The sequence below is a fragment of the Mesoplodon densirostris genome, chromosome 1 (assembly GCF_025265405.1).
Source record: "Mesoplodon densirostris isolate mMesDen1 chromosome 1, mMesDen1 primary haplotype, whole genome shotgun sequence".
Lineage (NCBI taxonomy): Eukaryota > Metazoa > Chordata > Mammalia > Artiodactyla > Ziphiidae > Mesoplodon > Mesoplodon densirostris.
Window position 1 is genome coordinate 91,576,943 of NC_082661.1, and position 72,089 is coordinate 91,649,031.

General features: G+C 34.5%; 1 long non-coding RNA gene across 1 annotated transcript; it reads left to right on the forward strand.

Moving 5' to 3' along the window:
* The first annotated feature begins 19,981 nt into the window (after positions 1-19,981).
* Positions 19,982-45,857, forward strand: LOC132483564 (uncharacterized). Its single transcript, XR_009531079.1, has 3 exons — positions 19,982-20,135; positions 24,972-25,004; positions 45,800-45,857. It is a non-coding gene; the product is annotated as an uncharacterized LOC132483564 (long non-coding RNA).
* The last annotated feature ends 26,232 nt before the right edge of the window (positions 45,858-72,089 follow it).

Consider the following 72,089-nt stretch of genomic DNA (forward strand, 5'->3'; position numbering starts at 1 on the left):
CCTTGGGATTTTCTATGCAGGCAATCATGTCATCTTCAAATAGTGAAAATTTTATTTCTTTTTAATCTCTAGTATTTTTTTCTTGCCTTTTTACAGTGGTTAGAATGTCTCATACCATCTTGAATAGGATGGTGAGAACAGACTTTATTGCTTTGTTCCTAATCTTTGGGAAATAACTTAGTCTTTTGCCACTAATCTGATGTTAGCTGTTATATTTTCGTAGATGGTTTATGTCAAATTGAGGTAGTTCGTCTTTGTTCTTAAACTTGCTGAAACTTTAGTTTTCTCATGAATACATGTTAAATTTTGTTAAATGCCTTTTCTCTATCCATGGATATGGTGATACAATTTTTTTTCTTATGTACCCTGTTAATATGGTGGATTGCATTATTTGATTTTCTAATATTGATCCAGCTTTCCATAACAGAATTAAACCCTATTTTCTCATTGTGTATAGTTATATTTATACATTGTTGGTTTTTATTTTCTCATATTTTTTTCTGGATTTTTTTTGTTTTGTTTTGTTTGGGGTTTTTTTTTGTTTGTTTTTTTGTTTGTTTGCGGTATGCGGGCCTCTCGCTGCGGAGCACAGGCTCCGGACGTGCAGGCTCAGCGGCCCCGGCTCACGGGCCTAGCTGCTCCAAAGCATGTGGGGTCCTCCCAGAAAAGGGCATGAACCCGTGTCCCCTGCACTGGCAGGCAGACTCTCAACCACTGCGCCACCATGGAAGCCCTTTTTCTGGATTTTTGTGTCTAAGTTTATGCAAGATATTGGCCCATAGTTTTCTTCATTTTGTACTGTCCTTCTCTAGTTTTGTTATGAATATAATACTACCCCAATAAAAATTAGTTAAGAAGTATTCCTTTCTCTTCTATTTTCTAGGAAAGAGTGTATAAAATTGACACTTTTTTAGTGAATGATAAATTCTTCAGTGAAGCCAACCGGGTCTGGTATTATTATTTTGAACTTTTAAAATTACAAATTCAATTTATTTAATGATTACAGGCTGACTCAGGTTATTTATATCATCTTGGGTGAGTTTTGCTACTCTGTATTATTTTAGGAAGTTGTCAAATGTATGAACAAATAATTGTTCAATGTATTCCCTTATAATTCTTTTAATGGTCGCAAAATCTACCGTGATATTCTCTGTTTTTTTCCTCATATTGGTGATTTGTGTCATCTGTATTTTTATCTTAACAGTCTTGTTAGAGGTATGTTATTTTTATTGATTTTTTTTAAAGAACCAACTTCTGGTTTCACTGATTTTTCTTTACTGTTTTCCTGTCTTCAATTTCATTGATTTTTGCTCTTATTTGTACTATTATGATCCTTCATTCTGCTTACTTTGGGTTTCTTTTCTTGACCTAATTTAGTGTCAAAGGAATTTAAATGATTGATTAGAAATTTTTCTTTTCTAATATATCATAAGCATTTAGTGCTAAGTGTTTCCCTCTTATTACTGCTTTAGTTGCATCCACAAATATTTGATATATAATATTGTTATCTTCATTCAGACCTATGTATACAATTTTATTTCCTTTGAGACATATTCTTTGATGTATGGATTGTTTAGAATCATGTTGTTTAGATTCCAATTGTTTAGAAATTTTGCTGTTATTTATCTTGTTTGCTTACATTTCCCTGTTTTATTTCTATTATTGATTTCTAGTTTGGTTTCATTATGATCATAGAATATAGTGTGATGTGTGGGGTTAAAGAGAGCAGTGTCTTTCACCAGAATTCCATGAGCAATTCTATGGCCCTCATGGGTACAGAATCTCCAGGAGGCATAAGAGGAGGTTGCAAAAACCTCTATATAAAGGACTCTCAGGGGGATACTAGTGGGAGTGCTATTTTTATTGCTATTTGGACAGATTCTAGAGACTTCTGTTGTAGGAAATCCCATTTAAAGTGGTCTGATTTGTAATAGCCTATATGGGCTTAAGTAAAATTTGTAAATGAGGAATATTTCCAAGATCCAAAAAGACTTGAAATATGTTGGGTTTGTTTCAATATTGTAAATGCTGAGAGGGTAAATAGCTGTTTCTTGACAGTGTCAAAGATAGAGTGGCCCTTGACAAACCAAAAAATTAAGGTGGTGAGGCTTCTGCCATGTGTGGGGCAATGATCCTTCCCTTTATGTGAGCTCCTTTGTTACTCTTTGTATTTCCTGAATAAGTGTATCAAATAAATCTTCTTGGAGGAGGATACCATCAATGAAATATTATACCTGTGTTCTGGATAAAGTTGGATGTGGTTAAGATACTACCTGCAAGGCAGTTGTGAAGACAGTTTATTAAGGCTGGTGAGTATTGAGTCAGACTCTTTATTATAAGATCCATTTACTCTTCCTACTTTAAATATAATGGTCTCACTTATTCTCTCTACATATATCGAGCAACATAATAGATGTAATTTTTGCTTTAATCATCAAATACAAGTTAAGAACCTCCTGAAAAGTTTATTACCCATAGTTTCACCCATTTTGTTTCTCTTCATTATTTCCTAAAGTTCCAATCCTTTTTCTGTTATTGTCTTATTTGTTTGGAGAGTCTCAGTTGGCTGTTCTTTAAGAGTAGGTCTGTGAATGGTGAATTTTTTAGTTTTTATTGACTTGCAAATATCCTAATTTTCCCTTTAATCCTAAAGGATATTTTAACAGAATAGAGAATTCACAATTTATAATTATTTTTCTTTCAGGACTTGAAAAATGTTTATGCTCACCGTTCCAGCAACCATGATTTTTAATGAGGGATTCTTTTATATCCACTTTGTTCTGCTATTAATAATACACTAATATTTTTCCCTGGCAGCTTTCAAGATTTTAACCTTTTCTTTAGTTTTCAGAAATTTAATTATGATGTGTTTTTGTGTGAATATTTTGGTATTTATTCTACTTGTGGGTCACTTAACTTCTAGAATATATGTTTACAGCTTTTACTAAATTTGAGAAATTTTCAGCTATCATTTTTTTTGAATGCTTTTCATGCTTACATCCTTTCTCTTTACCTTCTGGGACTCCAAAGATACAGTCACTAGCTATTTTGTCATTTCCCCCTGGTCCCAAAGAGCCTTTTTTCTTTTTCTTTTTTTTCCCAGTCTATTTATTTCTGTTTTCAAATTGAATAAATTTTATCAATCTGTCCTCACTTTCACTGATTCTACATCATTGCCACTCCACTATTGACATCTTCCAATATAAGTTTTTAATTTAGTTATTGCATTGTTCAGTTCTGTATTTCCTTTTGGGTTATTTTTATAAATTTTAGTTCTCTGCTAATATTTTCTATATTTTCCCATTGTCTCAAATAAATGATAATTACTTGTTGAATCTATTTTAAGATTTCTGCTCTAAAATCTTGTCAGATAATTCCAGTAACTGATTCATTAACTACTGGTGTCAGTTGATTGAATTTCAGCACTTAATTTGTGATTTTCTTGGTTCTTGGCATGACAAAGTATTTTTAATTGTATAATGTATAATTTGAATATTATGTTGGAAGATATTTGGTTCTATTTAAATATTCATTTTAGCAGGCACTTTCCCTGTTCAGGTGTAGCATATTCATTCTGGCACCCTCTCTGGCTCTGTTGACATAACCACAGGAGACAAATCAGAGTGATGTTTATATACTATATTATATAGATAATGGAACAACTGAATATTGTGCTCTACTGTTGACTATTTATACTCTCAATGAGACTATGAGTTTTAAGAATCTAGAAGCCTTTTTCACATTAAGGAAGAGTAAAATTATTAATGAAAGTGATAAAACAAATATACTTTAACTGTATAAACAAATATACTTTATGAGTTTTTTGGATAAAGAATAAAACTTTAATGAATTACCATGAAATAATTATATTTCAGTTCCACCTCTGAAGAGTCAAACACATATAATCTTTTCTTTTTATTTCCTTTCTCCTTTCTTTCATAAGAAAATTATGTTCATTACAATAGTATAATTATTTAAAGCAGCTTAAAATGAAATATTTAATAATATATAGTTTGTAAGGATTGAAAACAAAGCAAGACTATATTAAATATGTAAGTGGAAGAAACAGAAGTTTACCCTGTCCATATTGCTAATAACAGAAAGATAGGAAAAGTTCCAAATTTTGAAATAATAATAGAAAATGGGAAAATTCTTCATTAATTTCAGGCAAAGTTTGGTTTTATTATATATTAATTACTTTTCTTTATTGATTTTTAAGTTATATAGGTTGAGGGAAATAAAAATAAAATGAGTAAGTACTTTTTAAAAGGTATATTATTTTAAAATATGTGGACTGGGTGAAATTTATTTTTATGTATTAGTATTCTTTATGAATAGGACTATTTCACTGGGTGTGAATAAGGCAAATATCAACTACGCACGTCTAAGCAAGACTGAAGTTGCTCTCAAAGAAAACAATAATTACACAGAGTCTCAAACACTAAAAAGGTATGGCAATCTTAAAAATATTCTCTCCATGTTGGATTTTCATCTTGTTATCTAATTCATTCAGCAGAAATATGTTTGAGTATATTTTATTGCTACCAAACATAATATTATACCACATTTTCTAAGTTGGATTGAATATGTACTCTATAGATTGACTACAGAAAGAAATTTAGAATACATTTAGTTTAAAATATCCAATCAAAAGATTTATGCACAATTGAATATGAGGTCAGTAGACCATAAAAAAAAGTGAAATGTATAAATGATAAATGGAAATATTTAAAGTTCTTACAGGTCAGTAATTAGACTTGTACATTTTGGGTTTTATCACTGGCTTTTTCATAAATTAAAAATGAATTTTCATAAAGTTTAATGTATTTGAATATTTAGTTTATTTGGAAGCATACTATATAACTTTTTAAAATTTATTCATTTAAATGTGTTTATTTGCTTTAAATTTTAAAAAAATTATCACACTACTTAAACCATGCCCAAAAGAAGTAAAGAATACTCTTGGAACATAAAATGTTTGTCTGTCTTTCTCACTCTTTCCAACTTATATTACAACTTTAATTTCCCCCTGAAACCAGGAACATGTACTGATCCATGGAACTGTAAGGTTTGAATCATTATTTCTTTCCCTTCTCATGTTATGTTCTGAGGTTGGGATCCATCATAAATATTAGTATTATCATCTGGATCTGATTAAATGTAATGGATACCCAGTTTTGGAAAATAATCCACTTTTTTGCCTATTAGTAAATAATATTGATTCTTCTTTACACAAATCACTAAAATTCTGTAGCACCCAGTAAAACAATGGTCTTTAAAAGCTTGCCCATCCTTGTGTATAAAGTTTTATCTTCATAGTTTAATTCAGTCTGATTATTTTCATTGTTTTTTTTACCATAATAGCTCTGAGATTACCTACTGACATAAAATATTTTAAACATCCATAATTAAAACTTAGGGGGGAAAAAGACAATAAAACTTCAAAACTAGTTTAAAGCTTTGCAGTAATATTTTACTGCCAAAGAAAGCAGATAAGACTTTCACACTGTGTTGAAAACTGCAGGTAATTAATTCCCATGGCAGAGAAGTGAAGGGAAAGCACATTCCATATTCTCAGGGCAAAGTGTAAAAGGAATTTGTAGCAGATCCTGTTAGGTTTCAGCCTTAAACTATAAGGGACACTTAGCATGGACTAGGATGGAGGGAAACGGTGAAAGTACACATTATATGAGAAATGCTTCTGGCAGCAAATCATCCACAACAAGAGAAAAAGCTCCAAGTGATACAACGAAAGGACATATTAGGTGTCCAAGTTCTTTACTCATTTCACTTTTAGCCACATCACTGGCTTTCCTTTCCCTGCTATGCTTTCCTAACTCAGCCACAATTAACCCCATATTTCAGAGTATCCCCGGATTTGCCTACTCTGTTTTCTGACTTTTAAAGACTAGAGGTTTCTTTCCTTATGGATTTGTAATTCCGATTTGCCTCCTCCATTTTAGTCATTGATTTCCAGGGGTAATCTCTAGTTCATCACTAATTCGAGGAAATATGTACAATCTCATGAATCCTGGAAGTTGTAAAATGAAGGTGGGGTGGAGTGAGTAGAAGACAAAGGCCTGCACACCATTAATGAGGAAAACTTGTAATTTTCATGGATTTTGCCAAGACTTGACTGTTTCAAACTCTCTGCAATGTGTTTGATATATCAAGCGGGAATATAATAAACAGTCCACCAGGGGAGCCAAGGCAGATCATAACATCATATACATGGCATTTATAGAATATAGACTTTCTTTAAATTATTCACAAACAGCATTCAGGTGGGCAATGTTTGACTGTTAAGATTATGACCACACGTAGAACAATGAAAAAGTATTTTTACAAGTGACTATATTTTAAGTCATATCCCCAAAACCTTGACTAAAGCATTGTCTGACATATTTAAAGAGTTAGTGAAAGCAGAGTTTGAATGAAAATATACAATATCTGCTCCTTCTTGAGGGCAAAATTCACAAAATGGTCTAAAGAAATCTATGCAAACATCCCTGAAAAATGATAACCCAGGAAAAGACCCAGACAACATCCCATAGTTATGCCTATTTCCCCACACACACATTTTATAAAATTTTAAGTATTCCAGAAGTTTAAAGCCTATGCTAAGTACGCATGAAGGTCCAGCAATAGCAGGTGCCTTGTAAACATGTTAAATGCCATTGAAATTACTGAAAGATTTTACTCATGTATGACAATGGATTCTTCTACCATACCAAATCATTTGGATAGCTGAAGAGAGAAAGAAATGCATTTTATTTTTCCAGGTAGTGTTTTTGAAGGGGTGTTCTCCACACCATCAGAGTTCTAGAGATACATAAGCCCATCAACATTGGTGAGGGAGGGTGAGTGGAGGGCCAAGTAAGCCATGTTTTGAGTTCCCCAAATGTACTTTAATCACTGCAGGTTTGCTTTTATCTATTTTACATTCTGGAAAACTTATCCCACTTAAACTGTCACTGCACTACAAAGGCTATTCTGGTATAAGTTAAAAGATCCAGACCTCAAATGCACGTATGTAAAAAGGAGAATAAATTTTATGAGTCCTAATTGTTTTTACTGCTAAACTATTAGAGCATATATAAGGCATTTGCTCTGTGGTCTTTGTGTGACTGCTTAACAGAGACTGCCAGGTAAACAATTGTAATTAACAAAGGCTTTTCCACTTTATTGTGTTAACATTTCAATTTGTCCTTACCACTCAGTACAAAACTCTTAAAACCACGTCAGTAGTCAGTAATTTCTTAATTATCAGAAACATATTCATTAGTTTTCAGAGTTGTGAGTTTCAGTTTCTCCAGTTTAATCTGTATTGATCCCCACAGTGTGCACAACACACTACGCAGTCGTGACAGTAAAGTATGAGTGACTTTTGCAGAACTGAAACGCTCTGAAGTCTGAATGCATGCTTTTCCCTGAAAAGCTCTTATTAAACCAATGGCCTCCTAAAAATCTATTTTAAAATCAAACAATTAATGACTGTGATGGTTACTGTTAGGGATATATCTCAAGTGGATTCCTTTGATCTTGAAGCAGTTTAGCCAGACAGGTATCAATACTATATTAGATAGGTCAATGTTTTTTCCCCAATTTTCACAGACAAGAGAGAGAGACACACATTGAGAGGCAGATCGATTCAACTTGATGACTGAATTCCAAACAGTAGAAACTCAAATCTTCCTTCTCAATCCTCGTTACTTTTCCAATAAATCCAAGTTGCCTTTGTAGTCAGATTTTGACTGTTTGTTTTAGTACATATAATGACGTGACAACCATTGGATAATTGTCTAATTCCCTCTCTCCTATACACAGAAAGAGAGTAATACACACATTTTTATTCACTATGTTCTCTGTGTCTCCTAAGGCTTGAAGAAACTTTAGGTCCTGATTCTTCTACCATACTGAACTATCATCAGGGTATATTTCATATTCAGGCTGTTGTTATAGCTTATTCCACATACTATTCTGCCATTCTCGATTTTATGGTACACAAAGCATTGCATTTTATGTATCTTTGAAAGCCTCACCAAACATGGTATAGTTTCCAGAGCACTGTAGGCTACATCTATGTCTGTATCTATTACATATATGTGTATGTACACAGATACATATGAAAGATGTTGACTTTTGAGAGATCTGAGTTTTAGAAAGAAGACATATGCTACTGATTTCAGTCTGTACTGCAATAAAGAGGTATATGAGTTATTGACCCTCACTTGACTCAATCTCTGGCTGATGTATGATAAAAGTCCATCTGAAAAATAAGATTTCTAACAAAAGTCATCTTTCTAGAGGATAAAGAAATGTCAAAAGTCTGAAACAGTTTCCCCAATGTAAAATTAGTATCAATGATAAAATCTTGAAAGCAAAGAGACACCTCTAATTGACTCCCACAAAGTTTTTTGAAAATCTAGAAATAAAATAATATCTATTTAAATTTGTGAATAGAGTTTTCACTGCAAAAGCTGACTTGCTTTCTCCTCATTACCCACCCCCAGTCTCCTTATTTAATTCAGATTCCTTTACTTTATTGGCTTGGCCATTAAAGCGTAACTAAAAGGAAAAAAAAGTTTCTTGCTTTCCAAAAGTATTTTCAAGTGTTGGTTTCACTTCTGGCTTCACATTAATTTGAGGTAATTACATAAGTTGTTGACAAATAAACATTCAAGAAATTTTTATGAAGGATAACCTTGGCAAACCACAATAGCCTTTAAACTTTGCTTTAAATTAAAATTCTAGCAGTTTATTATGTTACTTTGTGCCAGGATAAGGCTATAAACTGCTCTCATATTCAAAAGAATGTTTCCATTTAAAATTTACATTTACAAGTCTAATACGATGTTCCGGCTCATTCTCTTCACAGAATATCTACTGAGTTGTATAACTTTATTAGAAACCCAACTCACATTGTTTCTTGAATCAATTTAAGTTAGTCAACAGTTTTTTTACAATGAAATGTTGTAGGTAAATTAGACATAATGATAGAATCTTTAAGTTACTAAATAGTTTAATATAGACAGGTAATTTATTATGAAGATAGTGTGTCCAGTGATTCAATTTAAAATCAGCTTTGAATTTCATATTACTTTTTGATCATTTTAAGTAGATTGTTTGGAATATTCTGTCATGTCCAGTTTAATTTTAGAATATAATTTATAGAAGGTACCTAGAGAACTATATAAAGTACAATGAATACATATGGCATGTGGTCTCAGCCACAAGAGATGCCTAATCAGCTATGAAAAATATTATGGCCAATAAGTTCATTACATATTATATGTAGAGAGTAATAAATTATAGGCCCATTATTTGAGAATATAAATTGCAATCCTTAAAATTCTTGCAGAGTTTCAAAATTCTAAACTATGGGACATAATTGACAATTTTAAGACAAACTTAAATGCTTGGAAATTGTTTTGGCAACTGAATTACTTCATGAATCCCTTCTAACCTGACAAATTTATACCCTGCATTTTTATGCTTAAATTATTTACATTTTGAACATTATGAATGATATGTAATTCTCTTAGAAGATATATTCAGTCCCATAGATAATCATATGTTGGAAGTAAATAGAGGAAAATGTGATAACTAAATTGGCTTCAGTGGGAAAACTTAAACTGATTTCTGTGAGAACCATAATGACCTGAATTTTATTTATGACAAATTGTATAAGTGATACTTACAAAAAGTTCTGAACTGAGAGGTAGACTTTGAACTACTCCAGGGGACCACAAGCATCTCTATTAAAGTCTTCATAGTATTATTTATTGGATCACCTAAGGAGGGGCAAGTGTTTACAAACCTTTTATAATCTTCTACTGTACCTTTAAAAAAAACACAACAGTAAGTGCTACCAGCTGTGTATATATGTTTTTGTGAACACAGAGGACACACAGACACACAGAGGCACACACACAAGTATATACATTGGGGAAGATTTCCCAAGATTGGGAAGTAGCACGGATATGCCATTGAAACTGAAATGAAACAAAACATGTCTGGTCTGCTTAGTGGTGAGTAAATTACCATGGATGATTTTAAATTAAATAGAAGATACAAAAAATGTTTAAAATTGACACATATCATAAGTATGTGTGGTGATGGATCTTAAGTAGACTTATTGTGGTGATCATTTTGCAATATATACAAATATCAAATCATTATGTTGCACACCTGAAACTAATATAATGTTATATGTCAACTACACCTCAATAAATAGATTGATAAATAGAAAAAAACTGGTACATATACAATCTATGGAAAAATGTAGACTGATATCTGCTGCTTGCTAGTTCTGTACATGTACAAATATAATAAAAACTACCATTAATTATTAATGTATGATAGATACAGGGAAACAGTATTTTCTCTATTTTAACAGATGAGAAAATGGATACTTACAGACAATATCTAACTTGCTTATGAGCACACAGGTATGTATAAGTAGCAAACTCATGATTTGAATACAAATCTAATTTCAAGGTAATATCTCCAGTGCTTCATGGCTTGGTTTTCTGGGTTACATAAGGTAACATTTGTAAAATGCCAAATATAGTGCCTGAAATACAATAGCTATTAAATACCAGCTATAGTATTTAAGCTTTATTAACAATTAACACCTACCCTTTGGAAGATTCTGGGCAGTTAAATAAGAAATCATTTTGTATATATGTTATTCTCCACTTCACCTCCATATAAGCTGATTATAATCCTATAGATACTTATGAATATAATACAAAATTAGAAAGAGTGTAATAAGCTATACCTCTGTCGTATGTAGCCTAATACTCTGTTTCTGACAGTGACAATAGTTGCAGTAGAGCTTGTTATTCAGTTTCCTATTGCCAGCCTCAAAAAATAGGAATTTACTTATGGCAATCATCCCAAATTCCATTATTTATTAATTATATTTTCATGATATATTAATGAATTTAGATTCTTCCAGAATCCTTGTCAAAGTCTACCAAATATTTTTGGGTGGTCAGGGTATGGTTGGAAGGAGGGGAGTTCTTAGGAGATCACATCCTTCCTAGCCATATTGTAAACATCATTGTAACTTTAAAACTATCTCTTTTATTCAACATTTCTTCCAAAACATATACTCCAGTCCTATTTTGTCCCAAATATTGTGCAAAACATTGAAAATACAGTAGTGTGTAAAGAATCCACTGTGCCTTGCTAGCATATCATTTAGAGCTTTTACTGAAATTCAGACAATAGAAGCTTCAAATACAATAATGTATGGTAAGTACTTTGATAAGGAAAAAATAGAGTGCTGTGAGATGAAATCCAATGAAACCTTGCCCAGTCTAAGACAGTCAGAGACATGTCCCTGGAGAGAATGAGGTTAAGGCTGAGAACTGCTACAAATTGTAAACTGTGATCCCTTTTCAGTTTTTCTCAATTGCAATGAAAACCTTTTCTACCCACCAAGTCATACGTGTTAGAAATGTTATAGACATTGACTATATTCTTACATTGGGACTTTTGGTCCAGAACCTAATGAAACAAATAGTGTTAAGCAATTAAATAAGGTATAAAATGAGCGAACGTGGTAGCTCCCCAAAAATGCATTTTAAGTGGTATATATTCAACTGCTCTTATACTTACTGCAGGAGGACAGAGCTAGACAATTTGGCTTGCTTGCTGTGTGTGTGTGTGTGTGTGTGTGTGTGTGTTCATAATTTTATAATCATCCCAAAGAGGCATTATATGGTCTCTTGCTTAATATTTCATAGAATGAGACCACACTACAAACATGGTAGCTTGTGATACTCTGAATCTAAGGAGATAGAGTAAAATTTCAGAAAATCAAAAAGAAATAATAGGGACTTCCCTAGTGGGCCAGTGGCTAAGACTTTGCGCTCCCAGTGCAGGGGGTCCAGGTTTGATCCCTGATCAGGGAACTAGATCCCGCATGCAAAAATAAATAAAAGATCCCGCACACAGCAATAAAGATCCTTGAGCTGCAGCTAAGACCCAGTGCAGCCAAGTAAATAAATAAATAAATCTGTAAAATAAATAAATAAATAACAAAATAATTAAGAAACAGAGAAACACGAATTACATAAAATAAAAATGTTAACTAGACTTATTGTGATTATTTCACACTGTATACAAATATTGAGTCATGTTGTATACCTGAAACTAATATTAATGTTATATGTCAATTATAGTTCAAATTAAATATTTAATTGCTCTGTAAAGCAGGGGTTCCCCAACCCCTGGGCCATGAACCGGTACTGGTCTGCGGCCTGTTAGGAACCAGGCCGCACAGCAGGAGGTGAGCAGCAAGTGAGCAAAGCTACATCTGCTGCTCCGCATCACTCACATTACCACTTGAACCTTCCCCCACCCTCCCCACCACTGGTTCATAGAAAAGAAATTGTCTTCAACGAAACCAGTCCCTGGTGCCAAAAAGTTTGGGGACCACTTCTGTAAAGAATAAAATAGAAAAGAGTACAATTGCATGCAAATCTCTAATATTAGCTAATATTTATAGATTGCTTACATGTGGGAGGATCTTGTCTCAGTGATATACATGTTTTGAATCTCAAAACAATAATCTTCATTTTACCATTATGTATATTCGTTTTACAGATGGGGAAATTGAGGTAAATTGAGTGAGGCAATTTTAGTGTACAGTTGATCCTTGAACAACATGGGTTTGAACTGCATGGATCCAGTTATATGTCAAACTTTTTGAGTAGTAACTAGTAGAGTGCTTCACAATCCATGGTTGGTTGAGTCCTCAGATGAAGAGCTGTGGATACAGAGGAACTATGTGTAGGAGGGCCAACTATAAGTTATACACGAATTTTTGACTGTGCTGAGGATTGGTGCCCCTGACCCCTGGAGTTGTTCAAGGATCCACTATTTATCCACATATTCCTTGGTATTCCTTCCTTCAAAATGTGAAATCTAACTCTCTTCTCTTGAGTGTGGGCTGGACTTGGTGCCTTGCTTATTATGTATAGAATGTGGTAAAAATGCAGTGTGTGACTTATAAGAATCTTTCATACAAGACACTGTTGCTTCCACTTTGATCTGTCTGTCAGATCAGTTGCTCTAAGGGAAGCCACCAACCATGGTGTGAGATTTCCCAAGCAGCCCTGAGAAGAGGCCGATGTGGTGAGTAACTAAGGCCTCTAGCCAACAGATAGCCAAGAACTGAGGCCTTCTGCCAACAGCCATGAGTGTGAACTTGGAAAAGAATTATCTGGCCCCAGTCAATCCTTCAGATAAGGGCAACCTTGACTAACACCTTGACTGGAATTATGAAGAAACCCTCAACCAGACCCACAGAAAATGTGAGATAATAAATGTTTATTATTTTAAGCCATTAAATTTGGGGTTAATTTGTTACACAGCAATAGATATGGAGAGTTAATTTTCTTGTCTAAGTGGAGTACTTGCAAATTAAATTCAGGAAGTATGGCTTCAGAGCTGAAGCTCTAAATATAGAATGGTGATAGTGATGGCAGTCATTTATGACATTCTGCCATGTACTAAAAACTCTCCTCAAACTTAGCATAGCACCAATCAGTCGATAATTTATTTTACTCAGGCTCAGATGGTTTATGTTCCTTGTTCAAAGTCATTGTGCTACCAAGGTGAAGAAAACAAAGAACAATAAGGATTAATTTAGGGCTATAAAACTGATTGTTAGGTAAAGAAAATGGGATTTGATACTGAGACTTTAATGCTCTTTTATATTCACACTATCTACCTATAGAAAAATCAAAAATTACGTAAGGTAATACCTGAACTCATTTTATAACCTAATTTTTACAAATATAGGATTGAAGATGTTACTACTGCTGCTAATAATACTTAAATGAATATATTTATATAAGAAATTAATGAGTAGATATGTACTAGATGACAGAGAGAGGTGAAATGTCATCTTTTTTTATGTAGTCTTATCAGAGATGAGCAAACGTTTTCTGTCAAGTTTTAGATAGTAAATATTTTAGGTTTTGAGGGCAATAAAAATTCAGTTATAACTGTAAAACACAGCCACTGCAGTATAAAACCAACCATAAATAGTACATAAGTAAATGGTATGGTTTTGTTCTAATAAAACTTTATTTATAAAAACAGGTGGTGGGCTGCATTTAGTCTGTGAGTCATAATTGGCTGATCCCTTGTCAAATATAAAGTATTTGATATAAAAGAAATAAATATCTCTGATGTATTTTAGTTTATAGTCATTTTAGCCTACATTATTTCCATTCCCAATCTTAGACAACAGAGAGAGTACCAAAATTAACAAACAGGATTTAGTTATACTCCCTGATCACAAATAAAAACAGACAAGACCAAAACTGAGTTTTTCTAGGGGGAGAAATGAGAACAAATCAGAATAAGGCTGAAGACATCCCAGAGAAGATTATCATGACAGTAAGTGTGGTCAAAGTGCTGGATTTATAGTGGTAAGATTACATCAGCTGTTATCTTAGTCCATTTGGGATGCTATAATGGAATACTGTTTGCAGTGTGATGTATAAACAAGAGAAAATTTTTTTCTCACAGTTCTAGAGGCTGAGAAAACCAAGATGAAGGCACTAGCAAATTCTGTGTCTGGTAAGAACCTTCTTCCTGGTTTATAGATGCCCTTCCTCTCTTTGAAGAAGGAGCAAGGGAGCTCTCCTGGGCCTCTTCTATAAGGGCACTAATTCTATTCATGAGGGTGGAGCTCTCATGATCTAATTACCTCCCCAAGGCCCCATTTTCTAATACCGCCACAATGGGGACTAAATTTCAACATATGAGTTTTGGAGAGACTCAAATATTCAGCCTATAGCATTCTAGCCCTTTCCTGCCACCAAATCCATGCCTTTCTCACATGCAAAATATGTTCATTCCATCCCAACATTCCCAAAATTCTTAACTTGCTTAAGCATCAACTTTAAAAGTCTAAAGTGCATGGTCTCACCTAAATGTCATCTATGGGTAAGAAATGAGGTACGATTTATCCTGAGGCAAAATTTCTCTCCAGCTGAGAACCTGTGAAACCAAACAACTTATGTGCTTCTAAAATTCAATGGTAGGACTGGCATAAGATAGATATTTGCATTCCAAAAGGGAGAAATAGGAAGGAAGAAAAGAGTGACAGGTCCAAAGTAACTTCAAAACCTAATTGGGCAAATTCCATGAGGCCTCTAAACTTTGGTAATAATCCTCTTTGGCTTGATGCTCTTTGGCCTTCCGTACCCACTGGGGTGTCAAAGTCTCCCAACAATTTGGAGGGGTGTTGCCCACACTGTGACTCTTTGCCAGGGCCCCATCTATGCCATGGTTCCACTGCACTGGCTGTAAACCACTCTGCAGCTCTTGATGGGGTCACAGGCATGAGACACCTAGGCAGAGACATCCTGGACCACCTGCACCAGAGGGGTGGCCTCAGCCATCGAAATAGTTTTTTTCCCTGGGCAGGTGTCTCTTCTGAACATCTTTTCTAAATTTATTGCAGTATGGATAAGCTGAGAATTTTCCAAATCTGTAAGTTTTGGTTCCTTTTTACTTAGTAATTCCATCTTCAAATCATTTCTCTCTTTGAGCAGTTTATAATAAGCAGTTAGGAGGAACCAAGTCACTGCTTCAACACTTTGCTTAGAGTTCTCCTCAGCTAAATATCCAATTTCATTGCCTTCCACAAAACACTAGAACATGAACACAAATCAGCCAAGTTCTTTACTACTTTATAACGAGGATCAACTTTTCTCCAGTTTCCAGTAACATGTTTCTCATTTCCATCTGAGACCTCAACAGAATGACCCTTACCAGACATATTTCTACCAATATTCTGTTCATGATGACTTAGGTATTCTCTAAGAAGATGAGGCTTTCTCTCTAGCTCTCCTCTTTTCTTTCTCATCTGTCGCTAGAATCATCCTCAGTGTCCATATTTCTAGCATGCACTTCACAAATCTTCCAGCCTCTACCTGTTACCTAGTTCCAAAGCCACTTCTACATTAGTTGGTATTTGTTACAGCAGCACCCCACTTCACAGTACTAATTTTTGTCTTAGTCTGTTCAGGCTGCTATAACAAAATATCATCAACTATATCGGGGTGACTTATAAATAGAAGATATTTCTCACAGTGCTGAAGGTTATGAAGTCCAGGATCAAGGTGCCAGCAGATTCAGTGTTTAATGAGAACCAGCTTCCTGGTTCACAGACGGCCATCTTCTCTCTGTGCTCTCATGTGGATGGAGGGGTGAGCGCTTTATAAGGGCCCTGATCTCACTGATGAGGGATACAGACTCATGACCTAATTACCTCCCCATAACACCACTTCAAAATATGATCACACTGGGGATTATATTTCAACATAATTTTTAAGGGGACACAAATACTCAGCCTATAACAGTGTTTATGCTACATTTACAAAGTGTACTATTAGGTGGCCACTAAAAAGAATATACTGATTTCTCTTTATTCACAGGAGTTATGTTCTATAAAGTTGATTCTGAATTAGCAAATACAGAACCATTGCTCCAAAAGGAATTACAGGGTTAGGTTCCATTTAGCCATAACATTTTTGTCAACTGATCAATAGATAACCTTGTATTATGTGTGTTCTGTTTAAAGACATATTATTTAATATATATTTCTTAGAAGTAATTAATTTCATGGTACTGAAATAAAGTAAGAGCTTTTGGGGGCCATGTGTGTTATATAGATTTATTTACCAATGCTTTTATAAACAAGTCAATCTCACCAGCTTTAACAGTCTGCTCTTAACTCATCACTTGTATAACACTTAATAGGTATTTAAAAAAAAATCTTTCTACAGCCTCCTGATGTGAGAATCAGCCTTGTCTGCAACTTTAACATTTTTCAAGCCATATCACCTTTTGAAATGTGCAAGTCAGTCAACACTAACCAAGAAGTTTTAACATTTTCATGACCCTGGATAAAGTGACTGTAAATTTCTTTGGCTTTCAGCTTCACAACAATGCTGTCCCCTGCAATTTTATTATTAGTCATCATCTCATGAATCCACAAATTTAGCTTCTTTTTCATTCTTTTCATAGCTTCATCCCACATTGCAGATGTTACTTAGCATTTCTGGAGTGACCTCACATACAGATATACAAATTTGCTTTTTCTTTCTCTGGATGTACCCTATTATTGATTCATTAACATTGAACTCATGGTCCACAGCAGTATAAATCAAGCCTGAATGAAGTTTATCTAACATGTATCTTCTGTGTAAGACACAGCACTGACTGCTTGTGCTTACAAACCCTAGACAGCAGTTCATCACTATGCTTGAGGGTCATTTAAACAGTGAAATCATTGACAAAAGCATACAAAGGCAAAGTAAAAAAAAATGTGCCATGTAGACCACAAGAAGAACATTTGTTTAAATACAAGAGCTAAAATAACAAGGCAGAATGTTACCTTGTTTGACCTCAGATGGAATGTGCACATCAGATGGCTCAAATTTTTCACTGTTCTGCACATGTCTGCAAATGACCGTAAAGGATCCAGAAGTATTGATTGGGGTTAAAAATAAATTTTGGTGAATAAGCAAATCCATAAATACAGAATCCATGAATAATGAGAATCAATCATATTTACAAAGAAAGAAAAATATTACAGCATAATATTTTATTTGCTTGGATTCACTTTTGAAATATTTTATAAGCATTTGATACATGATGATAAACACCAAGTTTACAAGGATTTATGAGAATTCATTCTTTTAGTACACACACATATATGTACAGTGGAATGAATATGAAATTAATTATTGTCCACACTTGGTCACTGTTTATAACTTAGTGTGTTTACAAGTTTTAGTATATAATTATATTTTGCATAGTGGTAGATGGGTACAGAAAAGAGAAAGGATTCATCTGATTAACAATGGAAAGTTTATCTCTTTCTCTTCACCTTTGGTATGCACCTCTACTCTGACAAACACTCCCTTTACTCCTCTTATATTCCATAATCTTCATACCAATATAGAAAATGAAGAGAATAATAGAATGATATTAAATAAATAAACTTTGTTAATAAAAATTACCTGCTTTCCTACAATTTTAATAGCAAGGTAATGAATATATTAAAATGATAAAAAGTAGAAGAGATCAAAAAGGAAAAAAAATATGATTTTATATTGTTACTGAATTTTTTCTTTTATTTTCTGACTTAGTATCATTATACTTGGACAAGTGGCATGAACTGACAAAGTAAGCTTACATGCAAGTGTTAATCTATATCTTATTTCAGCAAAAAGATAGTCCATCACTTAAAATTTGTATATGTAAGTTGTCAACAACACTCTGTATGCTGAAGTCATACCAATGTGTGAGGTAAGAAGACCTTTGAAGATAGGGACTGTCATGCATTTCAGGTTTGTATCACCAACTTTCTACATAGTTGCCAGGTTTATAGTAGGACCTCAATAAATAGTCACTTTATTAAGTAAATATTAGTTGTTGAATACGGAAGTATTCCAGTTTTTAAAGTTCATTCAAAAATATGTTTCTGACATATTAAAGAAAAAGTCCATTTGGTCTATGGCAGATTAGTGAAATGAAATGGTAACTATGGTAGTGAATGCAAACAAAGACTGTATGTTTTCACAATGAATTAAGTGTTGCAGTGAAAAAAAAATTGCCTGCTTTCCACAAAGTTGGGACCATCTGTTTGATCATAATTAATAAGGAAATAAAGTGATTTCTGAAGTTCTATTGATAAACTTTAAGATATTGCTAGACTATTGGGTTGTGTGCAAGAGGATGGTGAGTTCATAGTTTTTTCTTACAACATTGGCAATCTTGCTATGTTAATTTCATGTGAACAATGTGGTCAAATAAAATAATTAGAATGACATAAGGAAAATGGTGTGTTAGTGAAGTGTTAGTACAGACATGCTGTAGAGTTTAGTTAAAAGTCATAGCAAGAATTTCACCCATAAGTAGAGCCAGTGATGATTTCTAAACCAAATCATAATATGTTCTATATGCTTAATAACTACAGACTATGACATATACATCTGACTTCATTTTAATTAGGTTTTTACTTCTTAGGTCATCAACACACATGCACACATACACACACACACACACACACACACACACTCTTCTAGAATTCACATATATGGTGTATAGTAGTTTTGTCATCATTAGACCATACAGAATAACTTCTCAGGTCTAGAGTTTTAAAAGATATAAAATTTTACTCATCAAAAGAAGAATGAAGATATTCATACTGAATTCTTAGTTGCATTACATTGTAAACAGAAAACCATATTTATTCTTAGTGAAATTAAAAGTGTATATCATTTTGAGGCTCACATATTTTTCTAGGAGTTCGCATTTCATATTCACTTTCAAAAACATTAGAATGAATATGGTATACATATAGTGGAATATTACATGGCAATAACAAAGAATGAATTATGGAAGTGACCACAAGGATGAATCTCACAGAAATTATATTTTGTAGAAAAATGAGGCACAAATGCCTATTTACTGTACATACAAAATAATTTTATTTTAGAACAGAAAAAATAACTTTATAATGATAAAGTCAGAATAGTTATCTCTCCTGGGGATGCTGAGAGGAGTCAGGGCCTGGGTAGATATTAACAGGGATAGAACATGAGGGACACTTCTTGAGTGTTAGAAATGTTTTATGTCTGATCACATTGTACCTGTAAGACTAATGCACTTTATTCCATTATCCTCAATGGAAAAAAAATTCAAAAGTACTTACCACATTATAAATAAATAAATAAATAAATAAATAAATAAATAAATAAATATATATATAATTTTTATTGGAGTATAGTTGATTTACAATGTTGTGTTAGCTTCGGGTGTACAGCAAAGTGAATCAGTTGTACATGTATTTATATACACTCTTGTTTGTTTGTTTGTTTGTTTGCAGTATGTGGGCCTCTCACTGTTGTGGCCTCTCCCATTGCGGAGCACAGGCTCTGGACACGCAGGCTCAGCGGCCATGGCTCACGGGTCCAGTGGCTCCACAGCATGTGGGATCCTCCAGGACTGGGGCACAAACCCGTGTCCCCTGCATCGGCAGGTGGACTCTCAACCACTGCGCCACCAGAGAAGACCTATACACTCTTTTTAAGGTAATTTTTGATCCACCTCCTAGAGTAATGAAAATAAAAACAAAAATAAGCAAATGGGACCGAATTAAACTTAAAAGCTTTTGCATAGCAAAGGAAACCATAAACAAAATGAAAAGACAACCCTTTGAATGGGAGCCACATACTAAATATTAGCCATATTAGCTTAATTGATTTTAAATTCATTGGAGGGGGAATGCATTTAAACATTTTACCTATAAGATATAAAAAGTGGCTTCTGTCTATTAAACCTTTTTTAAAGATTTAAAATAATCTAACATTAATATATCACTTCTATAAATATTTGTGTAAAATTTTTTAGATAAATAACAGTTTGCTCCGAAATGTTTGTTCTTTGATTTGATATGAGCAAGCTGCTCATATGTGCAAAAAGAAAACACTTGATATTGTATCAGATTGTAGTGCTTTAATCTGACAAACTTACATCAACTTAAAAAAATGGATTGTTAATACACTCTGTACTCAAGTGTGATGTATACAGGAATACTATATATAGTTATCTTGGATATCCATTATACAAACTTAAGTGATCCACTCTCATCACAGTCCATGTAAGTTGTGCCCCCTATAGTTATTCATTGCAGCATTCTAAATATTTTATGCATAGAGCATAATCACCTTATTTCCCATCAAAATCTTCATAATTAACAAATATCCAAACATGTTCTAATACTAAGCTCTAATGTCTTCTTCACATTAAAAATGACCTCTCATTAAAAAAATTTTTATCTTGTATATGTGAAAAATCTTAGGAGTTGCACAGGATCAGTTCTTACAAATAATTTTCATGTTATTAAAATCAAAACATAAAATTACAACCCTCATACTGGTTTCCTACACATATTGTAATGAGACTGTGGACCTAAATGAATATGAACCCAATTCTACTAAATATTAAGTGTTTCCTCAACATAATAAATTCAGAAATAACTGTGGTTATTTTATGTTCATCTAGAATTAGATATTATAGAGAACTGAGGCTGTATATAAGTACATACATTCAAATTTTAGATAAATGTAATGGACTCGCATTCAAGAAGTTTTATTGAGAATTAAGGAATTAGGAAATTCTTAGGAACACCTACAGTGTGCAATGAAATGTACTATGTTAATTTGGAACATCAAAAATGCCAGTTATTTATAAATTAGTGAATAAACTCAATCACAGTTCAAAGGAAAATAATAAATGCAACAGGATAATAAAAGCTTTATTATGGAGATACATATGGACTGAAGTTTGAATAAAGGAGATTATGTGAACTGGCAGGCAGAAAATAAATGTGACAAATGACATTACCATAGGCAAGGAGGTTGAGGGGAGCAAGGCATATTGGAAAACAGTGTGAGTGTTTGTGTCAAGAAGATCTGAAAAATAAGCATGACAAGGAAATAAGTAGAGATCCAGAAGGTCCTTGATTCTCAGCTAAAGAAATCTGACTATCCTGTAGGCAGTGCAGAACTATTGATTATGCAGTTCAAGGAGAATAGAATCAAGTGAGGATTAAATCCAGAAAATACGTGTGGAAATATCTAGAATAAGGTTCGATTGTTGGTGAGGATCAAGCAGTTAACTAATGACAGAAATTGTATTTTATGTATTATACTTGTTTTTTATATTGTATTTTAGATATCATACCAGTGATATTTGCATTCAAGAGGACAAAACTAGGAGTAATAAAAGTTCGCTAGAGGGACTTCCACTCCATAAATGATCTTCCCTATTCTTTTAATACTTCAGATCACTTTATAAACCTTCTCTTTTCTTTTCCTTTTTTTTTTTTTTTTTTTGCGGGCCTCTCACTGCCGTGGCCTCTACCATGCTGGAGCACAGGCTCCGAACACGCAGGCTCAGTGGCCATGGCTCACGGGCCCAGCCACTCCACGGCATGTGGGATCCTCCTGGACCGGGGCACGAACCTGTGTCCCCTGCATCAGCAGGAAGACTCTCAACCACTGCGCCACCAGGGAAGCCCTAAACCTTTTATTTTCTAACAAAAATTAATAGCCATATATTTCCCCATTGGGGATTTTATTTACCATGTTTACTCACAAAGAGAAAGCTCTCCAGAAAACCAATGTATTTTCAAGGTAATTTCTCAAGCCATGTTGCAAATATATGCAATTTGATATTGTTCATTATATTTGTGTGATCTCTATACAAAGTATGTTTTTTCATCTAAATATATTTTTGTTCTCAAGTTTATTATTAACTAATGAAAATAGTAAATGGGTACAATTTCATTTTTGAGTCATATAGTGGCTTAAAATTTTGGTGAGGAATTTAAAACAGTGGTATGGAAAAAGAGGTGGAAGCATTCAGAGCATAGGAGAGGAAGAAGGAAAGAATAACAAAAACATAGATAGGTGAATTGGGAATTTATATAGATAGAGGAAATCTTATTCAGCAATAAACTCAGCAACATGGGCCTAAGGGGGAAAAAGGGGAGAATATTAAAAGTAAACATTCATAAAATAGAATTAAAAGCACAAAATGACATGGAAAAAGTCAGCATTTTCTAAATCACTTAAAGTACATGTGCAAAATACATATTTTTGGAATGACATAAAATAGACTTTAAGTATATGTAACTCAGAATATGACACTGTTTTAGATTGAAATGATACATATTAAAGTAGTTCAAAACATCTTGGTTAGTACTAAAGGGAGAATAAAGATATTGACACTGTTATAAGTTTAAAATCAAGCCAACATTTTAAGAAGTACTGCTTTTCCTTTGAAACCTGTTCTTTTTCCTGGCTACCATTTGCCACTAACAGTATCAAGTTAACAGTGAAAAATGGGTTTAATTAGAAGGCAAAAATATCAATCATTCTTAGATACTATTCCACACTTCACTATGATATTTTCTGACATGGGCATTAAAATGAGCCTTCAGAAGAGTGAAACAAGGGAGTAAATATAAGGTTTGCATGTAAAACAGAAGAAAAGCATTAACTAGATACTAGTCATTGTCTAGTTATTTGAATATGTTAGTGAACTGTGGAAAAGGAGGACTGGTGTTAGGTGTTTCATAAGCAATCTGCACATCCACATTAGAGCATCCATGTTTACAAAGTTAGTCTGAAGAAATTGACTCAGATCTACTTGAGTTCCTGTGGATGTGAGGTGTGAGGAGTAGGTGCAGGTCTGCCTTCGGAATCTAAGACCTGGCACTCAGTTCAGCCCATCTGGCCCTATGACCCTTGGTGACCGCACAGGGCCCCCCGTCAAATGCCTGATGACCCTCAGCTATCAGTTCATACTGGAGAGATAGACAATGAAAAGATAACTTGAAAATATGCTCACATGGAGAAATGTCATCTATTAGTTGGCTACTCTCTGGCCTTTCCTTGAAGTTCTCAAACTTTTTTAGATAGCATCTTAATAGATATAATTTGTGAAATATAACAACTTTTCTAATTTCTCTGAATATACTCAAAGACTAGATTTCTTTTCAATTTTTAGATTATTTTCATTAATTATTTCTCCCTGTAGGGATGGATTTTCTTTTTTCTTTTTGGGTCCTTCTCTCTGTAGTTGATGGCTTTCCTAATTACCAGTCAATATTCAGTTGTTTATGCATATATTAGTTTAATGTTCCAATTAGTTGGCTTGGATTTCCTCTGTGGCTGGATAATAAGCTTCTTTCATGAGTGGTGAGGATACCTTGAAACTTTTAAATGTATACGCTGGAGCATGTGGGTGCTGGGCAGGAGTGGGGTGGCTTGCCAACTTTTAGGCTTCCCAAACTGGGAAAGCTGTTGGAAGTACACTGTAGGCCTGTGGTGTCCCCAGACATTAGAAAAAGAATAGCTACATCAGGGAACACAGAGAACAAGCATGAACTGGGACTATCCTGAGCAACACAGGATGTGTTCATGCTCTTCATGGAGAACACAAATCTTAAGATTACACAGAATCTACAATGATTCATGGATCCCATTTGTGCCTTTTTGGTGTAAATACAAATGACTTGATTAGTTCAGAATTGTTATCAGGGAGCCACTGAGGACACAGACTCTCACTGTATTACTACTCAAGTATCCTAACACCAAATTCCATTCACAAGATCAACTCCTGGTCAAAGATAGTTGCTAGAACTCCAACTATACAACTGCAATGTAGGCTAAAAGAAAGACAGACAGAAAGAGTAAGATATCTATTTTAGTTTAAGGACTTCTTTTTCATTCTCTCTCCCTAAACACACACACACACACGCTAACATATACACACATATAAAATGTGTATTACATGTGTGGATATATGTTTATAGTGTTTATGTAAAGAATTTCCACAAATTGGTTTCACATTTTTCTATTTTTGATTTTCTAAAAATATTCTTTACTGAACACATACACTTATCCATGTATACAGGGGGAAAATTTTCTGTAAGACATATATGGAAAACAGAATTGCTGGGATTATACAGCTTGCTTCCCCCTAAATTGTACTAATTCATACTTCTGGCAAAAATAGATAACTATTATAAAATATTTTAATGTTTACAAAAAATAGTATCTCAATTTTGTTTAAATTTGAATTTTGCTAATTACTAATTAAATTGTTTCTTATCATGTGTTAATTTTCCATTTGCATTAATTTTCTGTTATATTTTTTCCTCATTTGTCCATTAAATTGATGTCTGCTTGTCTAAATGACCTCAACAATAGATACAAATATTGTGTAATATAATTTCAAATTATTTATTTTCCTATCAGCTTCAAACTAGTGCTAATATTTTCTATATTATGTCTACATACCTTATTCCAAAATTATTGAATGAAGTTATTCTGTATTTTCTTTTTTTTTGCACTTAGCTCTTTAATCTGTCTGGATTTCATTTTTACATGGTAAGTAACTTGAATTTAACTTTATCATTATTTAGTTAAAAATGCAGATTAGTTATGCTAAAACATTTTATTTATTAAATTGTTAATCTTCCCTCAGTGGTTTGAAATACCTATTTTTTAATTTTGTATTGTGGTACAGTTGATTTACAATTTTATGTACATTTCAGGTGTACAACATAGTGATTCACAACTTTTAAAGGCTATATTCCATTTATAGTTATTATAAAATATAGGCTATGTTCCTTGTGCTGTACTATATCCTTGTAGCATTTTTATTTTTTACATAGTAGTTAGTACCTCTTAATCCTCTACCACTGTTTTACCCTTCCCCCTTCACCCCCCACTGGTAACAACTAGTTTGTTCTCTATATCTGTGAGTATGTTTTTTCTTTGTTATAGTCTCTATTTTGTTATAATTTTTAGATTACACCTACAAGTGATATCATACAGTATTTGTCTTTCTCTGCCTGACTTATTTCACTGAGTATAATATGCTCCAAGTACATTCAAGTTGTTGCAAACAGCAATATTTCATTATTTTTTATGGCTGAGTAGTATTCCATTATATATGTGTGTGTGTGTGTGTGTGTGTGTGTGTGTATACACACACACACATCTTCTTTATCCATTCATTTGTTCATGCACATTTAGGTTGTTTCCATATCTTGGTTATTGTAAATAATGCTCCAGTAAACATAAGGGTGTATATATCTTTTTGAATTAATGTTTTTGTTTTCTTCTGATTCTTCATATATACACCCAGGAGTGGAATAGCTGGATCATAGGTTAGTTATATTTTTAGTATTTTTGAGGAGCCTCCATACTGTTTTCCATAGTGGCTGCACCAATTTACATTCCCACCAACAGTGTATGAGGGTTACTTTTTCTCCACATCTTTGCCAGCATTTGTTATTTGTGGTCTTTGTTTGTTTATATATAATCCACAAACTATATAATTCATCTATGTAAGGTATATAATTCAGTGTTTTTTAGTGTATTTACAGGATTATACAACCATCTAATTTTAGAATATTTCAGCCTCCCTAAAAGAAACCCTGTACCATTAGCAGTCACTCTCCACCTCCCTCGACCCTTCCACCCAGAGCTCTAGGCAAAGACTAATCTACTTTCTGTCTCTATAGATTTGCCTATTCTGGACATTTTATATAAGTGGAATTGTACATTATATGGTCTCTTATGAATTAAGCATGATGTTTTAAAATTTCATTATGTTGTAACACATATCGGTACTTATTCCTGGTTATAGCTAAATGATATTCCTTTGGATGGATATACCACATTTTATTTATCCATCACTCAGTTCATGGGCATTTATGTTGTTTCTACTTTTTGGCCACTTATTATGAGTAATGCTACTATGAACATTTGTGTATGAGTTTTTGTGTGGATATATGTTCTCATTACTCTTGGATAGATACCTAGGAGTAGAATTGCTAGGTCATATAGTATCTCTATGTTTAATATTTTGAGGAACTGCCAAATTGTTTTTCCAAAGCGGCTGTACCATTTTACATTCCTACCAGCAGTGTATGAGGGTTTCAATTTCTCCTTGTAAGCACTTGTTCTCATCTGTCATTTTGATTATAGCCATTGTAGTGGATGTGAAATGGTGTCTCTGTGGTTTTGATTGAGATTTCCCTAATAACTGATGAAGTTGAACATCTTTTCATGTGCTTTTTGCTATCTGTATACTTTCTTTGAAAAAAAAAAGTCTATTCAGATCTTTTTGCCCATTTCTATATTGGGTTATTTGTCTTTTATTGCATTCTAAGAATTCTTTATATATTCTGGATACTAGTCCCTTATCAGATATATGATTTGTAAATATTTTCTCCCATTTTGTGGTCTTTTTGATGATAGCCATTCTGACAGGTGTGAAGTGATATGTCATGGTTGTTTTGATTTGCATTTCTCTAATAATTAGTGACATTGAGCATCTTTTCATATGCCTGCTGGCCATCTGTATGTTTTCTTTGGAAAAATGTCTAATCAGTTCTTCTGCCCATTTTTAAATTGGGTAGTTTGGTTTTATTTGATATGGAGTTGTATGAGCTGTTTATATTGATACATTCTGAATGTTAATCCCTTATTGGTCATATAATTTGCAAATATATTCTCCCATTCGGTAGGTTGTCTTTTTGTTTTGTTGATGGTTTCCTTTGCTATGCAAAAGTTTTAAGTTTAATTAGGTCCCATTTGTTTATTTTTGCTTTTGTTTCCTTTGCTGTAGGAGACAGATTTTAAAAATATCGCTACGATTTATGTCAGAATGTTCTGCCTATGTTTTCTTCTATGAGTTTTATGGTTTCCAGTCTTACATTTAGGTCTTTAACCCATTTTGAGCCTATTTTTGTATATGGTATTAGAAAATGTTCTCATTTTATTCTTTTACATGTAACTGTCCAGTTTTCCCAGCACCACTTATTGAAGAGTTTATCTTTTCTCCATTGTATATTCTTGTCTCCTTTTATTTATTTCCTAGAGTCTTTCCTTTTTGTTTTATTAGCATGTTTGTTCCTATTTGTCAACCAGTTAGGCTGGTGTCTGTATGTTTGTAGATTACAGGGGTGTAGATCAACCATCAAATGGGGACTCTGAGACCTAAATGCAGAAGAACATATTTTTTCACAGCCATTTCCCAAACACTACTTTTATAGGGGGTTGAAACTTGAGACTGGAGGGATATCTCTTTTTAGTCAGGCTTGTCTAACTAATATTCTGGCATCCTACAATTTTGTATACTTTTTAAGAAATGGAAAAGGAAAATAGTAGGGTGGGAGGGTTTGTCTTTCATTGTCTCAGTTGGAGAAATGAAGAAATGTGGTATTTTATTCATAGGCGAATTTTCCTGGCAAATCTTTTAAAAGTTAGTGGTATTTTATAGATTCTCTACTCACTCCACCCCCTCTATGTCAGCCACTAACCATCAAAATAAAAAAAATTATCTTTGGTAGATGGAATTACTGGCCTCAATTCTTTATTCTTTCCCTTTACCATGTAACTTTGCATCCCCTCACACAAAAGGCAGAGTTTTCCACTGGCTGTTACTTGTTTTGGCCAATAAGATCAGGGGGCAGTTACCATGTGCCATTTCTGCACTTGGACCTTAAAAGATATCACTGCTTTCATCTCTGTGAGAAGAGCTTTCCCCAGGCAGTTGCTACCCCTCTACCTGAGGACTGGAAGAATACATAGAGAGCCTGCAGCATGGAGCCAATGGCAACTGGGTCTACAGCATCAGGCAGAGCCACTTAGCTAAGCCCAGCCTAGCTGACAATATCCAGCTGACCTGCAGACCTGTGAGCAAGAATAAATGATTATTGTTTTAATCCACTAAATTTTGGAGTGAATTACTTGTTATGCAGTAACAAGTTATAGCCAACCAATACAATGCCCTTAGTCCCTTTATCTCCCCAATTCATATATTAATTCTCAGCTCAGTATGTTTAGGGGCAAATGGATATTTTTTCTAGCCTCTTCAAAGTGCTTCAAGAGCTGATTCTATGCATTGACTTCAGTAACAACACATTTCTAGTGACCAGCTCGTCTTCCTAATGAATATTGACTTTATGGAAGGGACTACATCTTCCAATCTCTATGTCCACAGCACCGAGCTTGTGCATGAGACAGTCCAGTCTTGTAATTAAGTCAAGCTTCTCCTACTTAATCACTGTGTAACTCTGGTGAACACATTAACCTCTTTGAATCTCAATTTCCCCATCTGTTGGGGAGAGAGTTAGCGGAGATAATGTACATAAAACGCTCAGCACATAGTAAGTGTTAACAGCTGCTATTTATTTATGTTTGTGGAATAAATCAATGAATGCTGTTTTTTTCTTAATGTCGGTGACCTGGTACCCTTTATGAGGTACCTACCTCTTCTTGAGTCCATGAAGTTGAAAACCAGATACTGAGTTTGATTCGGTGGTTTACAGTATTAAATAAGTTAATGTCACAGTCTCAGCAGGTTTCTGGTGTTGAATCTGGGAACTGGATTGGAAAAAGAGTGGGGATCTGAATATTGGAGTAGAAAAATTATGGTGGATTTAGATAAGACTGAATATGTGGATTCTCTTACTGTTGTTGTATAAGTAACATTTTTCCCCATCTACTGAGTCTATTCCTGATTTGTATGAAGAGCATAGAATGCCAGCTTTGATCATTTATCTTTCAAGGAGATGAAAAATTTACCCATGATCTTTTCCTACCAACCACATATCCTCCAAGCCTATAATGAGGTTGCAGTACGTTTCAGGGACAAAGTCTGACTATGACATGGATTACATGTCAAAAAGATGTGAGTTTTTTTTTTTTATTTACATTGGCAGAAATATAAATATTGCAGAATATGTTTTAGAATGAATTCCAAATCTGTTAAACCATGTTGGAAAGAACATAAGATTGGGGCAAATTTATCACTGTAGGTACACCTATCAGATGATAATTTTTGAATTCAGTGTGCTAGCTTAAACAGTTGGAAATGGCCCCAACAGTTTGCCACGTTGATTTTCTAAAACTGGAAGAAAAATGTGACCTACATTAAGTAAAACTGAGATTCCAAAGATGTTTTGGTGTAATACAGGGAAAACAATTCAAAAAGTCATTGAGATTGGTATGTTGGAGTTCTTACATCAAGTACAAAGTCTTATTTTAAATTTTTAAAATTTATTTTACATTTTGAAATGATATTTTATGCAGTTTGTACATATCGGATAGATGCTCTTTCATTTTTGATATTCATAAATAAACACAAGGGTTCTTTTAGTTTTATAGCTCTAGTCCTCAGTACTTATCAACTTTAAAATATATGGCTAATTCATGTGACAAAAAACAGTATCGAAGTTATACTCAGGTTGCAATAAAGAGGGAGATTTAAATGTTATCAGCTTTATTAGAATTCCAAATAGATGGTGTGGCCGTTTATTTATATACATTTCTGTTTTTTAACATATATTCAGCAGAATAACCTTTTTCAGTAAAATTTCTGGATTTCACCTATTGAAATATAATCACAGGAGAAAATATAGATGTTCTGAACATAAAGGGTAATTTTAAACATTAATCTATTTCTCTGCAGAGCTCTTCAAGTATGGGTAAGTTATCTTGTAAACTTTATGAATGGGCTGTTTTCTAAGTGGTAGTAAGTGGCAAAGACCATTTTTGTGTGATTTTCTTAATTTTCTATGAAAATTAAAAATCAAATAGCTTATTAAAAAAGTATGTTAAATCTGCCTAAAAAATAGATTAAATATTTAAGTGATTCCTAAATAAGCTACACAGGAGTAGTAAGGCTCACTACAAGCACCATTATAATGCAGACCCGGTGGACTCCTTTTCTCTGCTTCCCCTCTCCTAGCAGCAGCATCCAGGTATGCTTTTCATAATTGTGCTATACTCAAATCCATCTAAAAACTGTAGATTGCTTGCACCAAAATAGATCACGGTAATAGCACTATAACTTCTACGACACTAAATCTAAATATATTTTATCAGTTCTTATCTTACTTCACTTAGTGATCTTTTCAAAATGCAAATCTGATCATGTTACTTCCCTTTTAAGACACCTCTGGTTTATCTCATTGTCCTAGAAATGAACACCCTTAAAATGACAACCAAGGCATATAGAGACTACCCTCTAACTTTGGAGAATCATCTTGTTACCTTTCCCTCCTTGCTCTCTGTCCTTCAGAGAACTAACTTTTCTTCCCTCCGTGGAACACGCCACCTTCTTTCATATTGCAGGCCATTTGCATGTGTCATTCTATGTCTGACATTCTCTTTCTTTTCCTCACCTTCCTTTGCCTAGTTACTTCCTAATTTATCCTCATATTGTATCTCATGTGTCATTTGTAGTCATCAACATAGAACTCTGCTTTACAGCATTTAGGCCTTTTATAGTTATATATTTATTATCATATTTATTTAGACTATTTAATAATTATATATTGTATTAGTCAGGGTTCTCCAGAGAAATAGTAATAGAACCAGTATATATATGGAACAGTTAAAGAGTAGTACATATATATATATATAGAAAGTGAATATGTGTGTGTGTGTGTATAAAGAGAGGAAGAAAAGATATATTTATTTTTTTAATTTATTATAAATAATTGGCTCAAAAGAATATGGAGGCTAAGTCCTAAGATTTGCAGTATGCAAGGTGGAGATATAGGCAAGCCAATGGCATAGGTCCAATCTAAAAGCAGGAAAAAATGATGTGGCAGCCCAAAGCAGTCAGTTAGGAATTCACTCTTACTCACAGAAGGGTCAGCTTCTCAGTACTATGGTAATATTTTATCTATGGTACCAGTGGTATTCCTCTCATGTTTGGGATGATGGTTAGAGGAAGGGTCATGTTTGCATGGGAAGTCTGCAGAACAAGACAGTCAGGTGACAATGAGCAAAAGAGATAAAGAAGCCTCAGTTGGAAGAGCTCTTCCCAAGAGAACAGGCTATGACCACAGGTGGGTGATACTAAAGGGAAGTCAGGGGTGATCATTCAGATTTACCTCATCCTCTGCACCACTGACTCAACTGTGTGGATTTAGGAGAGCAGGTAGCAGAATCAAACTTGTATTAAAATATTTATAAAGCACTAGGACCATAAAGTTACTGCAGTGACTTAGAGCTGGAATATCCAGTATTAGTGCCTGAATAGGGTGTGGCATTCTGGTACCATTACAAGGTCAATAGCTGCAATTATTTACAGTGCTTAGATATCATCATTGGCATTTTCAGCTTTACAACAGAGGACATCAGGGAGTATGAAAAAGAATGGCTAACACTACATGCAACCCTGTGTGAAATTGTGTCAGGGAATTTCTAATGTGTGTGGAATATTAGAGTGCTGGGAGGTCTCACAATATTGAATGGAGTCAAAGCCAAAGAAATATTGCAATTATGTGGTTCTAAGTTCCACTGAAACTTTCTCCCTCTATGGATTATAAAAGGTCACTGCAAACAGCTGCTATTAATTTACAATGTTTAATAAAATATAAATTGAAGTATAGTTATTTGGCCATAGAGAAATAGAAGACAAATTTATTTTTCTTTATCATTGTATTCCTTCAAATTAAGAGAATATATTTATATAAAAATTTTGTGTACCATATGTCTTAACATGACAAAACATTTTTAAACATGTTACAGGCAATGATTATTTGGAATACAGATAGCTTCAAATTATATACCATAAGAAGTATCAGAAGTATATATAGTGTCATAGCATTCTTTTTATATATTTATGGCTGTCCAAAAGTTTCCATGTGAAAGAAAACACTCTCAAACCATCTCTACCTATTCACACATGGTTTTACCTATTCATCATCACCAATATACTATAGGATGTAACATGAGTCTGAAATCTTTCCCAAAACCTAAATTTTGAGAAATTTGCCAGAAATATTTTCATCCCCAGTGATTAAAACTTTGATGAGGAAGAGAATTCCTCACCAATATCACGAGGCACACACAACACACACATGTGTGTGTGCATATGCACACTACCCCCATATAGACCAATGTCTACTGTGGTCATGTGCTCAACATTATCTTTCTTTATGTGGCATATGCCATGCAGATTACATGGACACTACCAAGGACATGATGGTAATATCCATGTTTTCTGATCCTTTGGAAATTTTATCTTCTTTGTGGGTTAGGTAAACAAATCTATGTAGCCTAGGAGTCTATGACATTATTTTTTCTCAAATTCAAAGTAAGATGTTTTGAATACAGTATTTAGAAGTGATTTTTGTAAGTAAAACTTCGGTTTAAATACTGAATCTGAATTTTCTACATGTGTGACTATGAACAGCAAACATAGAAGCTTTTAAAGCATTGATGTCTGTGTTCACAAATGTCTGGAGATAATTATACCAGCCTCACAAAATCCACAGGAGGACTTAATGAAGTAATGTCTAGAAAGAGATTAACACAATGCCTGACTCATAGTAAGTGCTCAATAAATTAGTAGTAGTAGTGGTATTGTAAATTTTGAATAAAGAAAACAAATGTTAAATCCAAAATCACTTTACTGTAACACCAAAAGAGGATAACAATTTTGAGCAGAGACTGTGGTTTTTTTAATGTTGCATCAGTAAAAGCATATTTTCAAAATGACTCATATTCTTTTTCAGTTCACTTTATTTCCTTCTCTCCCGTATTTCACTGTTACTGAAACTTAAGATTTGTCTTTAACTTTATCATAATTCATTTAGTTTTTCCAACAAATTAATTCTTTTAGTAGTTAAGCCAACTAGCTCCTCTTAGAGTTTACTCAGCGCTTTTCCATATAAAAACATGTTACTCAATTATAAGTGTGGTTTGCTTGTTTTGGCTGAGCTAATTGAGTGCACATTTTATAATGTTTACCTATCCATGAAATTTTACCTTCTGCAATATGATATAATTATTAGATACAAAACATGGATTTAGGGCTTCCCTGGTGGTGCAGTAGTTGAGAGTCCGCCTGCCGATGCAGGGAACATGGGTTCGTGCCCTGGTCTGGAAGGATCCTACATGCTGCAGAATGGCTGGGCCCATGAGCCATGGCCACTGAGCCTGCATGTCCGGAGCCTATGCTCCGCAACGGGAGAGGCCACAACAGTGAGAGGCCCACGTACTGCAAAAAACCACAAACAAACATGGATTTATGACAAAAATTTAATTAATAGGTTTATGAATTTCATGAGCCTCTAACTCAAGATTCTCATTTTTTTCAGGTTAATTCAAGTATTGCTATTTAAAATGAACCTGTCTCCTTTATACAGCACTACATGAAGTGCATGCATCCCATAGATTTCCCACACATATAATGCAACAAGAAATCACACAGCACATTATAAGCAAAATTGCATTTAGAATTTATATATCTTTAGCTTCCAGTCTAATGTTGTCTGGGGGACAATAGAAGCTTAGTCCTCCTGATGTTTAATTCTGATAAGAGAGGCCTGGAACCAAATTTGAACCTCACTTGGTAAATTGACTTTGCTTTGGGCTCATTCCATCCTGTCTTACCTGGTAAAATTTTAAAGTGTGTCCTATAAAGTCTATTAAATTGACAGCTAAACCTGTATTCCCATTTTCTCTTTCAGTGTACTGATTCTCAGTACCCCTTCTCCTCTAGATGCCTCCTTAATTCTCTGTTACTCTCTGCTGCCCACTTCTTTTATGAAATTTATAATTTTACTTATTTTAGATCAATCCCAGAGCCAAAGAAGAAAGTTGGAATCTTGGTCCTTATATTTCTTGGCCACAGTACTTGCTATGTGAAAAGAAGAACAAAGCTGGAGGAATCATGCTCCCTGACTTCAGACTATATTACAAAGTTACAGTAATCAAAACAGTATGGTACTGTGACAAAAACAGGCACATAGATCAATGGAACAGACTAGAGAGCCCAGAAATATACTCACAAACTTATGGTCAATTAATTGATGACAAAGGAGGCAAGAATATACAACAGAGAAAAGACAGTCTCTTCAATAAGTAGTGCTGGGAAAACTAGACAGCTACATATAGAAGAATAAAGTTGGAACATTCTATAACACCATATACAAAAATAAACTCAAAATGGACTAGAGACCTAAGTGTAAGACAAGATACCATAAAACCCCTAGAAGAAAACTAGGCAGAACACCCTTTGATGTAAATCACAGCAATATATTTTTTTGGACTCACCTTCTAAAGCAAAGGAAACAAAAGCAAAAATAAACACATGGGCCCTAATTAAACTTAAAAGCTTTTGCATAGAAAAGGAAACTATTGACAAAACCAAAAGACAACCTACTGGATAGGATAAGATATTTGTAAATGATATGACCAATATGGGTTAATATCCAACATATATAAACAGCTCATACAGCTCAACATCACAAAAAACAACCTGACTAAAAAATGGGCAGAAGAACTGAATAGCACTTTTCCAAAGAGGAAATGCAAATGGCCAACAGGCACATGAAAATATGCTCAACATCCCTAATTATTAATTTGACCCCTGGGGATGGGAAGGGGAGCACTGAGGCAAAATGGAGAAGAGTTTGGGGGATCAGGGTAATGAATTTGTTTTCTTTAGTGAAGGAGGAATACAATCAAGCGTTTTGTATTCAGAATGTTGTGTAATATTTTGGAATGGAGCATTGGTGTGTTTAGAGATTTAGTTTAAAAACAAAACAAAAAGATTGATCAAATCTGTACAGTTTATATTGTTCCAGAATTTTTTAAGTTTGTATTAAAGCATGATATATAATAATAATTAAAAAAATGCTGGCCATGGATGTGGAGAAAGGAAACCCTCCTGCACTGTTGGTGAAAATGTACATTGGTACAGCCACTGTGGTAAACAGTATGGAAGTTTCTCAAAAACCTAAAAATAGAACTACCATATGATTCAGCAATCCTGGGTATATATCCAACAGAAATATAAATACTAATTTGAAAAAATACATGCACCCCAATGTTCATAGTAGCATTAGTTATAATTGCCAAGGTATGGAAGCAACCTAAGTGTCCATCAGCAGATATATGCTTAAAGAAGATGTGAGACACACACACACACACACACACACACACACACACAATGGAATACTACTCAGCCACAAAAAAGAATGAAATTTTGCCATTTCCAATAATATGGATGGACTTAGAGGGCATCATGATAACTGAAATAAGTCAGACAGAGAAAGACAAATAATGTATGATATCAGTTATATGTGGAAACTAAAAAATACAAACTAGTGAATAAAAGAAAAAAACAGACTCACAGATGTAGAGAACAAACTAGTGGATACCAGTGGGGAGAGGGAAGGGGAAGGAACAACATAGGGGTAGGGGGAAATAGGGTTATTATGGGATAATATGAAATCATGTGTGTGAAACTTTTGAAAATTAAAAAAATTATTGAAATTAGTTGATTGACATGTTGTGTTAGTTTCAGGTGTACAGCAAATTGATTCAGTTATACGTACATATATATCTATTTTTTTTCAGATTATTTTCCCTTATAGGTTATTACAAAATATTGAGTATAGTACCCTGTGCTATACAGTAGTTCCTTGTTGGGTATCTCTTTTATATATAGTAGTGTGTATATGTTAATCCCAAACTCCTAATTTATCCCTCTCCACCCCCTTTCACCTTTGGTAACCATAAATTTGTTTTCTATATCTGTGGGTCTATTTTATTTCAATAGAAAATTTTTAAGAAAGAACATTGAAAAAGATAATTTTCAAAGACAGTGGCTAAGACAAAAATAAAGATGAATTAAAAACAAGATTAAAAGAACAAGATTAATAAAATTATCAAAATTTTTTAAAAATCTGTCAAAACCCATAGAACTCAACATCATAAAGAGTAAAACTTAATAATGCAAACTTAAAAAATTCACTTAGGAGGTTGGGGGACCCTAGGGTAGTTATATTTATACTAAGATTGAACAACTTAGTAAATGTATGGCAAATGATGGAATTCAGATTTCTCACTGTGGCATAGGAGGTTATATTTCAGCAAAGGAAGGAGGCTGGAATGATTCATGTGGTAATGGATTAGAGGTGTAGACATCAGTATGAACTCATGTTCAGCTTTATATAAATATAGCTGGTTACATACAGAAATATTTATAGAGATATGTATATACATGGGTGAGTATACACACATTTCCTTGCTTTGTCAGAACTGAGAGGCCCTAAAACAAGAACTCAAAGCAGTGAAGAGCACACTGAGATTTTAATACCATTCTTCAATAAAAGAACCAGGACTCCTTGGAGAAATGGTTGTTTCTAGTTCTAGGGCAGGAAATATACAAGATGTGCCTAAAACATTTTGTAGTGCTGGAAAGTAAGGAAGTGTTCAAAGCAAACAAACTCTATAATGATGGAGTTATGTCAAAGGGACACAAGATCCACTGAAAGAGCTTCCAGATGGCCAAAGATGGAATAGTTTGTTCAACAAAATAAGTAAAATATTATTGGATTATAGCTCAAAGTATAAAATAAATATTTAAATTCCAACTGATATAAATGATTGAATAAATAAATACATAGAGGATATGAGACAAATCTCCCAAGCCAAAGAATTTTAAATAATTTATGGAATTATTTCATCCTCAAGGAGGTGGAGTGTCATTACTCATTCTTTTTTTTTTATTTATTTCATTTATTTTTGGCTGGCATTGGGTCCTCATTGCTGTGCACGGGCTTTCTCTAGTTGCGGTGAGTGAGCTTCTCATTGCAGTGGCTTCTCGCGTTGTAGAGCATGGGCTCTAGGCATGCGGGGCCCAGTAGTTGTGGCATGAGGGCTCAGCCACTCCACAGCATGTGGAATCTTCCCAGACCAGGGCTCGAACCAGTGTCCCCTGCATTGGCAGTTAGACTCTTAACCACTGCGCCACCAGGGAAGTCCCATTACTCATTCTTTAAGCTTGAGCTACACATAGTGACTTACTTCCAAAGATTGCAGTATGGAAAAGGGCTACAAGAGTAACTATATAATAGAGAAAGCTGGCAAATACTATATCTGCCAGTTTATCAAGATTAGTATCAATAACGGTAAGTCACATTGATAGTACGTACACTTGATATGATATGATGAAAATGGCATGTTAGTTTGTGGTCTTGCTTTTCCAAACTCATACCCCAATGAAGTTATGAGAAAAACAACAGACAAATCCCAATGAGAGACATTCTACAAAATATCTGATCAGTATTCCTTACTGCCAAAGTTATTAAAAACAAGAAGACCAGATGACTAAATGTAATATGAATCCTGGATGAGTTCTTAGAACATAAAAGGGATACTGGGTAAAAACTAAGGAAATCTGAATAAGTATGGACTTTAATTAACAATACTGAACCAATACTAGTTGATTGTGGCAAATATACCATACTAATATAAGATGCTAAAAATAGAGGAAACTACATGTGGTCTATATGGGAACTCTCTGTACTATTTTTGCAATGTTACTAAAATAAAAACTTTAGTAATCTAAAATACTTTTAAGAAATCTGTTTTGACAGGCAGATTGTAAAAAAATCTACATATCAATTGGACAATCAAGAATTTTCTAAACTCTATACCAAAATACTTGGCATTTTTAAGCAGGATTTCTATACTGTATATTTAGAGGCTGTTTCAGAGGTATTGAAATGTATGCTTAGAAGTTAGCATATGCTTTCTAGGGAAAATAAATTTATTGATTTATGTTCAAGTTAATAAAATTAAAATATAACTTCAGTTTCTAAAGAACTTTGTGATTTACTGAGTGGTTTCATATGGTCTCTTACTTCTTGTAAAGAGGGTAGAAAAGCTATTACTATTCATAACTTTATAATAAGAAAACTAAAGCTCAGATACATTAAATGGCATGTTAGTGCCATAACAGAGTTAGCACATTGCAGAGTCAGAATCTAGAAATGATCTCCTCTAATTCACTGACTTATTTTTCAACTTTGCCCTGAAAAAACATCTAATGAGGTTCTTTAGTCATTTGTAAGACAAGCACATATTAGAGTATTGGAATTTACTTCAGCTACCCTTAAAGAGAACAAGGTTAAGTGATGTTCAACTACAATTAAAGATAAAATATAACTACATTTTCTCTCTGCCTTCCTTCAACATTAGAGGCTATTTTTATCTTAACTTAAAGAGTAAGAAATTTTCCAGAGATAGTTTTCATGCCAGGACTGTGGATCGTGCTAGAGCTAGAGATGCCCAGCCTAGGAACAGACTGACCTGTGCTCCAAGACCTGTAAGCAATGATGAGAAGTCCAGGTACCCAGTCTTCTCACTACATCCAATGCGAAGATTTCAGACCTAATGATGACATCTCTACTTCTCTTTGGTTCTGGTACTGATTACTGGCTACTAATATTTTGGCTTTTATTTCTTCCCTTTAACCACAGGAATTATTTCAGGAATGGACTGTAAGAATTGAGTTTATGAAAGGTAATCCTCGAATTTCTAGGAGTAAAATACAAAGAGTTTTTCACACTGCAGTTGTTTCCCCTTCCCCCACAATTTAATTGAGCGATAATTTATGTACTGTAAAACGTATTTTGCACTGTAAGTGTACAATTCAATGATTTTTTATAAAACTATCAAATTGTTCTAACATCTGTTAGAACATTTCCACCAACCCACCACCACCACCCTGTATGCAGTTAATCCCTTCTCTCTAGGTTATCCCTAGATTACCACTAATCTGCTTTCTAGATAAAATAACTTTGCCTTTTCTGGATATTTCACATGATTGGAATCAAGCAACTTGTGGTCTTTTGCATCTGGCTTCTTTTACTGATAAAATGTTTTTTGTTTGTTTGATGTTTGATATTCATTCGTGTTGTGGCATATATAAATAATTTGTTTCCTTTTATTGATAAGTTGTTCTATTGTATGGATATACCACATTTGTTTATCTATGCAGAATCTGATGAATATTTGGATTATTTCCTGGTTTAGCTATTGTGAACAATGCTGCTATGAACATTTATGTACAAATCTTTTGTGGACACATATATCAATACATATTTTTTTCTTAGTTAGACTCCTAGGAGCAAAATTACTGGATCATATGAAAAACTCATGTTTAACATTTTAAGAAACTGCTGAACTATTTTCTAAAGTGGCTGTACAATTTAACATTATCCCCAGCAAGCTACAAAGGTTCCAGTTTCTCCACATCCTTGCCAACACTTGCTACTGTTTATGTTTATTATAGGTTTTCTAGTGTGTGTGAAGAAGCATCTTATTTCTCTAATGGCTAAGAATTTTGAACAATTTTTCTTGTGCTTATTAGCTATTCTCATTTCTTCTTATTAAAATCTATCTTTAACTTGAATATTTTTTAAAAGACTATTTGTCTCACCATAGTGTTAATTGTTCATATTTTCTGAATTCAAATTCTTCATCAAATGTATAATTTACAAATAATTTTCCAAGTCTCTAGCTTGTCTTTTAATTTTGTTGATTATGTCTTTTAAAATGCAAAGGTTTTTAATTATGATGAAGTCACTTATATTTTTTCCCTTAAGGATCTTGTTTTTGGTACCATATCTAAGAGTACTTGACTGGCCAAATTTCATGAAGATTTTCTCCTATGTTTTAATGTAAATTTATATTTTTACTCATAAGTTAGGTCATAATATTAATTTTTCTGTATACTATGGGATAAGGGTCTAGATTCTCTTTTTATGAATGCATATCCAATTTTCCCAGCATCATTTGTTGTAAATAGCATTTTTCCAATTGACTTGTCTTGAGTTTTTTTAAATCAACCATAAACGTAAGAATTTATTTCTGGACCCTCAATTCTGCTTGATAATTTCTGTTTCTATTCTTATGCCAGTAGCATACTGCTTTTTATTAGTGTGGATTCATAATAAGTTTTGAAATTGAAGAATAAGTCAGTTCTCCATCTTTGGCTATTTTAGGCCACTTTCATTTCCATACAAATTTGAAGAACAGCTCATATATTTCTATAAAATAAGCCTGCTAGAATTTTGGAAAGAATTGCAATGAATTAATAGATTGATTTAGAGGGAATTGTCATCTTGAATATATCTTGCAATTTATAAAATAGAGTGTATCTCCATTTATTTAGATCTTCTTTAATTTCTCTCTGAATTGTTTTATTGAATTCAGTGTAAAAATCTTAAACTTCTTTTGCTAAATGCATTCCTAAGTATTTTAATCCTCTGTGATACTACTAGGAATTTTTTCTTAATTTCATTTTCAGATATTTTCTTGCTAGGATTTAGAATTACAAAAGATATTTTTTAACATCTTTATTGGAGTATAATTGCTTTACAATGATGTGTTATTTCTGCTTTATAACAAAGTGAATCAGCTATACATATACATATATCCCCATATCTCCTCCCTCTTGCATATCCCTCCCAACCTCCCTATCCCACCCCTCTAGGAGGTCACAAAGCACTGAGCTGATCTCGCTTTGCTATGGGGCTGCTTCCCACTAGCTATTTGTTTTACATTTGGTAGTATATATAAGTCCATATCACTCTCTCACTTCATCCCAGCTTAACCTTCCCCATCTCCATGTCCTCAAGTCTCTACATCTGCATATTTATTCCTGTCCTGCCCCTAGGTTCTTCATAAGCTTTTTTGTTTTGTTTTTTTGTTTTTTGTTTTTTTAGATTCCACATATATGTGTTAGCAGACGACATTTGTTTTTCTCTTTCTGACTTACTTCACTCTGTATGACAGATTCTATCTCCATCCACCTCACTACAAACAACTCAATTTCATTTCTTTTTAAGGCTAATATTCCATTGTATATATGTGGCACATCTTCTTTATTCATTCATCTGTCATTGGACACTTAGGTTGCTTCCATGTCCTGGGTATTGTAAATAGAGCTGCAATGAACATTTTGGTACATGACTCTTTTTGAATTATGGTTTTCTCAGGGTATATGCCCAGTAGTGGGATTGCTGGGTCATATGGTAGTTCTATTTTTAGATTTTTTAAGGAACCTCCATACTGTTCTCCATAGTGGCTGTATCAATTGACATTCCCACCAACAGTGCAAGAGGGTTCCCTTTTCTCCACACCCTCTCCAGCACTTATTGTTTGTAGATTTTTTGTTGATGGCCATTCTGACCGGTGTGAGGTGATACCTCATTGTAGTTTCAATTTGCATTTCTCTAATGATTAGTGATGTTGAGCATTCTTTCATGTGTTTGTTGGCTATCTGTATGTCTTCTTTGGAAAAATGTCTATTTAGATCTTCTGCCCATTTTTGGATTGGGTTGTTTGTTTTTGTGATATTGAGCTGCATGAGCTGCTTGTAAATTTTTGAGATTAATCCTTTGTCAGTTGCTTCATTTACAAATATTTTCTCCCATTCTGAAGGTTGTCTTTCTGTCTTGTTTATGGTTTCCTTTGCTGTGCAAAAGCTTGGAAGTTTCATTAGGTCCCATTTGTTTATTTTTAATATTGATTTATATTCTGCAAGCTAAGTAGACTGATTTATTATTTCTAAGGTATTTTTGTGTATGTCTAAAATATTTGTGTGTGTGTGTGTGCATTCCTTGGATTATCTTCCTACTCAATCATGTGATTTGCCAAAAAAAAAAAAAGGTAGTCTTACTCTCCTCTTCCTAATTCTAATCTTTCTTTACCTCCTTTTCTGTTTCTTGCATGTGCAGGAACCTTATTGTAGTGCCTAGAACTTCTAGTAGTATGTTCAATAGAACAGGCAAAATGGACATCCTTGTTTTGTTCCATTTCTTAAGGGCTTGACAGCATTTTCCTTTTCATCATTATGTATGGTTGTAGGTGTGGGTTTTGCATTGAGGAGGTTCTTTCCTAGTTATAGTTTATTGAGGGTTTTTATACATTGCTCAGTTTTGTCAAATCATTTTTCTATATCCATTGAGATAATCCTTTTTTGTAAGCTTTCCTTTCTATTATTATGACACATTAATTGATTTACTATGTTAATTCCACAAAGGGGTCATGCTGTAAATGTTTCTGAACTCAGTTTGAAAATTTTTACATTGATGTTCATGAAGAATTTAGCCTTTAGTTTACTTTCCTCATGATGTCTTTATCTGGTTTTGGTATATAGATAAGCATGACCTCATAGAATGAGTTTGGAAATGCTCCCTCCTTCTCTATTCCCTGAAAGAATTTCTGAAGTATTGGTATTATTTTTTCTTTAAATATTTGAGAAAATTCACCAATAAAACTATCTAGGCCTGGCTTTTCCTTATGTATATAGTTTTAATTACTAATGCAATTTCTTTACTAGTTAATGACCTATTCATATTTTTATGTTCTTCTGGAATCAGGTTTGGTATTTTGTATCTTTCTAGAAATTTTTCCACTATATTAAAGGGTACTGATGTACTCTCTCTTATTCTTGATTTTTGTAATTTGTATCACACATCTTTTTTCTTGGTCAGTAAGACAAAATGTTTATCAGTTTTGTTCATCTTTCAAAAAGCCCATTTTGTTTCATTTATTTTTTCTATTGTTTTTCTGTTTTCTATTTCAGTAATTACTGCTCTAATCATCATAATTTTCTTTCTTCTGCTTGTTTTGAATTTATTCTTTGTCTTTAATTTTTTAATATGGATGCTTAGGTTATATATTTGAGACATTTCTAATATAGGCATTTAAAGGTATTAATTTTCTTCTAAATATTGTTTTAATTGCATTCCATAGTTTTGAAATGCAGTATTTACATTTTTATTCATTTCAAAATATTGTTCAATTTAACTTGGAGAGGTATTCTTTGACTCATGAGTTGTTTAGTAGTATGTTCTTTAATTTCCAGATATTTGTGGATTTCCCAGATTTCTTTCTGATGTTGGTATTTGGTAAAAGCATACTTTGTATGCCTCTAGTATGTAGTCTACTCTGAAGAATGTTTAATGTATGGTATTTTTTAGTTGTTACTAGTAGATAATGTTCTTACAGTACAGACTTCTCCTTCTAACTAATAAGTTGAGTTCCCTTTGGGTGTGTTATATGAATCTGTCCTACAATAGAATCCCCCTTATAGAAAAATGTAAAACATTGTATATAAGCCATTATATATAATATGAATTACTTGGTTATGTTTGTTAAACTAATGGTGTAATATTCTTATACATTCTAAAGTATTAATTCTGTCCTTACCACTGTACCATGAAAATAATAGGTGTATAAAACACCTTGTCTTAATTTAATTGTAACTGTCTTATCTAATAATTTCCATGGTGTTAAAATAAAATACATTACACATTACCCTTTCTAACACAATGAGACATTCTAAGCAATATGTTCAATATATACTTTCTTCAGAGACCTCATAGGAAAATACACACACTGTTGTGCTCATGGTATATTCACTCATGACATATGCCCTTGATTTATTAGTGGAAACTCAGCAAGTAGATTTCTGTTATCTAGGTTCATGAAGCAGAATGGTAAAAGTAACAAAGTGGCCTTAATATTTCATGGACCAAACCAGAATGGGTGATTGCTTATCAGGGATGCCATTGTTATTTCAACAATTCTCACAAATGTATAAATATCAGCTCTTTAAATCCTTACATTTCTGGAAGCTAATGATTCCTGGAAAGGCATTTGTACAGATCCACTAGTGCTTAATAAGAATGTCTACTAGTGCTTAATTCTTATTAAGTCCTTGGGAGGATTGATTCCAGTTACAGAAACATTTTTATGGGAGTCAACAATTTTATTTCTCTTGTAACACAAATGATAATTAAAATATTGAAGGAAAACTTTGAGTGTTACTGCTTTCTTGATATCTAAAAACAAGGTTCTAGTGTAAATTAACAGTAAAACGTTCCTTTTGCTGTTGTTTTTTTTTTATAGTTATTGACTATATTCCCCACACTGTACATTTCATACCCATGACTTATTTATTTTGCAACTGGAAGTTTGTACCTCTTAATCTCCCTCACCTACTTCTTTCCTCCCCTCCCCTCTGGCAAGCCCCTGTTTGTTCTCTGTATCTATAAAATTGTTTCTGTTTTGTTATGTTTGTTCATTTGTTTTGTGTTTTAGATTCCATGTATAAGTGAAATCATACAATATTTGTCTTTTTCTGTCTGACTTATTTCACTTGGCATAATATCCATCCAGTATTCACCCATGTTGTTGTGCAAGTGGCAAGATTTCATTCTTTTTATGCCTAATATTCCACTGGATATATATACCACATTTAAAGTTTTTAAAACTTTCCATTTTTGTTTAGATGCCATAGGTTTTTTAAGGGAACACCAACACTTACATAACTTTTTAAACTTTTATTATATTTGGGTACTTTTCTGGTAAATTCTCTGTTATAAGTACTTTAATCTGTTGGCAGCAGTTAAGTACAATAATCTCCTTAGTGTTCTCCACTCCTTGGAAATTAAAACAGGGGTTCAGGTGTAATACTGTTGCTATATATTTGTACTTGATGAAATTTTATGCACTTGAGGAATGTCTGAATAAATAACACATGATTTTCTGTGGCATTTATCCACAAGTATTTTGACTAACAGTATATTTAAGAAAAATACCCAGAGTAGTACCCAGGTTTTTATATTTTTATAAAGAAAAAATAAGTATACACTTATTTTAAAGCCTTATTGATATGTAATTCACATACCATACAATGCACTCAAAGTAAACAATTCAGTAGTTTTTAGTATTTTCACAGAATTATGCAACTATTGCCACAATTTTAGAACGTTTCATAACTCAAATAACTCTACATCCATTAACAATCATGTCTCATTTACCTCAAAGGCCCCTATCCCTAAGAAATCGCTATTCTACTTTCTGTCACTTATTCTAGATGTTTCATTTAATGTAATCATACAATACATAGTCATTTGTGACCAGATTCTTTGACTTAACATGTTTTCAGTCTCCATTTATACATTGCAGAGTTTATAAGTACTTCATTGATTTTAATTGCTGAATAATAGTTCATTGTATGCATTGACAACATTTTATTTATCTATTCCTCAGCTGACTGACATTTGAGTGGTCATAATTTTTGGTGATTTTTAGAAACAATGTTGCTATGAACAACTGTGCACAAGTTTCTGTGTGGACATATCTTTTTAATTTTCTTGGGTAAATGCCTAGGAATAGAATTGTTGGATCCCATGGTGATTCTATGTTTAGCATTATGAGGAATTCCAAAATACCGTCCAAAGTGGCTTCACCATTTCATGTTCCTATCTGCAATGTATGACAGCTCCAATTTCTCTAATTCTCACAAACACTTGGTATTATCTGTCTTTTTGTTGTAGCCAAACAAGTAAGTGTGAAATAGTGTCCCATGGTGGATTTGATTTGCATTTACCAAGTGAGTAATGAATTTGTGCTTCTTTTCATGTACTTATTGAACATTTGTATATATTCTTTGGAGAAATGTCTGTTCCTATCTTTTGTACATTTAAAAATTGGGTTGTCTTTTTATTATTGTATTGTAAGTGTCTTTAAATAATATGGATACAAGTCCCTTATCAGATAAAAATTTTCCAAACATTCTCTTACATTCTGTAAATTGTCTTCACTTTCTTATTGTCCTTTAAAGCACAAGTGTTTTTAATTTTGTTGAATTCCAACTTACCTATTTTTATTTCCCTGGTTATGCTTTAGATGCTACATCTAACAAGGCTTTGCCTAACCCAAGGTCACAAAGATTTACTCTATGCTTTTCTTTTAACTGTTTCATAATTTCAGTTTTTGTATGTTGGTCTAAGATCAACTTGGAGTTAATTTTTTTTATTGAAGAATAGTTGATTTACAACAACATTATGTTAGTTTCAGGTGTACAACAAAGTAATTCAGATTTTATATACATATATATTCTTTTTCACATTCTTTTCCATCATAGGTTATTACAAGATATTGAATATAGTTCCCTGTGTTATACAGTAGGTCTTTGTTTTTAATCTATTTTATACATTGTAGTGTGTCTCTGTTAATCACTGGAGTTAATTTTTGTGTACACTGATAGAAAGAGAGCTCAGTTCATTCTTTTGCATGTGGATATCAAGTTGTCCTAGAATCATTTGTTGAAAAGACTGATTAATATTCCCACATTGAACTGTTTTGGCCAACTTGTTGAAAGTCAATTGTATATCACTTACTTTGTCTATAAACTCAAGTAGTAAATTTTCAACTGGACCTTATTGTTCTAATTTTAATTAAATGTGCTTTTTTTTTTTTTTTTTTTTTTTGCGGCATGTGGGCCTCTCACTGCTGTGGCCTCTCCCGTTGCGAAGCACAGGCTCCGGACGCGCAGGCTCAGTGGCCATGGTTCATGGGCCCAGGCACTCCACAGCATGTGGGATCTTCCGGGACCAGGGCACAAAACCACGTCCCCTGCATCGGCAGGCAGACTCCCAACCACTGTACCACCAGGGAAGCCCCTAATTAAATATCCTTTTTTTAATTGAAGTATAGTTGATTTACAATGTTGTGTTAACTACTGCCGTACAACAAAGTGATTCAGTTATACGTACATATACAGTCTTTATATTCTTTTCCATTATGGTTTATCATAGGATATTGAATATAGTTCTCTGTGTTATACAGTAGGACCTTGTTGTTTATCTGCTCTGTATATAAAAGCTTACATCTGCTAATACCAACCTCCCACTCCATCCCTCCCCCAGCCCCCACAACCTTGGCAAGCACCAGTCTGTTCTCTACGTCTGTGAGTCTGTTTCTGCTTCATAGATAGGTTCGTTTGTGTCATATTTTAGATTCCACATATAAGTGATAGCATATGGTATTTGTCTTTCTCTTTCTGATTTACTTCATTTAGTATGAAAATCTCTAGTTGCATCCATGTTGCTGCAAATGGCATTATTTCATTATTTATGGTTGAGTAGTAGTTTTCCATTGTATATATGTACAACATCTTTATCCGTTCAGCTGTCGATGGACATTTAGGTTCTTTCCATGTCTTGGCTATTGTGATTAGTGCCGCTATGAACATAGGGGTACATGTGTCTTTTTGAATTATATTTTTGTCTGGATATATGCCCAGGAGTGGGATTGATGGATCATATGTTAATTCTATTTTTAGTTTCCTGAGGAACCTCCATACTGTTCTCCATAGTAGCTGTACCAATTCACGTTCCCACCAAGAGTGTAGGAGAGTTCCCTTTTCTCCACACCCTCTCCAGCATTTGTTATATGTAGACATTTTAATGACGGCCATTCTGACTGGTGTGAGGTGGTACCTTATTGTAGTTTTGTTTTGCATTTCTCCAAAAATTAGTGATGTTGAGCATCTTTTCATGTGCCTGTTGGCCAACTGTATGCGTTCTTTGGAGAAATGTCTATTTAAGTCTTCTGCCCAGTTTTCTATTGGGTTTTTGTTTGTTTTTGTTAGTGAGTTGTAAGAGCTGTTTGTATATTTTGGAAATTAACCCCTTGTTGGTTGTAGCATTTGTAAATATTTTCTCCCATTCTGTAGGCTGTCTTTTCATTTTGTTTATGGTTTCCTTTGCTATACAAAAGCTTGTAAGTTTGATAAGGTCACATTTGTTTATTTTTACTTTTATTTCAATTGCCTTGGGAGACTGAAAACATTGGTATGATTTATATCAGAGAATGCTTTCACTATGATCTCTTCCAGGAGTTTTATGTTGTCATGTCTTATGTTTAAGTCTTTCAGCCATTTTGAGTTCATTTTTGTGTATGGTGAGAGGGTGTGTTCTAACTTCAGTGATTTACATACAACTGTCCAACTTTCCCAACACCACTTGCTAAAGAGACAATCTTTTTCCCATTGTATATTCCTGCCTCCTTTGTCAAAGGTTATTTGATTGTAGGTGTATGGGTTTATATCTGGGACCTCTATTCTGTTCCATTGATACATATGTCTGTTTTTGTTCCAATACCATGCTGTTTTGATTACTGTAGCTTTCTAGTATTGTCTGAAGTCTGGGAGGGTTATGCCTCCTGCTTTGTTCTTTTTCTTCAGGATTACTTTGGCAATTCTGGGTATTTTATGGTTCCATATAAATTTTAGGATTATTCATTCTAGTTCTGTGAAAAATGTCATGGGTAATTCTATAGGAATCACACTCAATCTTAGATTGCTTTAGGTAGTATGGCCATTTTAACAATATTAATTCTTCCAATCCAAAAGCATGGAATATCTTTCCATTTCTTTGAATCATTTTCAATTTCCTTTATTAATGTTTTATGGTCCTCATCATATAAGTCTTTCACCTCCTTGGTCAAGTTTATTCCTAAGTATTTTTTGATGTGATTTTAAAATGGATTATTATTATTTTTTACATTCACTTTCTGATGTTTCATTGTTAGTATAAAGAAATGCAACCAATTCCTGTATGTTAATCTTGTATCCTACTTTGCTGAATTTGTTTATCAGTTCTAGTTATTTTTGTGTAGACTCTTTAGGATTTTCTACGTATACTATCATATCATGTGAATATGATGAAAAATTTACCTCTTCCCTTCCAATTTGGATACCTTTTATTTAGTTTTCTTGTCTGATTGCTGTGGCTAAGACTTCCAATACTATGTTGAATAGAAGAGGTGAGAGTGGGAATCATCTTGTTCCAGATTTTAGTGGGAAGGCTTTCAGCTTTTCACCATTGAGTATTATGTTGGTTGTGGGTTTATCATAAATAGTTTTTATTATCTTGAGATATGTTCCCTCTATACCTACTTGGGTAAGAGTTTTTTTTTTTTTAATCATGAATGGATGTTGAATTTTTCAAATGCTTTTTCTGCATCTATTGAGATGATCATGTGGTTTTTGTTTTTTATTTTGTTTATGTGTTGTATCACATTATTGATTTGCATATGTTGAACTATTCTTGTGAATGTGGGATGGATCCCACTTGCTCATGGTGTATGATCTTTTTTATGTGTTGCTGGATTTCGTTGGCTAACATTTTTTTTGAGAATTTTTTCATCTATATTCATCAAAGATATTGGCCTGAAATTATCTTTTTTGGTAGTATCTTTGTCTGGTTTTTGTCTCAGGGTGATGGTGGCTTCATAGAATGTCTTTGGGAGTGTTTCCTCCTCTTCAATTTTTTGGAAGAGTTTGAGATGGATTGGTATAAGTTCTTCTTTGTATGTTTGGTAGAATTCACCTGTGAAGCCATCTTGTCCTGGACTTTTCTTTGCAGGGAGTTTTAAAATTGCAGATTCTATTTCACTTTTAGTGATGTTTGTTCAAATTATCTGTTTCTTCTTGATTCAGTTTTAGTGAGCTGTGTATTTCTAGAAACTTGTCCATTTCTTCTAGGTTGTCAAATTTGTTGGCATATAATTGTTTACAGTATTCCCTTATGGCTTTTTGTATTTCTGCAGTATCAGTTGTTATGTATCCTTTTTCATTTCTTATTCTATTTTGGTTCTATCTCTTTTCTTCTTGGTGGGCCTGGCCAGAGGTTTGTCAATCTCGTTTATCCTTTCAAAGAACCAGCTCATGGTTTTATTGATTTTTTTCTACTTTTTTTTCTAATCTCTATTCTATTTATTTCCTCTCTGATCTTTATTATTTCCTTCCTTCTGCTGACTTTAGGTTTTGTTCTTATTTTTCTAATTCTTTAAGTGGTAGGTTAGGTTGTTATTTTGAGGTTTGTTTGTTTTTTTGTGGAAGGCCTATATCACTATGAACTTCCCTCTAAGAACTGCTTTTGCTGCATCCCAGAGATGTTGTATGGTCGTGTTTTTACTGTCACTTGTCTCAAGGTAGTTTTTAATTACCTCTTTGATTTCATCATTGACCCATTGGTTTTTTAGTAGCATGTTGTTTAGCCTCCACGTAATCATTTTTTCCTCATTTCTTTTTCTGTGGTTAGTTTCTAGTTTCATGCCATTGTGGTCAGAAATGATGCTTTAGAGAAATTCTATCCTCTTAAGTTCATTGAGGCTTGTTTTTTGCCCTACTATGTGGTCAATCCTAGAGAATGTTCCACGTGCACTTAAAAAGATGGTGTATTCTGTTTTTTTTTGATGTAATATCCTGAAAATATCAATTAAGTCTAAACTGTTCTATTATATCATTTAAGATCACTGTTGCCTTATTCATTCTCTGTCTAGAAGATCTCTCCATTGATGTGAGCGGGGTGTTAAATTCTACTACTATTGTACTCCTGTCACTATCTCCCTTTATGTCTTTATTTATTTTATGTATTTGGGTGTTCCTATATTAGGGCATGTAGTGTATGCCCTAATATGAGTGTAAAATCCTCTTCTTGTATTGATCCTTTTATCATTATATAGTGTCCTTATCTTTCTTTATGGCCTTTGTTTTAAAGTCTATTTTGTCTGATATGAATATTGTGACCCTTGTTCTCTTGTCATTTCTGTCTGCATGAAATATCTTTTTTCATCCCTTCACTTTCAATCTATGTGTGTCCTTTGCCCTAAAGTGGGTCTGTTGTAGTCAGCAAATTGTAGGCTCTTGTTTTTTAATCCAATCTGCCACTCTGTCTTTTGATTGGAGCATTTAGTCCATTGACATTTAAGGTAATTATTGATATGTATTTATTGCCATTTTAAACCTTGTTTTCCCATTGATTTTACATTTCTTCTTTGTCCCTTTCCTTTTGTTTTCCTTTTGTGATTTGATGATTTTCTTTTATATTATACTTATTTTTTCTTTCTGGTTTTTGTGAATCTATTGTGTATTTTTGAATTGTGGTTACCCTGTTTTTCAAGTATGTTAACCCCCTCCTATAACTATTTGCCTTAGAGAGACAGCCACATAGGCTCAAACACATTCTAGGGGGAAAAAAGTCTACATTTTCTTACTCTCTTCTCCCACATTTTATGATTTTGATGTCCTCTTTTACATCTTTATGTTCCACCATTTGTTGTTCATTGTGGTTATCATCACTTCCGGAGGAATATTTTGTTTGTTTGTTTGTTTGATCTGTGTACTGGCTTATTTAAGTGATTTACTTTCCAGTTGTGATTTTCTCTTTCCTGTTTCTTCTTGCATCTTTTCTATTTAGAGATGACCTTTCAATATTTCTTTTAGGATAGGTTTAGTATTGCTGTGTTCTTTTAGTTTTTGCTTGCCTGAGAAATTCTTTATCCCTCCTTCTATTCTAAATGATAATCTTGTTGGGTAGAGCATCCTAGGTTGCAGATTTTCCCCTTTCTGTACTTTGAATATATCTTGCCACTACCTTTTGGCCTGCAACGTTTCTGTAGAGAAATCATATGATAATCTTATGGGGGTTCTCCTCTACTAAACTATTTGTTTTTCTCTTGCTGCCTTTAGAATCGTCTCTTAAACTTTTGCCATTTTTATTATAATGCCTTGGTGTAGATCTGTTTGGGTTTAGATTGTTTGGGGCCCTCTGTGCTTCCTCTAGCTGGATATCTGTTCCCTTCTTTAGGTTAGGGCAGTTTTCAGCCATAATTTCTTCAAATACATTTTTGATACTCTTTTCTCTTTCTTCCTCTTCTGGAATCCCTATTCTGCATAGATTGACAGGCTTTATATTATCCAATAGGTCACATTGCTTTCTTTTTTTTTTTTTTTTTTAATTTGGCTTTCTGTCTGCTCTCCTGATTGGGTGATTTCCATTATCCTATCTTCCAGGTCACTTATTCTTCTGCATTATTCATTCTGCTATTCATTGCCTTAATTTTCTTTTTATTGGAGTATGTTGCTTTAAAATGTTGTGTTAGCTTCTACTGCACAGCAAAATGAATCAACCATACATATACATATATCCCCTTCCTTTTGGATTTCCCTCCCATTTAGGACACCACAGTGCATTAAGTAGAGGTCCCTGTGCTATACAATATGTTCTCATCAGTTCTCTATTTTATACATAGTCTCAACAGTGTATATGTGTCAATCCCTATCTCCCAAATCCTCACACCCCACCCCTTTTCCCCTTGGTATCCATACATTTGTTCTCTATGTCTATGTCTCTATTTCTGCTTGGCAAATAAGGTCATCTATACCATTTTTCTGGATTCCACATATATGCATTGACACATATTTGTTTTTCTCTTTCTGACTTACTTCACTCTGTATGACACTCTCTAGGTCCATCCATGTCTCTACAAATGACCCAATTTTGTTCCTTTTTATGGCTGAGTAATATTCCATTGTATATATGTACCACATCTTCTTTATCCATTCCTCTGTTGATGGACATTTAAGTTGCTTCCATGTCTTGGCTATTGTGAAAAGTGCTGCTATGAATATTGGGGTGCATGTATCTTTTCAAATTATGGTTTTCTCTGAGTATGTGACCAGTAGTGGGATTGCTGGGTCATATGGTAGTTCTAATTTTAGTTTTCTAAGGAACCTCCATACTGTTTTCCATAGTGGCTGTATCAATTTACATTCCCACTAACAGTATAAAAGGGTTCCCTTTTCTCCACAGATTCTCCAGCATTTATTGTTTGTAGATTTTTTGATGATGGCCATTCTGACCACTGTGATACAATACCTCATTGTAGTTTTGATTTGCATTTCTCTAATAATTAGTTATGTTGAGCATCTTTTCGTATGTTTCTTCGCCATCTGTATGTCTTCTTTGGAGAAATGTCTATTCATTGCCTTTAGCTCAGCTTTCGTCTCTGCAAATAAGTTTTCTAATTTTTCTTGGCTCCTCTTTATAGTTTCTAGCTGCTTTTTACAGTACTCTGCATTTCTGTGGATAGCCTTTCTTAATTCTTTCAGTATTTTCATTCTCTCCTTTCTGAAATCAGTACCTGTTAGACTCAAGAGATCTGTTTTATTGTTTGTTCTTTCAGGGGATTTCTCTTTGTCTTTTAACTGGTAGTGGTTCCTCTGCTTCTTCATTTTACTTATATTTCTTTTACTCTGTGAGTTTAGGAGAAACAATTATGTACTGTGGTCTTGGAAGGCTATTTATATTTGGGAGCATCCTTGTGTAGCTCATGTGGGTTTAATATGTTTTCTGCAAGGGCTGACTATAATATGGATGCCTGTTGCCTCTTTCCTCAGTGTGTGTTGGTTGTTATCCCCTGGAAAGGGGGTGCGCACATGCAGTGTCTGGTACCCGGTCCTGAGGTTCTTGGTGGCAGCAGTGGTGGCGTGGGTGCACCCCTGAAGTATGTGATGGGAGCATAGGCAGCTCACGATGACTCCTGGAGTCTGGGATGGTGGTGGCAGCAGCAGCTTGTGACCACTCCTGGCATCCAGGTGGGAGGCACCATCTGCTTGTAACAATTCCTGAGGTCCAGGGGTCCAGGAGGTAGGTGGGAGGGGGCTTGAAACTATTCCTGAGGTCCAGGAGGGAGGAAGAAAAGGTTTGCAACTGCCCTTGGAGCCTGTGTGTGCAGTGCCCTGCCCGCTGGGAGCACACACATAGGGAAAAATGGCTTACAGCCAGATCCAGCCCCTCTCCTCACACACCCCCAAAACAATGGCAAGTGGCCTCCAATGTGGCACAGGCTTCCTCTGCATACAACCTCAATTGTGGTTGCACTGGATTCCAGCCCCCCTCCCAGGCTGTTTCTGCAAAGCCAACCCCATTCTTATCTCCAAAGTGCATGTTCCAGCATCCAGCCCCTCTCCGAACTGGTGGACATGTCTCAGGCTGGGGAGAGCAGGGTGGTGGCACTGATTATTTGTGCAGTCCTTCCTCCTCTCCGGTTGCTACAAACTGGTTTCTGTGCTCTCCTCTGAAGCTCTGAAGCTCCCCTTCTATCCCGGCTGATCACCCCACCAGTGAGGGGGCTTCCCAGAGTGCAGGAACATTTCCTCTTTCACAGCTCACTCCTAATGGCACAGGTCATGTCCCGATTACTTTCTTGTTTTGTTTTGTTTTGTTTTCTTTTTTCATACCTGGTTACATAGAGATTTTCTTGCCCTTTTAGCAGCCTGAAGTCTTCTGCCAGGGTTCAGTAGATATTCTGTAAGAATCGATCCACATGTAGATGCATTTTCTTTAACTTTTCATTTTATATTGGACTATAGTTGATTAACAATGTTGTGTTAGTGTCAGGTGTTCGGCAAAGTGATTCAGTTATACATATATATATATCTATTCTTTTTAAAATTCTTTTCCCATTTAGTCTGTTACATAACCTTAAGCAGAATTCCCTGTGCTATACAGTAGGTCCTTGTTGGTTATCCATTTTAAATATAGCAGTGTGTACATGTCAATCCCAAACTCCCTAACTATCCCTCTCCACCACCTTCCCATTGATAACCATAAGTTCATTCTCTAAATCTGTGAGTCTGCTTCTGTTTTGTAAATAAATTCATTTGTATCAATTTTTTTTAGATTCTGTATATAAACAATATCATACCGTATTTCTCTTTCTCTGTCAGATTTACTTCACTCAGTATGACGGTCTCTAAGTCAATCCATGTTGCTGCAAATGGCATTATTTCATTCTTTTTAATGGCTGAGTAATATTCCAGGTGTATATATGTACCATATCTTCTTTATCCATTCCTCTGTTGATAAACACTTAGGTTGCTTCCATGTCTTGGCTATGGCTATTGTAAACAGTGCTGTAATGAACACTGGGGTGCATGTATACTTTTGGACCATGTTTTTCTCCAGAATTATGTTCAGGAATGGGGTTTCAATATTGTGTGCTAGCTCTATTTTTAGTTTTTTAAGGATCCTCAATACTGTTCTCCACAGTGACTGTACCAATTTACCTTCCCACCAACAATGTAAAAGGGTTCCTTCCCTCTACACCCTCTCCAGCATATATTGTTTGTGGATTTTTTGATGATACTGGTGTGAGGTAATATCTCATTGTAGTTTTGATTTGCAATTCTCTAATAATTACTGATGATGAACATCTTTTCATGTGCCTCTGGGCCATCTCTATTTCTTCTTTGGAGAAATGACTAGTTAGGTCTTCTGCTGATTTTTTGATTGTGTTGTTTGTTTTGATGATATTAAGCCCCATGAGTTGTTTGTAAATTTTGGACACTAATCCCTTGTCAGTCACATCAGTTGCAAATCTCTTCTCCAATTCTGTGGGTTGTCTTTTCATTTTGTTATGGTTTCCTTTGCTGTGCAGAAGCTTTTGAACTTAATTAAGTTCTTTTTTATTTTTGTTTTTATTTCCATTACTCTGGGAGACAGACTGAAAAAGATATTTATGTCAGAGAGTGTTCTGCCTATGTTTTCCTCTAAAAGTTTTATAGTGTCCGGTCTCACATTTAGAACTTTAATCAATTTGGAGATTTTTGTGTGTATGGTGTTAAAGAATGTTCTAATTACATTTTTTACAGGTAGCTGTCCAGTTTGCCCAGAACCATTTATTAAAGAGACTGTCTTTCCTCCATTGTATGGTCTTGCCTCCTTTGTCATAGATTGATTGACCAGAGGTATTTGGACTTATTTCTGGGCTTTCTATCCTGTTCCATTGATCTATATTTCTATTTTTTTTTACCAGTACCATACTGCCTTGATGACTATAGATTTCTAGCATAGTCAGAAGTCAGCGAGCCTCATTGCTCCAGCTCAGTTTTTCTTTCTCAAGATTGCTTTGGCTATTCGGAGTGTTTTTTGTCTCCATACAAATTTTAACATCTTTTGTTCTAGTTCTGTGAAAAATACCGTTGGTAACTTGATAGGGGTTGCATTGAATCTGTACATTGCCTTGGGTAGTATAGTCATTTTGATAATATTGATTCTTCCAATCCAAGAACATGGTATATCTTTCCATCTGTTTGTGTCATCTTCAGTTTCTTTCATCAGCATCTTATAATTTTCAGAGTAAATGTATTTTGTCTCCTTAGGTAGGTTTATTCCTAGTTATTTTATTCTTTTTATTGTGATGGTAAATGGGATTGATTCTTGAATTTCTCTTTCTGATCTTTTGTTGTTAGTGTATAGAAATGTAACAGATTTCTGTGTATTAATTTTATAACCTGCAACTTTACCAGATTCATTGATGAGCTCTAGTACTTTTGTAGTAGCATCTTTAGGATTTTCTATTTATAGTACCATGTCATCTGCAAACAGTGACAGTTTTCCTGCTTCTCCAATTTGAATTCTTTTACTTCTTTACTTCTCTGAGTGCCATAGCTAGGACTTCCAAAACTATGTTGAATAAAAGTAGTGAGAGTGGATATCCTCATCTTTTTCCTGACCTTAGAGGAAATGCTTTCAGCTTTTCACCATTGAGAATGATGTTAGCTGTATGTTTGTCATATATGGCCTTTATTATGTTGAGGAAGCTTCCCTGTATGCTGACTTTCTGGAGACATTTTGTCATAAATGGGTATTGAATTTTGTCAAAATCTTTTCCTGCATCTATTGAGATGATCTTATGGTTTTTATTCTTCAATTTGTTGATGTGGTGTATCACGCTGATTGATTTGTAGATATTGAAAAATCCTTGCATCCCTGAGGTAAATCCCACTTGATCATGGTGACTATCCTTTTAATGTTTTGATTGATACAGATTGCTAATATTTTGTTGAGGATTTTTACTTCTATGTTCATCAGTAATATTGGCCTGTAATTTTCTTCTTTTTTGGTATCTGTCTGGTTTTGATATCAGGGTGATACTGGCCTCACAGAATGCATTTGCTACTTTTAATTCCTCTACAATTTTTTGGAACAGTTTAAGAAGGAAAGGTGTTAGCTTTTCTCTAAATTTTTGATAGAATTCACCCGTGAAGCCATCTGGTCCTGGACTTCTGTTTGTTGGGAGTTTTTTAAACACAGTTTCAATTTCATTACTTGTGATTTCTCTGCTCATATTTTCTATTTCTTCCTGGTTCAGGTTTGGAGACTGTAACTTTCTAAGAATTTGTCCATTTCTTCCAGGTTGCCCATTTTATTGACATACAGCATACAATTGTTTGTACTAGTCTCTTATGATCCTTTGTATTTCTGTGGTGTCAGTTGTAACTTTTTCTTCATCATTTCTAATTTCATTGATTTGAGTCCTCTCCCTTTTTTTCGTGATGAGTCTGGCTAAAGTTTCATCAATTTTGTTTATCTTCTCAAAGAACTAGCTTTTTTGTTTGTTTGTTTCATTCATCTATTGTTTTCTTCATCTCTATATAATTTCTTTCTGTCTCATTTTTATGATTTTTTTCCTTCTACTTACTTACTTTGGGGTTTTTTTGTTACTTACTTTGGGGTATTTTTGTTCTTCTTTCTCTAGTTGCTTTGGGTTTAAGGTTAGCTTGTTTGAGATTGTTCTTGTTTCCTGATGTAAGTTTCTATTGCTAGAAACTTCCCTCTTAGAACTGCTTTTGCTGCATTCCACAGGTTATATAGCTTGTTGCTTTCATTTTCATTTGTCTGTAGATATTTTTTGATTTCCTCTTTGATTTTTTCAGTGATCCATTTGTTGTTACATAACATATTTTTTAGACCCCACGTGTTTGTGATTTTTACAGTTTATTTCTTTTTCTGTAATTTAAACTCATAAACTGTGGTTGGAAAAGAGGCTCGATATAATTTCAATTTTTAAAAATTTACCAAGATTCACTTTGTGGCCCAGCATCTAGTCAATCCTAGAGAATGTTCCAAGTGCACATGAAAAGAATGTATATTCTTCTGCTTTTGGATAGAATGCTCTATAAATATCGTCTATCTGGTCTGATGTATCATTTAAGGCCTGTGTTTCCTTATTGACTTTCTGTCTGGATGATCTGTCCATTGATGAAAGTGGGGTTTAAAAGTCCCCCACTATTATTGTTTACTGTTGATTTCTCCTTTTATGGCTGTTAGTATTTGCCTTATGTATTGAGGTGCTCCTATGTTGGGTGAATATATATTTACAATTGTTATATCTTCTTCTTGGATTGACCCCTTGATAATTATGTAGAGTCCTTCTGTGTCTCTTATAACAGTCTTTATTTTAAAGTCTATTTTGTCTCATATGAGTACTGCTACTCCAGCTTTTTTTGGTTTCCATTTGCATGGAATACCTTTTTCCATCCCCTCACTTTCATTCTCTATGTGTACCTAGATCTGAAGTGTTTCTCTTGTAAACAACATATAAATATGGGTCTTGTTTTGCATCCATGCAGCCACTCTATGTCTTTTGGTTGGGGCATTTAATACCTTTACATTTATGGTAATTACTGATATGTATGTTCCTATTGCCATTTTCTTAGTTGTTTGGGGTTTGTTTTTGTAGGCCTTTCTTCTTGCCTTCCTCTCGTCTGCTCATCTATTGTGGTTTGATGACTGTCTTTAGTGGGTTGCTTTTTCTTTTTTGTGTGTGTATCTTTTGTAGTTTTGGGGTTTGCTCATGGGTCCCATGTGGTATTGATATAGCAGTCTATATATGTACTAGTTTGTTTTATGTTTCTGGTCTCTTTTCCACCTAGAGAAGTTCATTTAGCATTTGGTATAAAGCTGGGCTGGTGGTGCTCAATTCTCTTAGCTTTTGCTTGCCTGTAAATCTTTTGATTTCTCCATCCAATCTGAATGAGAATCTTGCTGGGTGGAGTGTTCTTGGTTGTAGGTTCTTCCCTTTCATCACTTGAAATATAGCATGCCACTCCCTTCTGGTCTTCAGTGTTTCCTGTGAGCTATCAGCTGATAACCTTATGAGAGTTCCTTGTCATGGTATTTTTTTGTTTTTCCTTTGTTGCTTTTAACATTTTTCCTTTGTCTTTGTCAACTTGATTACTATGTGTCTTGGTGCGTTCCTCCTTGGGTTTATCCTGCCTGAGACTCTCTTCACTTCCTGGACTTCTGTGATTGTTTCCTTCCCCATGTTAAGGAAGTTTTCTTTCCACATCATCAGTGATTTCCACCATTCTGTCTTCCAGGTCACTCATCCGTTCTTCTGCCTCAGTTATTCTGCTGCCTTTTTTTTCTAGTGTATTTTTCATTTCAGTTATTGTATTGTTCATCTCTGTTTGTTCTTTAATTCTTCTAGGTTTTGTTAAACATTTCTTGTATCTTCTCGATCCTTGCCTCCATTCTTTTTCTGCATTCCTGGATCATCTTCGCTATCAATGTTTTGAATTATTTTTTTCCAGAAGGTTGCCTATAGCCACTTCACTTAGTTGTTTTTCTCAGGTTTTATCTTGTTCCTTCATCTGGGATATATTCCTCTGCTGTTTCATTTTGTCTAAATTTCTGTGTTTTCCATTTTGCAGGCTGCCAGACTGTAGTTCTTGCTTCTCCCTCACGTAGATGTATTTTTGATGTATTTGTGGGAGAATGTAAGCTTCCTGTCCTACTGTCCACTGTCTTGATCTGCTCTCTAAATACACTGTTAATATTAATTAAATGACTCATTAATAATAAATATTTGATTTCTGGGCTTTCCAAGATGGCAGAGAAGTAGGAGGACAGGGAGTTCATCTCTCCCCACATATCCATCAGGAATACATCAACAAATGGAACAGTTCTCACAGAGCACCTGCTGAACACTAGCAGAGGACCTTGGACACCTAACTGGACAAACAAGATCCCCACATAACCAGGTAGGATAAAAGAAAGAAGGAAAAAGGAAGAGGACAGGAAGCAGGACAGAACCTGCGTGGCTGGCAGGGAGCTGAAGGTGAGGAGAGGTTCCCACATATGGGGAAGCCCCCCTCACCAGTGGAGACATCAGCTGGGACAGAAGGGATGCTTCAGGGGCTCAGAGGAGAGCCCACTAACTGGTCAGTGACAGGCAGGACAGAGTAAGACCTAAACAGATTGTCCCTGCCACAGCCATGCACACCACAACCTGAGATGCGTGTCCACCAGCATGCATGGGAGCTGGGTGCTGGAGAGCTGACCTGGGGAGGGGACTGCTGTTAGCTATGAGGAGACAGCCTGAGGGGAAGGGAGTGAGGAGCTCCATGCTCTTGGAGGAAACCTGCAGCACCACAGAAGCAAAGCACCATTGTTGAGTGATGCACAAAGGGCAGGGCCACCTTGCAGCCTCTCTCTCCTCATCTGCCATACACTGCCTCCACGGGCATTAAGGAAGGCTCCCAGCTGAGCCGGCTCATGAGCCCCAGCCATTGCCTCCTCTGCCCGCCACTCACCTGGGTAACCAACTGGCCTTGATCATAACCTGACAGGCTTGTGCATTCCATTAGCTACCCCAGCACCATCCCACCTCAGTGGCCTATTAGCCCAGATTACCAACTCAGCTCCTTCCTGCCTGACAGGCTAGTGTGTTCCAGTAACCTCTGGGGCAGCCTGCAGTAGGAGGAACACAAGCAGAGGTAGGGCTAAAACTACAGCTGAGCACCAGGGGCAGTGTGACTGACTAAGGAAGAAGAGTTGAAATCTCTCCTCATGACTGTGTGAACCATGGAGTTACACCTCTGTTGATGGCTTCCTAAATTCAGCACCTGAGAAACATCTGAAAGGAATAGTGCTCCTGCAGCTGAGATGGGTCTGGCTTTAGCAGCTGTGAGCTTTGTGGGACTGTACACAGGAGGTTTGGGCCAGGATAGAGTCTGAGCTGCCTCCATAGCTACCACAGTGGGTCCAGGTTCATGACTACTGCAGTCCTGGTACCTGACCTCAGTGGATCTGTGCACCTCTACTCCAATTACTAGGGAGCAGGCCCTGCTCTTGACATACAGGGTACTGGCAACTGCAGAGCAAAGAGGAGGCCCTGTTCAATATTCAGTAGAGGCTCTGGTCACACCACCACCATTCAAACCCCTTATCAAGGGGATAAAGGCACAAGCCTCTAGACCAATGTCACCCAACAGGAGACAGAAACCAGAAGCAAGAAGAACTATGATCCTTCAGCCTATGAAAAAGAGACCACAAACCAGTAAGTCTGACAAAATGAGACATGAAAGAAAAGTGGTGCAGACAAAGGAGCAAGATAAAAACCTACAAGAACAACTAAATGAAGAGGTGAAGGCAATCTCCCTGAAAAAGAATTCAGAGTAATGATAGTAAAGATGATCCAAATTCTTGGAAAAAGAATGAAAGCATGGATCAAGACAATACAAGAAATGTTTAAGACCTAGAAGAACTAAAGAACAAACAAACAGAGATGAATGAGACAATGAAGGAATCAATAGAAGAATAACTAAGACAGAAGAATGGATAAGTGACCTGGAAGATGACAGAGGGGTGGAAATCACTACCATGGAACAGAATAAAGAAAGAAGAATGAAAAGAAATTAAGACAGTCTAAGAGACCTCTGGGACAACATTAAACACATTTGCAGTATAGGTGTCTCAAAAGAAGAAGAAAAATAAGGTGTGAGAAAATATTTGAACAGATTATAGAAAAAAAACTTCCTAATATGGGAAAGGAAATAGTCACACAATTCTAGGAAGTGCAGAGAGTCCCAGGCAGTATAAACCCAAGGAGTAACACACCAAGACACATATTAATCAAATTGACAAAAATTAAATATAAAGAAAAAATATTAAAAGCAACAAGGGAAAAGCAACAACTAACATACAAGGGAATCCCCATAAGGTATTCAGCAGATTTTTCAAAAGAAGTGCTGAAGGGAATAGTGTGATTATTTAAAGTGATGAAAGGGAAAAACCCTGAGAATACTCTACTCAGCAAGGCTCTCATTCACATTTGACAGAGAAACCAAAAGATTGACAGATAAGCAAAAGCTAAAAGAATTCAGCACCACCAAATCAGTTTTACAACAAATGCTAAAGGAACTTCTCTAGGTAGGGGAAATGCAAACCCCAAAACTACAATAGATGATACAAACAAGAAAGAAAAAAGCAACACAAACACAACACTAAAGATGGTCATTAAACCACAAGAGAACAAGAGAGGAAGGAAAGAAAAAAAGACCTATAAAAACAAACCCCAGGGCCTCCCTGGTGGCGCAGTGGTTAAGAGTCCGCCTGCCGATGCAGGGGATGCAGGTTCGTGCCCCGGTCTGGGAGGATCCCATATGCCGCGGAGCGGCTGGGCCCGTGAGCCATGGCCGCTGGGCCTGCGCATCCGGAGCCTGTGCTCCGTGACGGGAGAGGCCACAACAGTGAGAGGCCCGCATACCGCAAAAAGAAAAAAAAAAAAAAAAAAAAAACCCCAAATAGTTAAGAAAATGGCACTAGGAACATACATATCAATAATTACCTTAAGTGTAAATAGATTAAATGCTCCAATCAAAAGAAATAGACTGGCTGAATGGATACAAAAACAAGAAGAGACCCACTTCAGACTTAGGGACACATAAAGACTGAAAGTGAGAATATGGAAAATGGTATTCCATGCAAATGGAAGTCAAAAGAAAGCTGAAGTAGAAACACTCATATCAGGCAAAACAGACTTTAGTAAACTAAAGACTGTTACAAGAGACAAGGAAGGACACTACATAATGATCAAGGGATCAATCCAAGAAGAAGATATAACAATTGTAAATATATATGCCCCCAACATAGGAACACCTCAATACATAAGGCAAATGGTAACAGCCATAAAAGGGGACATCAACAGTAACACAATAGTGGGGGGACTTTAACACCCCACTCACACCAACGGACAGACCATCCAGATAGAAAATCAATATGGAAACACCAGCCTTAAATGACACATTAGACCAGATAGACTTAATATTTACAGGACATTCCACCTGAAAAGAGCAGAATACACTTTCTTCTCTAGTGCACATGGAACATTCTCCAGAATAGATCACAGCTTGAGTCACAAATGTAGCATATGAAAATCGAAATCATTTCAAGCATCTTTTCTGACCATAAAACTATGATTAGAAATTGATTACAGGAAAAAATACCTTTAAAAAACACATACACATGGTGACTAAGAAATATGTTACTAAATAACCAATGGATCACTGAAGAAATCAAAGAGGAAATCAAAAAAATACCTAGACAAAAATGAGAATGAAAACATGACGATCCAAAACCTATGGGACACAGCAAAAGTAGTTCTAAGAGGGCAGTTTATAGCAATAAAATCTTACATCAGGGAACAAGAACAATCTCAAACAAACAAACTAAACTTATACCTAAAGCAACTAGAGGAAGAGGAACAAACAATACCCAAAGTTAGAAGATGGAAAGAAATCATAAAGATCAGAGCAGAAATAAATGAAATAGAGATGAAGAAAACAATAGCAAAGATCAGTGAAACTAAAAGCTGGTTCTTTGAGAAGATAAACAAAATTGATAAACCTTTAGCCAGACTCATCAAGAAAAAAAGGAAGAGGACTCAAATCAATAAAATTAGAAATGAAAAAGGAGAAGTTACAAATGACACCACAGAAATACAAAGTATCATGAGAGACTACTATAAGCAACAATACGCCGATATAATGGACAACTTGGCAGAAATGGAGAGTTTATTAGAAAGATACAACCTTTCAAGACTGAACCAGGAATAAATGGAAAATATGAATAGACCAATCACAAGTACTGAAATTGAAACTGCGATTAAAAATCTTCCAGCAAACCAAAGTCCAGGACCAGATGGCTTCACAGGAGAATTCTATCAAACATTTAGAGAAGACTTAAAACCTACCCTTCTGAAACTATTCCAAAAAACTGCAGAGGTAGGAATACTCCCAAATGCATTCTGTGAGTCCACCATCACCCTGATACCAAAACCTGACAAAGATAACACAAAAAAGAAAAGCACAGGCCAGTATCACTGAGGAACATAGACACAAAAATCCTCAACAAAATATGAGCAAACCAAATCGAACAACACATTAAAAGGATCATACACCATGATCAAGTGGAATTTATCCAGGGATGCAATTATTTTTCAACACCCACAAATCAGTGTGATACACCACACCAACAACCTGAAGAATAAAAAACATGATCATCTCAGTAGATGCAGGAAAAGGTTCTGAAAAAATTCAACACTCTTTATAATAGAAACTCTCCAGAAACCAGGAATACAGGATACCTATCTCAACATAATAAAGGCTATATATGACAAACCAAGGCTAACATCATACTCAATGCTGAAAAGCTGAAAGCATTTACTCTAAGATCAGGAACAAAATAAGGATGCCCACTCTCACCACTATTATTCAACATAGTTTTGGAAATCCTAACCATCAGAAGAGAAAAAGAAACCAAAAGGAGTTCATATTGAAGAAATAAAGCTGTTGCTGTTTGCAAATGACATGATACTCTACATAAAATATCCTAAAGATGCTACCAGCAAACTACTAGAACTCATCAATGAATTCGGTAAAGTTGCAGATTACAAAGTTAATACACAGAAATCTCTTGCATTCCTATAAACTAACTGGGAAAGATCAGAAATAGAAATAAAGGAAACAATCCAATTAACCATCTCATCAAACAATAAAATACATGGGAATAAACTTACGTAAGGGGGCAAAAGACCTGTAATGAGAGAAATATAAGATATTGATGAAAGAAATAAAAGATGACACAAACAGTTGGAGATATATACCATGTTCTTCAATTGGAAGAATCAATATTCTGGAAATGACTATACTACCCAAAGCAATCTATAGATTCAATGCAATCCCTATCAAATTACCAATGGCATTTTTCATGGAACTAGAACAAAAAAATCTTAAAATTTGTATAGAAACAGAAAAGATCCCAAATAGCCAAGGCAATCTTGACAAAGAAAAATAAAGCTGGTGGAATTAGGCTCCCAGACATAAGACTATACTACAAAGCTACAGTAATCAAAACAGTATGGTATTGGCACAAAAACAGAAATATAGATCAATGGAATAGGATAGAAAGTCCAGAGATAAGTCCACGCACCTATGGTCACCTAATGCATGACAACAGAGTCAAGAATATACAATGGAGAAAAGACAGTCTTTTCAATAAATGGTGCTGGGAAAACTGGATAGCTACATGTGAATGAATGAAATTAGAACACTCCTTAACACCACACACAAAAATAAACTCAAATTGGATTAAAGACCTAAAAGTAAGGACAGATAGTATAAAACTCTCAGAGGAAAACATAAGCAGAGCATGCTATGACATAAATCGCAGCCAGATCTTTTTGATCCACCTCCTAGAGTAATGAATATAAAAACAAAAATTAACAATTGGGACGTAATTAAACTTAAAAACTTTTACACAGCAAAGGAAACAATAAACAAAATGAAAAGACAACCATCAGAATGGGAGAAAATATTTGCAAATGAGGTAACCAACAAGGGATTAAACTCAAAAATATACAAACAGCTCATGCAGCTCAATGCCAAAAAAAACCCAAAAACACAAAGAAACAAACAAACAAAAAACCCTACAACCTAATCAAAAAAAGGACAGAATATCTAAATAGACATTTCTCCAAAGAAGACCTACAGATGGCTAAAAAGCACATGAAAAGATGCTCAGCATCACTAATTATTAGAGAAATGCAAATCAAAACCCCAATGAAGTATACCTCACACTGGTCAAAATAGCTATCATCAAAATATCTACAAATAGTAAATGCTGGAGAGGATGTGGAGAAAAGGGAACGCTCCTACACTGTTGGTGGGAATGTAAATTGGTAGAGCCACTATGGATAACAGTATGGACGTTTCTGAAAAAACTGAGGATACAGCTACCATATGATCCAGCAATCCCATTCTTGGGCATATATCCAGAGAAAACCATAATTCAAAAGGATACATGTACCCCAATGTTCACTGCAGCACTATTTATAATAGCCAGGACATGGAAGCTACCTAAATGTCCATCAACAGAGGAATGGATTAAGAAGATGTAGTACATATATACAATGGAAAATTACTCAGCCATAAAATAGAATGAAATAATGCCAGTTGTAGCAACATGGATGGACCTAGAGATTGTCATACTGAGTGAAGTAAGTCAGACAGAGAAAGACAAATTTCATATGCTATCACTTATATGTGGAATGTAAAAAAAGGGTACAAATGTATTTACCTACAAAACAGTAATAGAGTTACAGATATAGAAAACAAACTTATGGTTACTGGGGATAAGAGGGAGGGACAAATTGGGAGGTTGGAATTGACATACACACTACTATATATAAAATAGATAACTAATAAGGACCTAGTGTATAGCACAGGGAACTCTACTCAATACTCTGTAATAGTCTATATGGGAAAGAATCTAAAAAAGAGTGGATATATGTATAAGTATAACTGATTCACTTTTATGGACACCTAAAAATAACAGAACGTTGTAATTCAACTATACTCAGATATAAATAAGTAAATAAATAAATCCTACCCATTTTTCAAAAAATATAATATTTGATTTCTTCCCACTAAAATGTAGAACAAGACGGGAATGACCACTCTCACCTCTTCTATTCAACATAGCATTGGAAGTCCCTAGTCACAGCAATCAGACAAGAAAAATAAAAGGTATCCAAATTGGAAGGGAACCCTAAAGAGTCCACACAAAAATGACTAGAACTGATAAACAGATTCAGCAAAGTAGGATACAAGATTAACATACAGAAATTGGTCACATTTCTTTATACTAACAAAGAAATATCAGAAAGTGAATGTAAAAAAAATAATAATCCATTTTAAAATCACATCAAAAAATAGGAATAAACCTGACCAAGGAGGTGAAAGACTTATATGATGAGGACCATAAAACATTAATAAAGGAAATTGAAAATGATTCAAAGAAATGGAAAGATATCCCATGCTCTTGGACTGGAAGAATTAATATTGTTAAAATGGCCATACTACCCAAAGAATCTAAGACTGAATGTGATCCCTATCAAATTACCCATGACATTTTTCACAGAACTAGATTAAATAATCCTAAAATTTATATGGAACCATAAAACACTCAGAATTGCCAAAGTAATCCTGAAGAAAAAGAACAAAGCAGGAGGCATGACCCTCCCAGGCTTCAGACAATACTACAAAGCTACAGTAAGCAAAACAGCATGGTACTGGCACAAAAACAGACATATGTATCAATGGAACAGAATATAAACCCAGATATAAACCCACACACCTAAAATCAATTAATCTTAGACAAAGGAAACGAGAATATACATTGGGAAAAAGACTGTCTCTTTAGCAAGTGGTGTTGGGAAAGTTGGACAGTTGCATGTAAATCACTGAAATTAGAACACACCCTCTCACCATACACAAAAATGAACTCAAAATGGCTTAAAGACTTAAACATAAGACACGACACCATAAAACTCCTGAAAGAGATCATAGGGAAAGCATTCTCTAACATAAATCATACCAATATTTTCTTAGGTCAGTCTCCCAAAGAAATAGAAATAAAAGCAAAAATAAGCAAATAGGACTTAATCAAAATTGCCAGCTTTTGTACAGCAAAGGAAACCATTTAAAAAAAGTAAATACAGCCTACAGAATTGGAGAAAATATTTGCAAACAATGTGACCAACAAGGGGCCAATTTCCAAAATATACAAACAGCTCATACAACTGACTAACAAAAAAACAAAAAAAACAATAGAAAACTGGGCAGAAGACCTAAATAGACATTTCACCTAAGAAGACATACAGATGACCAGTAGACACATGATAAGATGCTCAACTTCACCAATTATTAGAGAGATACAAATATAAACTACAATGTGGTTAGGTACACCAATCAGAATGACAATAATTAAAATGTCTACAAATAACAAATGATGGAGGTATGGAGAAAAGGGAGCCCTCCTACACTGTTGGTGGGAATGTTAATTGGTTCAACATGTGGGGAACAATATGGGGGCTCCTCAAAAAACTAAAAATAGAATTAACATATGATCCTGCAATCCCACTCCTGGGCAAACATTCAGACAAAACTATAAAAAGATACATGTATCCAAATGTCAATTGCAGCATTATTTATGATAGCCAAGACATGGAAGCAACCTAAATGTCCATTGACAGATGGATGTGTAAAGAAGTTGTGGTACATACATACAATGGAATACTACTCAGCCTTAAAAAAGAATGAAATAATGCCATTTGCAGCAACATGCATGAACCTAGACATTATCATATTAAGTGAAGTAAGTCAGAAAAAGCAAGACAAATACCATATGATATCACTTAAATATGGAATCTAAAATATGATACAAATGAACCTATCTATGAAACAGAAATAGCCTCACAGACACAGAGAATATACTTGTGGTTGCTAAGGCAAAGAGTGGGGTGGGGGAGGGATGGAAAGGTAGTTTGGGATTAGTAGATGCAGACTATTGATACCATATATAGAAAGGGTAAACAATGATGTCCTACTGTATAACACAGGGAATTATTTTCAGTATCCTGTGATAAACCATAATGGAAAAGAATATGGAAAAGAATGTATATATATGTATAACTGAATTACTTTGTTGTACAGTATAAATTAAGACATTGTGGGCTTCCCTGGTGACACAGTGGTTGAGAGTCCACCTGCCGATGCAGGGGACATGGGTTTGTGACCCGGTCCAGGAGGATCCCACATGCTGTGGAGCAGCTGGGCCCGTGAGCCATGGCTGCTAAGCCTGCACGTCCGGAGCCTGTGCTCCGCAACGGGAGAGGCCACAACAGTGAGAGGCCCTCGTACCACAAAAAAAAGAAAAAAAATTTTTTTTAACACATTGTAAACCAACTATACTTCAACAAAATAATTTTTAAAAATATTTGATTTCTCAATTCATTAACTATATCTTATATACTATCTTATTTCTTGATCTGCTATCTTAATGAATGCATAGTTTAACTTTGTGCCAAATTTTAAGTGGTAAAATATGCACAGTTATTGTCCTTCTTGATATATCAAGCATCAAAGCACTCTGAATTAAGGAATTGTAGAAGCCTTTTGCCCTAGCTTTTGATAAATATGACAAAAATGTAAATTGCTAATATAAATACAAGGCACACCTCAATTGACCAAGTTTCTGCTTAAAATCCATATTATCAAAATAAATACTCTTTGGAAATATTAATAGAAAATCATTATCATGTTTCCTGGTTACCTAACATGTTCTAAAACCCTACGCATATTTGAATTCTTAAGTTCATGATCTCATTTGATAAAACAGAAATTCACCCCTGTCCTTTACAGGTAGTACCCAGTTAGATAAGTCTACACACAACAAAAAGACTTACTTGTTAGAGTCTTTAAGTCCTTAAGTGAGTAGCTGAGGGAATTAAACAAGGGACTTAATCCATTTTCCTGGTTATAGTGGCAGCAGGAACATAGAGCATTAATGGGCATCAGAGTTTGCAAAGCCTCATGCCTTGCAGAGAAGGTATTCATGGGGAGGCCATGGCTGCAACTTCCTCTAGAGCTTGACTGCCGAGCAACAGCAGGACAGTATTTTCCTCTGGCTCAATCTGTAATGTTTTATGGCATGTTTCCTGAAAGTTTACCCTTAAACCTGCTCTTTAGAAAGTTCAAAATTTCTGTAAACTTTTTGAGTATCCTCTAGTAAATTTCTTTTCTATTTAAAGATACAAAACAAATTTTTCTTGCTTTCACCTAACAATCTCATTGCTAAAATACCCTATATCATTCTGGAGTAGATTGATAATAATCATATAGGAAGTCATATTGTTTGTTTAGTAATAGAATTTAATTAAGAATGGAATATACTGAGATTCACTGAGGTATAAAATGTTCTTGTGTGATCACAGAATTTTTCAGGTATAAATGCAATATTCAATACATCTAAACATTATTCTGTTTCTTCTTTTCTACTTCTTGCTACACAGAACCTACAGTATGAAATAGAAACTGAGGTCACAGATGGAAGTGGTAAAATAATTCCTCAGCCTATGAATATGATCTCATTGGCAGTTTAGACTCCTCTTTTCCTATACTATTTGAAACTCCAACCAAACTTAAGAGCCAATTATGTACAGAAATGTAATATCAAGTTTATTTTCAGGGCAATCAATGCACTTGAAGCCAAGTTTCACAATGAGATTTTAACATGCCCTGAAGATTAACAGCAACTCTCAGGGTGAGGTGAAACGATTAAATGCTCTTGAAAGTTGTCAGTCAGAAGCTTTTTAGGGTGTATATAAACATCTCCTTCCCATTTCATCCTTGGTTTCCATAAAAAGAGAAGTATATTATGAAGTAAAGGAATTAATATTTATAGAAGGCAACTGTATTAGAATCCTTACATTATCTCAGGTAATTTTTAAGAAAAATATTTGAGATAGGCATTATAACTAATTTCCAGATGATGAAACACACTGACTGAGGTTAAGCACTGTATCTACATAAATAGAAAAATGTATTGATGTATCCTTTCTCCCATTCACTAAGTCATTCAACAAATATTTATTCAGCACATGAAAGGAATAAAATAGTTTCAATTTGTACTATAAAAGCTATAATAAGATACTGTTTTTTGAATTATATTCTGCATATTATAATATTTTGAATTTGTGTTTTCAGGGCTATGTTAACCAGGTATGGCTGGGACCTTTATTTTCATTTAGTTTGTTTCCAGTGTTGGTAATAACTGTCCCTAAATCTTGTTGTTATTTATAGTGTTAGAGACTTCTTAGACCATAAATGTCAGGAAGGCAAAGATTTTCTCTTTCTCATTCATCAATGAAAATATCCTGAATTTAGGATAGTGCCTTGTCAGGTCCTCAATAATGATTTATTTGAATGAATGTATGAGATTACAGAAAAATGATACTTTTATTACAAAAGTGAGAAAATAATAAGTGGTTCATAACTTTTTCCAATTAATAAATAAATTTACATCTGGTTAAATTTACAATGAGTTGGAGATCATTACAGTATTTTTCAGCTTAGAAGTTATCTCATAAAACATTGAGATTGTGTTATGTCAATTTGGTGCTGTCAATATGGGGTGGAGACTAAAATTAGAGATATTAAATTAGAAAATAAAATAAAATAAAAATAAAATTCATTAAAATCTAAATACCCACCATTCAGAAATAACCACTGTTAGAGTATAATCTTTCACATTTTTGATACCTATTTTATATCTACCCATGCACTTCTTCATTTGTCTATCCTTGTGTACAACATTAGTAAACTCAGTGTATTCCTAATATTGGTCATTAAGTTGTAAATATTGTTTGTTCCTTTTTGACTTATTTTGCTTTGCTTGCTATTGTAGAGGCACAGCAAATTTTCTATAGGAAAAGCTTTGCACACATCCATTGAAGAAATTCCTAGATTTTAATTTGAGGAGCCTGGAGTATGCCTATTTTTATGGTTTTGAAAAAATGAAAGTAGTTAATTACTCAAAAATACAGTACATTAGCATCATTTTCTTAACACTGAATATTGGCATGCCTTTTAATTCTTACCAAATTCAAAGATATCTTAATTTTTATGAGACCGTTTGTGTAATATAATGCTTTAATGTGTTAGTCTCAGGCAACTGGCTCTTTTTTTCCATCTTCTGTACCACATGGAGTAGTTCTCATAACCCTTAGTTTCTCTACAACTCTGTTGACTAGTAGCACTCCAAATAAGACTCTGAATGTTTCTTAATGTTGTGGATTTTTTATCCTGGCCTTTGATATGCTCTGTTAATGATTTCATATTTCTTCATTGTTCTTAGCAACCATTATGGCTGTAATTGCAATACAATATCAGTGATGGTTACAATCTTTATCTCTTTTGTGTTCTGTGACTTCATGATAGATAATCTTGAAGGAGGCTTGCATTCTTATAATAGCTGCTGGTCATAGACAATTCTATATTATAGTTTAAATTATCTCATTCAACCA